This window comes from Vulpes lagopus, chromosome 24 (genome assembly GCF_018345385.1).
Source record: "Vulpes lagopus strain Blue_001 chromosome 24, ASM1834538v1, whole genome shotgun sequence".
NCBI lineage: Eukaryota > Metazoa > Chordata > Mammalia > Carnivora > Canidae > Vulpes > Vulpes lagopus.
In genome coordinates, this window is record NC_054847.1 from 15017316 (window position 1) to 15083109 (window position 65794).

Here is a 65794-nt window from a genome sequence, read left to right on the forward strand (position 1 = left end):
CTTTGGAAGGTGAAGCAGTACTCTAGGTATTTTAGATTTTGCAAGGTTCAGCTTTTAAAACCTAGCCTAACAATTACCACATACATGATAGCTCACTACTTAAAAAAACAAAACAAAATAAAAAATGAGACCTAAGATATAAATGCATCTTTTAGGAGGCAAATTCAGGATATTTTCAACGGGATTTCTTCTCCTTCACCTCCCGCAACACAGTTTCCTGGTTGCTATACCCTATCATTAGTTGGTTCTTGACTCCTCCCATTTCCCAGCTTAGAGCAGCACTCTGCTTTGATTCTTTCTTTTCTTTCAAGATCTTAAAGCATTTTATTCTGAATGAATTTGCTTTTTAAACCTGGTTTGCAGGCCGATTTAGCCAAGTTGGCCAAGCAGGTTTCCTTTATCATCTATTATTTGAATAGTATAATAATCAATTTTATAATTTTGATAAGAGTAGAAAATCATCTGCTATGTGATAGATTAGTACTTGCTTAACTATAGGGATTGAATTGGATTGAATTTTAACTTTAGTTATTTTGAGTTGTAAGAGGAAGGATAGAATGAGGAGGATTTTTATTACAAAATTGAATTGTAAGATATAAAAATGGCACATTTTCTTAATTGCTCTGTCATAAATTCACTGTAGTTTGAAATTTTAGGCTTTGATAAATTAAATGGAGATCCAAAGAAGATCAAAGAAAATCACTTTGCAGATGGTTAAATGACATCTAGATGATATGACTTCTGAGGAACTGTATGGTTGAAAACATAATTCGTCATTTGAAGTTTTGCACACTACTGAAATCAAATATATTGGTATGGGGAGGCAGAGTATCTTAAGCCATCAGGCATTTAAGTCTTCCTGTAAATGATTGATTCATTTGTTTTTGTTTTTAATTTTTATTTAAATTCAATTAATTAACACATAATGTACTATTTGTTTCAGAGGTAGAGGTGATTCATCAGTTTTAGATAACACCCAGTGCTCATTACATCATATGCCCTCCTTAATGTGGATCACCCAGTTACCTCATCTCCCCACCCGCCTCCCCTCCAGCAACCCTCAGTTTGTTTCCTAAGATTAAGAGTCTCTGGGGATCCCTGGGTGGCTCAGCGGTTTAGCGCCTCCCTTTGGCCCAGGGCGCAATCCAGGAGTCCCGGGATCGAGTCCCACATCGGGCTCCTGGCATGGAGCCTGCTTCTCCCTCCTCCTGTGTCTCTGCCTCTCTCTCTCCCCCCCCCCCCCCCCCCCCCCCTCTACAACAAATAAATAAATAAATCTTAAAAAAAAAAAGAGTCTCTTATGGGTTGTCTCCCTCTCTGATTTTCATCTTTATTTTTTCCTCTCTTCCCCAAGGACCTGTTTGTTTCTTAAACTCCACATATAAGTGAGATCATATGGTAATTGTATTTCCCTGATTGACTCATTTTGCTTAGCATAATACCCTCTAGTTCCATCCATGTAGTTGCAAATGGCAAGATTTCATTTTTTGATGGCCAAGTAGTATTCCATTCTGTATATATAGCACATCTTCTTTATCCATTCATCTGCTGATGCACATCTGGGCTCCCAAAGACCCCACCAAAAAGGAGAATTATAGGCCGATGTCCCTGATGAACATGGATGCCAAAATTCTCACCAAGATACTGGCCAATAGGATCCAACAGTACATTTAAAGGATTATTCACCACGACCAAGTGGGATTTATTCAGTAGGCTGTAGTTCAACATCTGCAAATCAATGTGATACATCATATTAATAAAATAAAAGACAATACCATATGATCCTCTCAATTGATACAGAAAAGGTGTTTGACAAAAAAAACCAGCATCTTTTCTTGATTAAAACTCTTCACAAGATAGGGATAGAGGGAACATATCTCAATATCATAAAAGCCATCTATGAAAAGCCCACAGTGAGTATCATTTTCAATGGGGAAAAACTGAGACCTTTTCCCCTACGTAGAGGAACACAACAGGGATGTCCACTCTCACCACTGTCATTCAATATAGTACTAGAAGTCCTAGCCTCAGCAATAAGACAATAAAAAATAAAAGGCATCAAAATCAGCAAAGAAGGAGTCAAACTCTCACTTTTTCTATATGACATGATACTTTACATGGAAAACCCAAAAGATTCCACCAAAAACATTGTTAGATCTCATATAGGAATTTAGCAACATGGGAGGATATAAAATCAATGCACAGCAATCAGTTGCATTTCTATACACTAACAATGAGATAGAAGAAACAGATTAAGGAATTGATCCCATTTACAATTGTACCAAAAACCAAGATAACTGGGAATAAGCCTAATCAAAGAGGCAAAGGATCTGTACTCTGAAAATTATATACCATATGACAGAAATTGAGTAAGACATAAAGAAATGGAAAAACATCTCATGCTCATAGATGGAAGGAACAAATATTGTTAAAACGTCTATGCTACCCACAGCAATCTACATATTCAATGCAAATCCCTATTCAAATACCATCAACTTTTTTTTCATACAGGCGAAACAAATAATCCTAAAATTTGTATGGAATCAGAAAAGGTCCTGTCCTGAATTGCCAGAGGAATGTTGAAAAAGAAAAACAAAGCTGGTGGCATCACAATTCCATACTTCAAGCTATATTACAAAGCTGTAATCATGAAGACAGCATGATAGTGGCACAAAAACACATAGATCAGTGGAAGAGATGAAAGAGCCCAGAAATGGACCCTCAACTTTATGGTCAACTAATCTTCGACAAAGCAAGAAAGAATAGCCAATGGAAAAAAGACAGTCTCTTCAACAAATGATGTTGGGAAAACTGGATAGCCACAAGCAGAATGGAACTGGACCATTGTCTTATGCCATCCATACACAAAGATAAATTCAAAATGGATGAAAGATCTAAATGTAGTACAGGAATCCATCAAAATCCCAGAGAGGAACACAGGCACTGATCTCTGTGACCTCAGCTGTGGCAACTTCTTCCTAGACATGTCTCCAAAGGCAAGGAAAACAAAGGCAAAAATTAACTATTGGAACTTAATCAAGTTAAAAAGGTTTTGCACAGCAAAGGAAACGGTCAAAAAAACCAAGACAACCAACAGAATGGGAGGCTATGCAAATGCCTTATCAGATAAAGAGCTAGTATTCAAAATCTATAAAGAACCTGTCAAATTCAACACCCAAAGAACAAATAATCCAGTCAAGAAATGGGCAGAAGACATGAAAAGACATTTCCCCAAAGAAGACATACAAGTGGCCAACAGACACATGAAAAAATGCTCAACATCACTTGGCATCAGGGAAATACAAATCAAAACCAGAATGAGATACCTCCTCACGGGGGTCAGAATGGCTAAAATGATCACATCAGGAAACAACACATGTTGGTTAGGATACGGAGAAAAGGGAATCGTCTTATACTGTTGGTGGGAATGCAAGCTGGTGTAGCCACTCTGGAAAACAGTAAGGAGGTTCCTCAAAAAGTTGAAAATAGAGCTACCCAATGACCCAGCAATTATACTACGGGATATTTACCCCCAAAAATAGAAATGTAGTGATCCAAAGGGGCACCTATACCCCAACATTCATGGCAGCAATGTCCACAGTAGCCAAACTATGGAAAGAGTCCAGATGTCCATTGACAGATGAACAGATAATGAAGGTGTGGTCTATCTATCTATCTATCTATCTATCCAATGAAATGCCTCTTAGACTTGAGCTAGAACTCCTGGTACATAGAGATAAAAAGATTCACAGTTAAACCTTCAAAAATGGATACACAATTGTCTGAGATAACTTAATTATAGCAAATACATGGGGCTATTTATTCAGATATGTTTATTGATTGTGGCGGTTTTAAAATATGTTCACAAATTTGACACTTCCCTCTATAAAAGGTGGAGCCTAATTCCCACACCCCTTATTCTCTCCATCTCCCCTACCCCTCTGGTATATGAGCTTCTAATGAGTAGAATATGGTAAAAGTGATGGTGTAGCTTCCAAGGCTAGGTCAGTCATAGAAGACATTGTGGTTTCTTCCTTGCTCTCCCTCCTACTGCTTGCTCTGGGGGAAGCCAGCAAGCCACATGTCAGGAAGACACATAAGTAGACTGTGGAGAGGCTCACCAAGGGAGAAACTAAGGCCTCCCGCCCTCTACTGTGTGTTAGATACCTTAGAAACAGAGACCCCAGCCCCATTCCAGCCTTCAGAAGTGGCAACCCAGCCACCATCCTCTGGATTGCAACCTCATGAAGAAACCTTGAGCCAGAACCACTGAGCTAAGCCACTCCCAAATTCCTTACCACAGAAACTGTAAAATAGTAATTTTAAAGCTGTTAAGTTTTCATTTGTTATGCAACAATGTATAATTAGTATGTTTATTGAATGAGCTGGACTTTGCTGGATGCAAACAAAAAATAACATTATTCTTTCTTGCTTTTTCCCTGTAGAAACTTGCTTTCTCTCTTTGTTCTTTGCTGCCCAGGATGAAATAATAGGCATATTGCTTAGCTTTTCTGGACACTTATAGATATTAAAAAGTCCTTTTTTGTCTAATAATCATATAATTTAAGCTAATATTCAATTTAAGTTTCATCCCTCTGCCAACTCAAAGATATGTTTCAGGCCTGCAAGCCTGTGGCTGGGAGGGAAGTGTGGTTGATTTATTTCCCATCTTGTTCTACTTCCTCTCCCCTCCTCCCTAGGCTGGCCTTAGGATGCCACTGCAGGTAGGCAGTGGGGTAGAGGAAGGAAGCCAGGTAAGGAGAAGGACTTACTTGACTGGTTTGGCTCTAATATGACATTGTGATTTCTGGGAATGCTACAGCAGTATGCTAGAGTTTGCCTATACCAGCTTGCAAGAACTAATTGTTCAATGATCAGGAATAGGCCTGATGATGGCTAGGTTCCTAAACCTAGCCATCATCAAAAATGAAGTTATATATAAACCTACAATTAAGTAAATGTTTTAAAATAAAAGATAATACTCACTACCTCCTAATTATTTAACTACATTTTACTATAATCTATGTTCTTGTCTTGAGTTTACTTAGGTCCCTCACATCTGCATGGTAGAAGCACTTTATCTATCTATCTATCTATCTATCTATCTATCAATCAATCATCTATCTATTTATTTACAGGATTTTATTTATTTATTCAGGAGAGACACAGAGAAAGGCAGAGACACAGGCAGAGGGAGAAGCAAACTCCATGCATGAAGCCCGATGTGGGACTCGATCCCGGGACCCCAGGATCACGCCCTGGGCCGAAGGCAGGTGCTAAACTGCTGAGCCACCCAGGCATCCCTAGGAGTACTTTATAATGGTGTTCTACTGTGCGTCTTTTTCTGATGCCATGTAGATGCCATGTGCGTAGCCTGAAATTGCCTGTGGTGGGAGACTGGAGTCATGAAATCATACTATGGAAGTCAGAAATGCTACAAATTTGGGCCTTTTTCTTGAAGATCTAGTTGTTAAACCCTTACCAGAACATCATTGTTATGGTATATTCTAAATGCACATCTTTATTCTCACAGTATGTCTCTGGTAATAAATGTGTTTCCTGCAGTTACCTTGGCATGGTCCTGTCTCATCCACTTTACCACTTAAAATTTTCCCCTGAGGAGTTCTCTGTTAGAGATACCTCATCCCTCTAAGCAGCCCTAGTAGATAGAGTCATCCTTAAAAATCCCAGTTTGGTCCTTCCTAGGAGTTCCTTTCTGGCCTGAGAGAAACTCCCCTTCTTTTGCTCCACCTCAAAATACAGGCTGTTCCCATGAGAATTCCCTTTCTTTTATCTTGCAGTCAGAGCAGCAAGCCTTCTGAAGGCTCCAGCTGCCTCCTGTCATTCTGACTTGGGCACCAGGCCTTGTGCCCCTTAACCTTGAGAGAACATGTGCCAGGACCTTTGAGTGCTCCCTTTAAATGCCTGCCATTCTTCCCTCCCTTGGTTGGCTTGAAGAAGAGAGGACCATACCTCTCAATTCCTGGGATGCTGATGCGGCTATTCAGAACACATGATGACTCTCTTCAAGCAATTATTTTCCCATCTTTTGAATCCTTTCATGGATTCTGAGTCTATATACAGCTTGGCTATGAGTGGTGTGCCGATGATAAGATTGGAGCAGGTCACCCTCTTTATCAGTTCCCCATAGACTGAGACTCCACCTTAAAACATAACTGTCTTTTGCTAACTATTCTTTATTCTGTGTTTTGGGGCCTCTGCTCAAAGCAGGAGAAAACAAGAATACTCACATCTGTTTCACATGTCTTACCCTCAGTCTGTTTTTACTTTCAAATCTTCTCAGTTGGGAGTTAAGGCAACCCAGGCTGTACATGGACCACATGGGCTGAGGAAGGGTTCCAGGGACTATGAGGCTCAGGCTGGGTTGCTTACTTAGTGTCTAGCAGTAGATGGGAGCTCAGGTGTTGATACAAATGATAAAAGAGGAAAGAGCCAAGGCCATCCTGGAGGAGTGGTATCAGATATCAGACAGGAACAGAGCACAAGCCAAAGATGGGAGAAAAGAGAGCAAGTTAGAAGCTGAGAAGGTCAAGATTATATGGGGAGGTGGGTATGGATCCAGGGTCTGGTCAGCTGGTAGAAGGCACAGGGTGAGCATGGACAATGCCATTTTAAGTTCCTCAGGATTGGTTAGATGGCCTTTAGTTTCTTGTCTAGTACCTTGCCAATTATGCTGGGAAGATATGAAAGGAAGTAGTATTCAAGTACTTTTCATTTCTTTTTGTTTGTTTGTTTTTTGTAAAACCCTTTTCAAAATGAACATCAGTTTGGTGGCCAGCACAGTACAGAGAGCTAATGGGATAATAGAGAAGTACATTTAGATTCAGTATCTTCCAGCCTAGGAAATACTTGCCTTAATTACATAATCAGTTTTGCCTATAACATGAATTCCTTAAAGGCAGGCTCCTTGTCTTATGCTGTGTCTCCAGAGTACCACCAACACTGATAAATGTCTAATGGACAGTAATTTTTGATTTACTAGAAGTGTTTCTCTCTTATTTGAAATTCTTAGGTTCCACTATATACACAATAAAAGTCCAATTTCTCTGGCCTAGTTTCCAGAGCATGCTGCAACCCCAGAACTCACCTGATCTGTTTCATTTCCCATTGCTTCTAAACATACATGCTGTACCCTACGCAATCAGTTTTATAATGTGCCTCTGGAGACACTTTTTCCAGTTGTTCATGTAGGGGGCCAGACTATGCCATTCCAAAACATGCAACTTTGGCATTATTTTCAGGATTATTTTGAGCAAATGAGAATTAATAGATGCAGAAAGAAGCCTCCCAGAGGTTTCCTTTATCTAAACTCCGAAACTTATGAAAAATGAGGCCTACCAGAAATCCTCTTGCCCAAGGAAGTTTGGTGGCCATGAAGAATATCTTCAGATCAGTGCTAAGATGAACCTGCATGAACCTTCATTCCATTACTTTCCCTCCTATGTTTACCTTCCAATGATTTAGTGCTTTTGAAAGTTCAAAACGTTTTCTGTTGTTATTTCTCCACAAATTATTGTTGTTTTGTCAAGATGCTATATTAGTGGTGCACCTGGGTGGCTCAGTGGTCGAGTGTCTGCCTTTGGCTTGGGTCATTATCCCAGGGTCCTGGGCTCAAGGCCTACATTGGGATCCCCGCAGGGAGCCTACTTCTCTCTCTGCCTATGCCTCTGCCTTTCTCTCTCTCTCATGAATAAATAAATAAAATCTTTAAAAAAAAATAAAGACACTATATTAGCCCAAGTTCTAACGACCACTTTGAGTCACTCTTCATGGAGGTTTCTCCTGAAGTATGTGTGCTGTACCTGTTAACAAATGGTTTTTCTTTTGTCAGTGTTGGTTGTGTTCAATAAACGCTCATACCTGAGATATCTCAGAACCTCCCAAGTTTATGACTTTCCCTGTAGCACATGATTTACCTCATAAAATGCAGGAAGAGACACATTCGAAAGCAGTCTTTCATATACAATATTTTTTTTAATTGCAAACCTCAATCCATTAAACTATGTCTTGGAAGCAAACAAAATCAAATATTTATTGAGCTATGTGCCCAGCATTCTGATAGGTACTGCGGAGAATAGGATACTTAGACTTTTGTCAGAGACCGAAAATAAAAAAGGACAATGACCAGAGCCCATATAAAAATAGAACTCTGACCCGCAACCTCTGCAGTAGTCAGTCTAGAAAGGCAATCACAATCTCTGTGGCAACTGGCCCCAAAAGGCCAGGACTTGGTCACTCACTACCCGCTTCCTTAGTTGTTGGTCTTTCCAACCTAGGGTCACCTAGAGAGAGGCACTTACTCTTAAACAATCACATAGGATGTCTTGCTTCTGGTTAGTCTTCCTTGTGCCAATAATCTCTTAACAGGGTATACCCGAAGCCATTTACTACTGTAAAGCTTTACATTCCCTGCCTGCTTTTGGGTCTTGGCCCAATTCAAGTGATGGTGGCTGACTACTTGCTACAGCAAGCTCCGAATAAATAGCCTTTGCTTGTTCTCATTTAGGTATTCTTCATGTATTTCTATTCTTGGAATTTATAGGTGGTTTCAATTCTTAACTAGACACATGAAACATCCATGATATAATCATTTATAATTTTACTAGAGTTTGAAGTTGAATTGTGGTCTTTGAGGCTGGTGTACAGGAGAGTTAGCTAGTGACTGCTCTGTACACAGACAACTTTGCTTTCAAGCTCATATTGTGGCATATGTACTTTACAGGAGAAACTATATTCCTTGTATTTTGGGTGTGTTTTGAAGATGTCAGACTTAATACCAGATGAATCTTAAGGATCTACTACTGATAGATTGTGAGGAGTGATCAACTTTGAAGAGTGAAATGGAAATTGATAAAAATAAAAGATCAACCTTTTAAGCCTGTGACACTAGAATAAAGGTGGTATAGACAGTAATGCAGATTTGAGAAAGGAGTTAGGCATAAAGGTCAAGAGACAGCAGGAAGTTCAAGTTCATTCAACAAATATTGACTGCCAACTCTGCTAGGTATTATTTTAGTTGGCAAGGATATATTGGAGAATGATATTGAAAAAGAAACAAAAACCTTGCTTTGTGGAACTTACATTTGAAAATGCAGACAGCTGGTATTTAGTACAAGACCTTGACGTTACTGAGGACTTATCCTTGAGCAAGAAAGGCACTTGGGAATCCAAAGAAGGGAAGGCCTGAGATCAGGATGGTGTCACAGCACAGAAACCACACCAGAGTCTGTTGTCATACAGCAGTATAGTGAAATTTCCTTCAGTGGATACTGGAAATATATATATACATATATATATATATATATGTATATATATTTTTTTAAGATTTTATTTATCCAGGAGAGACCGAGAGAGAAACAGGCAGAGACACAGGCAGAGGGAGAAGCAGGCTCCCTGTGGGAGAGCCTGATATGGGACTCGATCCCAGGACCTCGGGATCATGATCTGAGCCCAAGACAGATGCTCAACACCTGAGCCACCCAGGTGCCCCTGGAGAAAATGTTAATGGAAGATTAACCTAGGTTGGAGATACTTGAAGACAGCTGGTCTAGAATTACCTTATTTTCATTACCACAAGAATATCACAGCATTTGTTCCTTAGCAGATGCTCTGGAAATAGGTGGTAATAATGGTAACTTGCATTTACCTGTATTTATAAAGTGCTATCATTTACATTATTTAATTAGGAAAAAGCAAACAGCATCCCTATATTTATAGATAGGAGAACTGAGGCAAAATTGAGAGTAAAATAATCCTTAAGATTACATAACAAGGGGATCCCTGGGTGGCTCAGCCAAGCGCCTGCCTTTGGCCCAGGGCGCCATCCTGGAGTTGGGGGGTCGAGTCCCCCCTCGGGCTCCCTGCATGGAGCCTGCTTCTCCCTCTGCCTGTGTCTCTGCCTCTCTCTCTCTATCATGAATAAATAAATCTTTAAAAAAAAATTACATAACAAATTGTGGTCAAATTAAGATTTAGAACATGGTTTTCCTGCTCTGAGGAGGTATTTATACTGCTGTTATTTTTTCAGTCTATGTATCATATTATGAGCTTGACATTCTAAACGACGTTAAAGAAAGAAAAGAATAAAAAAGGTGCTGGTAAAGGTATGCAACCAAATTTCCCCTAAGTAGTAATTTCAAGTATAATTTAGTTGAAACAAGTAGTTTCAAGTAGTAATTTCAAGGTTAAGATTTTTCTAATTCTGAATAAGTTTTCTGAATGATTCTCTAGAGGCACGATCATTTATTTATTAGAAACTGATTGGAGGGCAGCCCGGGTGGCTCAGCGGTTTAGCGCCGCCTTCAGCCCAGGGCCTGATCCTGGGATCCGAGATCGAGTCCCACGTCGGGCTCCCTGCGTGGAGCCTGCTTCTCCCTCTGCCTGCGTCTCTGTGTCTCCCATGAATAAATAAATTAAACCTTTTAAAAAGAAACTGATTGGATCAATACAGAATATGTCCATTGGTATTATTTCATTTAGTCATTTGAATATGTATTTAACTTTAGTGAAACATGATAGGATTTAAGAGAATTAAGAAACGCACTATATCGTCAGTATGAAAGTAAGAAAATTCAAATATTTTTTTGTGTGTGTGTCCCATCCGAAAATGTTAAAAACGCCCTGGTGGTGGGTAACTTCCGCTAAATTACAGAACCTTTTAGCCTTGTATTTGTCTTCTGAATACAAATTAGGACTTAGGCCAGGCTTTTTTTTTTTTTCTCATAGGATATTCAAAAGACAGTTAAAAGAAAAAAAAAATCTATACAGCTCACTCCATGTGTGGAGTTCTTACTATGTGCCATGAATTGATCTAAGCCCTTCACACCTGGGCCCTGATGTAACCCTGGCACGTGCAGGTGTGTACAGACGCCTGAGCGCGTGTGGACAGACAGACAGACAGGCAGGCCCAGGAGGCGGGAAAGCCGAGGGCCGCGGAGGTGAAGCTGCTTTCTCGCCCAGACACAGCGTCTAACTCCGGGGGCCGGAACCCAGGATGCATATGAGAGTCCAAGTTCCCCCCGAGCCACTTTGCTTTTCGGTGTCCTCCTCCTCGAGAAAAACTTACGGAGAGCTTCGCGGCCAACCTGTGCAGAATCGGAGCCGCCCGCTGGCTTCCGAGGGCGGGGCCGCGCGGCTCCCCGGCCCCCGCCCCCGCCCCCGTCCCGCGCGCAGCCCCAGCCACTCACTCGCGCTCCGCTCCTCTTCCACCGCGCCCCGGCGTGGCTCCTCGGGTCTCCGCTCCTCCCCGCGCCTCCGAGCTCCGCCCCCCGCCCCCCGCCCCCCGCCCCCCGCCCCCCGCGGCACACCGACCCGCGCCGCCGAGTCGCCCTGGAGACGCGCCCACGCGCGGCCCGCCGTCGCGCCGCCGTGACGTCACCCCGCGCCGCCGCCGTCGGGCCGGGGGGCCGGGGGCCGGGGGGCGGGGCCGCGGGGCGGGCGGGCGGGCTGGCCGGCGGGCTGGGGGCGGGGCCGGGGTCCAACTCCGGGCCTCCGCGGCCATCGCTGCCTGCGCGGCCCTTTCGCCTCGCCCGCTCCCCGCCCTGCCGGGCCGAGTGGGGCCGGGTGGCGTCCGAGCCGCGCCCCGAGGGACACCGAGGCTTCAGGGGCCGGGCCTCCGGCGCAGCGCCATGTCAGGTACCGCGACGGCTCAGTGAGGCCGAGGCCGCGGCCGTGGCGCTGGGCGGCGGCGGGGCCGGGCCGAGGCCGCTCATGGTGCCGCCACGACGCCATCGCGGGGCAGGAGGGCCAGGTAGGCGGGCGCGGGAGGGCCCCGGAGTCCCCCGGAGCCGCGGCCGGGGTCCCCGGGGCCGTGAGGGGCAGGCTGACGGGGGCGTGGGAGCCGCTCGGGCGCCGCCTGCGCGCCAACGGCCGCTCGGGCGGGGGAGACCCGGGGCGGCCTCCGAGCAGCTGTTGGCCCGCTCGCGGGAGGCGCCTCGGATCTGAGGGAGCCGGACGCGGTGACAGGCCGCGGGGGGGGGGGCGCCGGTGTCCCCCGTCGTGGGGCGGCCGCCAGCGCCCCGACACCAGGTGACCCGGCTCCCGCCCGAGGCATCGGCCCCGAGACACGCTAGCGGGGCGGCGCGCGTGCAGACGCCGCGGCTGAGGAGGGCTCCTGGGTCGGGAGAGGCCGGTAGGGCGCGGCGCTGGGGAGGCGCGGCGGAGCTCCAGGGTCGCCGTTCGTTGAAGATTTTTGTTGTGTTTTGCTGTGTTTTCGCACCATGAACTTTTCTGAGTATGACTTGAAATACGCGGTGAATAACGAGGCTGGAGAAGGAGGGTCAGTCCTGCGCAACCTCCTTTGGTATCTTTCTTTGATCCGTTCACTTTGAATTTCAAGAGTCTTTTTTTTTTTTTTTTTCAAAACGCGATGGACCTTATTTTGAGGGGTTTGATGTTTTTCATCAGCATCATTTCGTGGCTGTTCGTAGGTGCGCTGGGTTCTTCACGCCCTTTTGGACGGCGATCTGCCAAGGTTTCAGCCGCTGCCCTTGAAGATCTCAGAGAGGCCTTTAAAGTAAGGTAAGCGCCGCTTTTAATTTATTGTGTGGCTTTTCAAGCACAAACGTCGAATCTTTCTCGAAGAAATGTTGGGAAATATCAGAAAGGGAGACAGAACATGAAGACTCCTAACTCTGGGAAACGAACGAGGGGTGGTGGAAGGGTGGGGGGTGGGGGTGACTGGGTGACGGGCACTGAGGGGGGCACTTGACGGGATGAGCACTGGGTGTTATTCTGTATGTTGGCAAATTGAACACCAATAAAAAATAAATTTATTAAAAAAAACCCCAAATCTTTCTCGAGTAATTTTCTCGTTTTCTACGGTCATTTTTTCAAGAACCTTCTCTAATGTCTGTATTTTCTGAAAAACAGACTGCAAATGGTGTGTGTATTTATCATGAACCGGATGAACTCCCAGAGCAGTGGTTTCACTCAGCGCAGGCGGATGGCTCTTGGGATCGTCATTCTCCTACTTGTTGATGTGATATGGGTCGCATCCTCAGAACTTACTTCGGTAGGTAGTTCTTGTCGAGGAACGATGTTGCGTTATAGTGACTATAGTGACGGTGTTAATCTATGGCATCGCGCTAGTCATTTCTTTTGCAGTACTTTTAATGTTGAATTGTTTATATTTTCTTTGATGAGTGAATTCATGTCAATTCACGTTGAGACAAAAAGTACTTTTTTGTATTTTTGTACAAATACAAAACCTTATTTTTTGTTTTGCGTTTTGTATTTATGACTTTCTTCAATCCTTTAGGGAGAGTTGCTTTAAAAATGAGACTATATTGCCTATTTTCTTAATATTTAATGTGCATTTGTTGTTTTCTTTGTTTTGTTCTCTTTGTTTATAAATATACTTTCTAGTGGAACGAGTGTCTAGGATACAAAGCCATTTGCCACCATTTAGTGGAAAGTATGAATGCTTTTGAACAGATGCGTGAAAGTGATCAGACCTTTCGTGTACAACTCACTGTTGTGCATGTGCATGGGTGCATGCACATTTATACATCTGCTGATTCAAACATTGTGTGATATGTGGTATACGGTGATTGCATTCAGTTAGATTTTATTTTACCTTTATCAGTATCCTCTTGATAGTAATGTGTTATTTTGAGTGCACAAAATAGTTTTTCTTTCTAATTATATATGTAGTTAGTTTATTCTGTTTGGCTAACAATCTATATAAAAAGATGGGCAATTTTATTTTCAGAAATTACTGCTTTTCAACTTACATGTTGTAGTCTTAAGGCCAATATACAGAAGGAAACTAGCATTTATAAAATGAACTTAAATGTCAAAAGGAGCAGTTTGCTACTGCTGGTCATCTCACATCATAGTTAAGTAAATAGTTGACACTGACGTTCTAGCCAACGAATAAATAAATAAATTTTTAGCTGTTTTGGAAGTAGGCTCTGGAATACAACAGCCCATTTATTATATTTCACTCTTCCGTGACTTTTTTTTTTTTGGATGAACATTCTGTAGTTCACAAAGAAATTTCTTTAATGTATTTTTTTATTTTTTAAAAGATTTTATTTATTTAGAGGATCCCTTGGTGGCTCACCAGTTGGGCGTTTGCCTTTCGCTCAGGGCGTGAATCCAGGGTCCCAGGATCAAGTCCGGCATCGGGCTCCCTGCATGGAGCCTGCTTCTCCCTCTGCCTGTCTCTCTCTCTCTCTCTCTCTCTCTCTCTCATGAATAGACAGAGAGGCAGAGGCAAACACCCGACCGCTGAGCCACCCAGGCATCCCTTCCTGGAGTATTTTAAAGCATATTCTAGCCACTTGTCATTTCACCTGTAAATTCTTTCACACTCCTCTCAAACTGAAAAGGTTCTAATTTTTAAAAATCTAATCATGCCATTAACATATCTAATAAAAGTAATTATAATTTCTTAAAATTATCTGATACCTGGTCCATCTTCAAATTGCTTTTAAGTCACTTTCATTCCTTAATTGTATTCTGCCAAGCCCTACCTTTTTTTTTTTTTTTTAATCATGCTATTGAGTTGTTGGAAAACTGGATCATTTTTCCTGTGGGATATATCATGCTGTCTTCGTCCACTCGGGGTGCCACAAGAAGACTGTGATTAGCCTGGGTGGCTCAGACAACAAACATTTATTTCTCACAGCTTCTGGGGGAGAGATTTGGTATCTTTTGAGGACCCTATTCCTGTTCTTAGGTAGCAGTCTTCTCACTGTGTCCTCAAAAGGCTGAAAGGTCAGGAAAGCTCTCTGTGATATCTTTATAAAGCACTAATTCCTTTCATGAGGGTTCTACACTTGACCTAATCACCTCCCAAAGGCGCCATCTCTTAATGCCATCACATTGGGAGTTAGAATTTTAAGATACTAATTTTGGGAGGACACACGTTCACTCCATAACACATGCACTTCAAATATGGCTGGTTGTTTCCTTGGAGTGTCATTTAACTTGCTCCTCCTTTTCTCTTATTTCTTGTAAAATGGTAGTTAGCTGTAAAGTCCTGATTTGATTCAGGTTCAGTTTTAGGAAAAAAATAACCTTGGTGGTACTGGGTACTTCATGTGACAACATATGAGGCACATAATGGCTGCAAGTCTTACTTTGGGTGATGCCAACTTTTGCACTATAAAATTTTTCATGAACTTTTAGGTAGTAGTCAAATATCTATATGATTATTGCCCAGATGGAGTATTTCATTAGGAATTGTGAAATGATGACTTTTTTTAAGAGTCATTCCTTGTGCACTTATTAACTGAATTCTTTAAGGAGAGGTTTTCACCACTACTGTTTAGTTATCCTGAAACATGGTTTATGTAGGAAGGGTTGCATAAATCTTGATTCTTTGTTCGTTTTAGAGTAATGCTGCTTAGCAACTTCCAGTAGTAACCATAGAGTATCCTCATACATCCATGGATTTTTGTGTATTCGATGTGTTTCAGTCGATTGCAGTTAACTCCTTTTTAATGCTTAAACTGTACTATCTTTGACCAGTGGGAGGCTCTTCAGATTGGCTCTACTGTCCTCTCAGTATGACCCTATTAATCTTTAATATCCTATTTGCTTTCTGGTGCAAGATGGCCCAGGCTGCATGTTTTGATTTGATTATTTCTTTAAGATTCTATGGTTCCTTTTATTACCAGATGATACAGATCACCATCTGGATCCTATAGGTGCCCATTCCCCTTGGGTTGTCATTTTTTCAATGTATATAGGATTAAGTTTTATATAACTTACTAAGAACATTAAATTTCATGCAGTTTTATTCATACACCATTCTGCTTTACTGCCTTTCTTTATCCTGTTACTCTGAACTATTATTCAACCCTATACATACAGCTCCAGAATACCTTTTCTTAGAAGACTTCCATAGTCCTTAAAATGATCTTCCGCCTTTGGTAATCCTATGGAACCTATATAACCGTGTTGTGTTACATAACATATTATACTGTGTACTTTTCATACACACACACACACACACACACACACACACGAAAAGAAAGACTGTCTTATTTTTCCTTAGCTCATAGCACAAATATTCTTGCATAGTAGGTTTTTAATGAATGTTAAACAAAACCTCTTTTGGAAGTTGTGTGCTGGTTTGCTTGGGAATATTATCCTTTGTATACAAGCAAATATAATGTTTAGAAATAAGTGTAAAATATTTTTGTGATTCCTTTTGATCTCCCACACGAACTTTTAGAGTTAAAAATAATGTGATAGCCTTATTTGGTTGGAGATAATTAAAGTCATTTCATAGTTTATATAAATTTTTCCTCTACAGTATGTTTTTACTCAGTACAACAAGCCATTCTTCAGCACCTTTGCAAAAACATCTATGTTTGTTCTATACCTTTTGGGCTTTATTATTTGGAAGCCATGGAGACAACAGTGTACAAGAGGATTTCGAGGAAAGCATGCTGCTTTTGTAAGTTTTGAACTTTAAATTTTTGTTGTGGAGGGAATTCATTTTTTCAAAGTTTAAAGTTATTACTTTCTTGAACGATAGTCAGATTTTAGGTTATTTAGTTAAGTGAGTGAGGATAGCATGATATAAGAAAGCTTTTCTCAAAAAAAAAAAAAAAAAAAAAAAAAAGAAAGCTTTTCTCCAAAGTTTTAAATTTATTCTTCTAACCAACTTGGTATCAAAATATCTTATGAGGGATCCCTGGGTGGCGCAGCGGTTTGGCGCCTGCCTTTGGCCCAGGGCGCGATCCTGGAGACCCGGGATCGAATCCCACATCAGGCTCCCGGTGCATGGAGCCTGCTTCTCCCTCCGCCTGTGTCTCTGCCTCTCTCTCTCCCTCTCTGTGACTATCATAAATAAATAAAAAAAAAATTAAAAAAAAAAAATTCAAAATATCTTATGAGAAATAAGAGGTACATAATCACTTTCTCTCCCTTACCTCATAATATCCTGTGAGTTGTTAAAAATATTGAACCAGCCCAAATCATTAATGTGGAGATGAAGATGAAAGTGAAGAATATCTGGAGTCTTTGGTCATTTGCATACTTGATGAGTATCATTAATAGTTGTAAAGCTGCTTGTTAGAAATAAAGTAAATAAAGGTTTAATTTATTAAAATGAAAATAGCTTATTTCAGGCCATCTTTCAGATGTTTGGCTAACCAAATTATATTCTTTCCATGATGTAATGTAACATGCTGATTCATAGTGTTGAAAGAAATGGCAATTTATATAGTGATAGTATCTTCTACAAGTAGAAACTAAATTTTTGAGAATGAAGAATATAAAACTGCCTCTAACTTTTCTTTTTCCACTTTCTTTACTTATTTATTTATTTTTAAAGATTTTATTTATGTATTCATGAGAGGCCAACAGAGAGGCAGAGACATAGGCAGAGGGAGAAGTCGGCTCCTTGCAGGGAGCCCGATGTAGGACTCGATCCCCGGACCTGGGATCACGCTCTCAGCTGAAGGCACACGCTCAACCACTGAGCCACACAGACGTCCCATCCTTTTCTCTTCTTTGAAAATTGTGATAGAATATACATAACATCAGATTTGCCATTTCATCCTTTTTTTCTTCACCTCCTTTTTTTATTGTAGTAAAGTGTATATGACAAAATTTAGAATTTTTACCATTTTTAAACGTATAGTGGCATATAGTGAACATTTTAAATGTTCAGTGGCATTAACTACATTCACTTTGGTATGCAGCCATCACCACTGTCCATCTCTAGCACTTTTTCATTATCCCAAACAGAAACTCTGTACCCATTAAATAATAACTAATTCCCATTCCCCATTCCTCCCAAATACTTTGTTTCTCTGTTAATTTTTTTCTTTTATGTATACATTTTTTTGTACATCAAACTAGTATTATTTCTCATCTTTTCTAATGAACACTTTCTGTTTTTTACTTTGTAAAAATAACACATTATAGAAATCCATATATATTATAGTATTACATGTAGGGGCATATGTATATACTATGTGCATATTATTGACCATTTAGAAAATATAGAGGAACAGAAAGAAGAAAATAGTAAATTCCATCCTCCAAGGAATAACCCCAGAGTATTTTGACATGTATCCTGCCATTCTTTTCCGTGTGTGTGTTTATTTTTTACAAAAGTGAAACTATACTATTATTTTCTGTTTTACAATTGGCTTTCTGTTCTTAGTGGTAGGTGATGAACAACTTTCTGTGTAATTTAGTATTCCTAGAACATTTTTTAATGTTAAGTTTTTTTAAATTGTAGTAGTGATGCATGTTCATTGTTGAAGACAAATTATGGTAACATGAGAAATAAGACTGGTCTGTCCATATATATATATATATAGATTTGATACTTTCTATAGCTATGTGTTTATGTGCATATATTTAAAATTGTAGTAGAAGTAAGTTTAGTCTATATCATTGTCTAACCTGATTTTACTTTTCACTTAATATATCATGAATACTTCTCTAGGCTAATACATAAACATTTGTTACTGTCTTTTCTAATTAATTTTCTGATTTATTTCCCTGATATATTGTTTTCACCTTTTATTTTGATAAAAGTAAATAGAAATATCTTTATACACACCTATAGTTATCTACTTGGGATAAATCTCCAAACCATAATTGTTGGGTAAAACAATAGTGCCATTTTTCAGGTTTTTGCCTCCTCCTGTTAAATTATCGTCTGAAGTTCACATCTGTGTTAGCAGTGCTTAAGATTGAATCCTTACCACAACCCCCACGTTTACCACTTTGATAGGTGAACAATAATATTTTGTTTAATCTACATGCTTTTGGCATTTCTTTATATATTTGTTGCACAATAGAATTCTTTTTAGAGTTGTCTATAGTTTGTTAGGTTTTGTATATTGACTCTTACTGACTTACAGAAATTTTTTTAAGAGCCTGGATTTTGGTATTTGAATCTTGTTCTGTCATTTGCTGATTGTGTGACCTTGAACAAGTTATTTAACCTCTTCACACTTTAAGCAAGGATAATGATAGGGTAACTGGGTGAATAAAAACGTGCTTGTACAGCACTAGCCTAGGGTTCTCCAAGTATAATCCAGTCCATTGATCCATTTAGGGGGCTCTTGATGTCATTACTCTTATCACGATACACTAAGATGTTATTTGTCTTTTTCACTAACCCACATCATTTTCCTTTTCATCTGAAATGTTATAATAGTATTTTGAAAAGGTCGTAAGTTTTATATTTAGACAGACTTGGGTTTTATCCCTGGCTCTGTTACTTAGATGAAATCTCAGCCTGTTTCTTTATCAGTAAATGGAGATGATAATACCTGCCTTGCATGGTTGAACACTTGGTATTAGCTGCTATTACGATTAATAGTAATTATTCTCCTATAGGTCTATTCTGGATTTTTGGTTCTATTCCTTTGAGCTGTGACTGACAGCAGCCTTGCTTTGTAACATGAATTTAATTGAATTTTATGTCCTATTATCTGTAGTTTGCAGATGCTGAAGGTTACTTTGCTGCTTGCACAACAGATACGACTATGAATAGTTCTTTGGTAAGTGCTTTTTTTCTCATCAGGAGTGGAACGGGTGGAGTTGAGCCATGACAGGAAGGACTGAAATAGCTTTATAACACCACTATATTAGGATGTAGATAAATCCTAATATTGAGTGCCCTCTGTAAGAATTGTAATTTGGTACTTTCTTTCCTGGGACCTTTAGAAGTAAGCAGTTCAGCCTTCTGGGGAGAGGGGAAGAGGACATTGGTTAAAGAGTGAAAATCCTAAGGTGTGGTCCTTTGTTGTTTGTTTCTCACCAATTTCATCACTTTGTTTCATTATTATTATCACTTAGAAGCAAATACACTTGCTTGACACTATGAACATAAAAGCAGATTGTTCATTCCACAGGTTTTTTTCCACAAATTTTTAAGAGCGCTTTTTAAAAATTTATTTATTTATTTATTTTAGAGAAAGTATGAGCAGGAGGAGCAGAGGGAGAGGGAAGGAGAATTCCTGCTGAGCAGAGAGCCCGATGGAGGATGGAGCAGGGCTCCATCTTATGTGCAAGATGACCTGAGCCTAAACCAAGAGTCAGATGCTCAACTGACTGCACCATTCAGGCATCCCTAAGAGCTCTTAATATGTGTTAAGCACTTGTTCTAGGCTCTGGAAATACATAGCTTATGTTCTAGTATGTGAGAGATGTGTGGGGCAGAAGAGACAGATAATAAGTGAGCAAGTAAAGTAATTAACATTTTCACTTATTTTCAGCATTTATAATCTAGTTGGAGAGAAAGTATGTAGAAATCTGTTTTTTTTTTTTCTTTGAAGACCAAAACTAAAGCACCTCTTTAAAATGTATTGTTCCAAATGTGGCATTCTGAGAAAAATTTTAAAGTTACTCAAAAGTCTAATAACACCAGTTTATAAAGCATTAGCTTGGTGTCCTTATTGCCAATACAGTTTTTGGCTTTTAGAACTATAGTTGGATGTGAGGTAGGTTACCAGATGCTGTAAAGAGTTTATGAAGCTTAGGGAGGATGTCATTCTGTTTTTCTGGGATCTTAAGAAAGCAAAATTCATATCAGTTGCTTCTGTCAGTATAGAAGGCAGAGTTGAGGTGACAGGCTATTCTTCTAATACTCTTCTGCTAACTTGCTATTACCAGTAAGATGGATATGTCAAATTGTTCTAGGCCAAATGCTTTAATGAGAAGTTCAGTGTAATGAAGAGACTGTGTCTGTTTTCAGATCCTGTTGCCTCTTCATTTACTGAATAGTTTTCATTGGCAGAGTTCTATGCCAAAAGCTAAAAGAAAATTAAATAAAAAACACTTTTTGTTAATTTAAGAAACAGCCTAGTTGGAGAATTGTGCCTTAAATATAGATTATTTAAAGAACATTTATAAAAACAGTAGAGGAATTCAGAACCACTTAAAAACAAAAACCTTGAGAGCATGGTTAGATAAACCTGGCAATTCTGTTGTCTACTACTTGATTATATTTCTGTGCCTAGGGGAGTTTTTTAAAATACCACTTTATGAGCTTATTATGAGGACTAAAGAGAAAGACATATTTAACTGCCCCGGAGTTGGTAACTGGTACATTGTAAGAACTGATAAGTGGTGGCCCTTTTTTTTACTTGTCTATTAATCCTGTAATGGTTTTCAGGAATCTTAATCTTTAGTTGAATCTAAAGTAGTAAGAAGAAACAATTTGACAAATACATACGTATACACATTATCTTGATAGTCTCTTCATTGTCTGCCTTCACCTTTAAATTACACGATCATCAAGGGCAGAGACTTTGTCTTCTTTCAGTCATATATCCCTTAGGATCTAGAACAGTTTCTGACATAGTAGAAGCTCAGCATGTATTTGTTAAAAGAATAAATGAAAAAAAAAAAAGAAGAATAAATGAAAAGGAATTGGAGATAATCTGTTAGCTTGAAAGAGGTCTGGTTTTATGACATTTAAATGTTAAATATAATGTACCAATGCTGTTTGATACATTTTGGAAAAATTCTGTGTAAACATGGTGGTGGACAGCTGTGTTTTGAGTGGTGTTTGCCATCAAAATGGCATCAATTTAAATTTTAGCCAGTATATCAGCTATTATACTTGCTGTTTATATTTGTTTGTGTTTTTGTTACATTCTAGAGTGAACCTCTGTATGTTCCTGTGAAATTTCATGATATTCCAAGTGAAAAACCTGAGAACACAAACATTGATGCTGAAAAAAGTAAGCAAAACTTAGAATTTTATAACTTAGAATTTAAGCCATCCTCAAACTTAGTGATTTTATGGGTTGACTGGGATAACCTGGTATTTTTTCTTTTCTGTGTGGTATTGGCTTGACTTGTCTTCCAGAAGTTTGACCAGAAGTTTTTATTAATTAAACCAGAAATAATTTCCAACTATCAGAAATCCCTATGGTTTCATCATAAAAATAAAATATTAACAATATTTTCTTCAACCATGCCATTTGAGGCTCCTAATAGCAAATTATGGGAGTTTCGTTGGTTCTGTGAATGGAGTAAAGAATGTCAGCTTCAGTGTAAGCACAGTATTTATCCATAATATTCTCTTGCAAAGAATGGACCTCTAGGGGAATGTTAAGCATTCTTGACCAGGAACATAATTCTCATAAATTGAGTATCTAGGAAGAAAAATCCACATAAAATGTTTACCATAAATGCTAAAACAATAATCATAGTATAATCCTGAGCTAGGCAGTTGTGTATGTACACAATTGCCAAACCCTTCTTTGAATATTGGTCTCATTTTAAAACCTTTAAAACATTTTTATGGATGAAAATGTTTTTTCCTGTTAACTCTTTGAGCAGAGCTGCCCCAGGTAATAATAAAACTCTGGTTTTTCTTTGCTGTCCAAGTCTGATCATATATGAATTAAAGAATATGCATTTATCAGTAAATTAAAACTTGTGACTTTTATTGGATGTGAGGGGAGACGTTAATGATTTTGTATTGTACTTTTCCTTTTAAGCTCCCAAAAAGTCTCGTGTAAGGTTCAGTAATATCATGGAGATTCGGCAGCTTCCATCAAGCCATGCATTGGAAGCTAAGTTGTCTCGCATGTCATATCCTACTGTGAAAGAACAAGAATCCTTACTCAAAACTGTGGGGAAACTTACTACAACTCAAGTAGCAAAAATTAGCTTTTTTTTTTGCTTTGTGGTAGGTCTTCTCTTTCTTATATGTTTAGAACTTGAATTTTAAGATGGTATATACATACCAGCAGTATGCTATTGAAGCATAGCACTCTTAGGTTGCTTAATCGTAACTTTAAAACTCAGCTATCTGGCCATAAGAATAATTAATAGTTATTTTACACTGATATATACAAAGGCTAGAAAATATCCAGATAAGAGTTTACCATATGCATTGATTTTGTCAAATAAGTGGTTTTGTAGTAGTATAGAAAATTCGTGTAAATGTGGTCAGATATTTTAGCAAGTACTCGAAACATTTCTACAGAATTTCTTGTGTTGTTAATAGCTTTTCTATTATGTTAATGTAGAAACTAAAAATGTGCTAAAGATTTCACATAGAATAATCATACAGCAAATATTATTTTGCAATAAACTGGGATTAGACTTGTCTGAGTTAGTGGAAACTGAAGTTTAGAATTTGTTAATGAATTTCAGGGCTCTTTCCTATATATGCCATTGAAAGCAGCCTAATCCAAGGTTGTTTATATGAGCCTTTAAGATTTAAATTTAGGGCAGCCCTGGTGGCCCAGCAGTTTAGCGGGTGCCTTTCGCCTGGGGTGTGATCCTGGGGACCTGGGATCAAGTCCCCACATCAAGCTCCCTGCACGGAGCCTGCTTCTCTCTCTCTCTCTCTTTCTCTCTCATGAATAAATAAAATCTTAAAAAAAAAAAAAAAAAGATGGGATCCCTGGGTGGCGCAGTGGTTTAGCACCTGCCTTTGCCCCAGGGCGCGATCCTGGAGAGCCGGGATCGAATCCCACATTGGGCTCCCTGCATGGGGCCTGCTTCTCTCTCTGCCTATGTCTCTGCCTCTCTCTCTCTCTCTCTCTCTCTGACTATCATAAAAAAAAAAAAAAAAGATTTAAATTTATACTGAGCTTTTTTAAACACCAGAAAATGCAGTGCTAATGTCAGTATCATTAGCTTGATTATAAGATTATTTTACTACAGTTTTGCCTGATTGCATAGCCCATTTTTTTCCATTCTCTTCCTGAATAACATCTAGTTGAGTGATACCTTGGTTAATATCAGAAAAAATTTTGGTGAGTTATGATAATTACATATATACTAAAATTAAAGGCTCATACATTTGGATTATGCTATTATTTTTGTTTGCTTGTTTTAAATGAATGTAAGGCATGACTAAGATTTATCATATGTTACCTAATTTTCAAATGAGACTTGAAGAATAATAAAAGCATCTTATAGTAAAAGTCAAAAACAAAGTAGAAAAGATAAGAAATTAAACGGGTAGTATGTGTGTGTGTGTTGGAAGGAAGCTGACTGTGGAATGGGATGACTATATCAGGAAGTCCAATTTAAAGGAAGAAAGCTACTTCAATTGAGCATGCAGTTCATCTCCAGGCAAATTGGTAAAAGGAAAACCTCAATTATGCAGCTTATGGCCTATTAAAAGTTAATATTTTCCTTCATTGGATAAAGCAAACTTTGTTGCAACTCACTACTCTGAGAGAATATATTACATAAATACATAGGTACTATTCCATATAATGTGCCGATTTACAAATAGATATGTGCATATTAAAAGCCCTTTAAAAAGTTGTGGTAAAAATATACATGCTATAAAATTTGCTGTCTTAACCTTTTTTTTTCTCATTTTAACTATTTTTAAGTGTACAGCTGAGTGGCATTAGGCACATTCACTCTGTTGTGTGACCACCACCACCTATCAACAGAACATTTTCACCCTGCAATACTGAAATTGTATATCCATTCAGTAATTCTCCTTTCCCCTAGCCTCTGACAACCAGCATTCTACTTTCTGTATCTGTGAACTTGACTGCTCTGTACCTTGTGTGTGTGGAATTATAGACTGTTTTTCCTTTTATGACTGGCTTATCTCAGCATAAAGTCTTCAGGCTTCATCCTTATAGCATGTGTCAGAACTTTTTCTTTTCTTTCTTTATTTTTTTAGAACTTTTAAAGGATAAGTACCATTTCACTGTACAGATATATACTACAGTTTGTTTATTCATCGTTGATCTGCACTTGGGTGCTTCCACCTTCAGTAGTCTTAAAAAGAAAAAAAAAACCCTCTAATAAGTTATAAGAGTAGAAAACTATTTTAGTCTTTAGTAAAGGCATTTCTTTTTTTTTTTTTAATTTTTTAAGTTTTATTTATTTATGATAGTAACAGAGAGAGAGAGAGAGAGGCAGAGGCACAGGCAGAGGGAGAAGCAGGCTCCATGCACTGGGAGCCCGATGTGAGATTCGATCCCAGGTCTCCAGGATCGCGCCCTGGGCCAAAGGCAGGCGCCATACCGCTGCGCCACCCAGGGATCCCTAAAGGCATTTCTTTAGAAAGAGTAATATAGTCCAGGTATATAGCTTTTTGGAAACTCTGATGCGGTTTAGAGCAGTACTGTTCAATAGAAGTATAATATGAGCCTCAATGCAGGTGTCTTATGTATTTTTGAATTTTCTACAATTAGAAAAAAACTTCTAATTACATTTTTAAAAATTTTTAAAAAGTTGGGGGACAGGGCAGCTCTGGTGGCCAGCAGTTTGGCACCACCTTCGGCCCTGGGTGTGATCCTGGAGACCCGGGATGGAGTCCCACGTCAGGCTCCCTGCATGGAGCCTGCTTCTCCCTCTGCCTGTGTCTCTGCCTGTGTGTGTGTGTGTGTGTGTGTGTGTGTGTGTGTGTCTTTCATGAATGAATAAATAAAAATCTTAGAAAAAAAAAGTTGGGGGACAGGCACTAAGGAGGGCACTTGATGGGATGAGCACTGGATGTTATAGGTTGGCAAATTTAATTTAAATTAAAAAAAAGTTAAACACGTTAATTTTAATACTATATTTTTTTTTTAAATTTTTTTTTTTTAATTTTTTATTTATTTATGATAGTCACAGAGAGAGAGAGAGAGGCAGAGACACAGGCGGAGGGAGAAGCAGGCTCCATGCACCGGGAGCCTGATGTGGGATTCGATCCCGGGTCTCCAGGATCGCGCCCTGGGCCAAAGGCAGGCGCCAAACCGCTGCGCCACCCAGGGATCCCTTAATACTATATTTTTATTTAACTCACTATATATTAAATATTTTGATATAAAATTTATTGATGAGATAGTTTATATTTTTTTAGTACTGAAATATTCTAAGCATTTCATTTCCTACTTTATTTCAGTTACCATTTCATTTCAATTTCAGTTTTTATTTCAATTTTAGTTGCTAAACATTTCGATTTGGACTAGACACATTTCAGTTCTTTAGTAGCTACATGTGGTTAGTGGCTAATGTATTGTACAGTGCAGGAGTTCATGATTACTGCATTTGCCAGTCCTCCTTGAATATCTTTTGTCTTGTTAGGGCTCATGATGTTTTAATTTTTCTCTGTAGAATAGAATTTAGGTCATACAGTGTTTATCTAGAATATTTTTTATGATAATTTTCAAATAACCTACCACTCATGAAATAATAAAATATATAAATTATTTGTGATAGACTATTTACTATAAGTGGTTGTCCTCAACTGTGGAATGATGAAAGGAAACACTGTAAGGTTAATTTTTATTGGAGAGTAATTGAGATGGGTCTTCTTTTGTAATGAGAGTGCCGTGTAGAATAGGGTGTAGAATAGGGTGGTCTTTCCAGAGTTTATAGGTAATGATGATTTCTTGTGATTTTTGAATGGCTGTTACCTGAATGATCTGTCTTTATTTTTTTTTCATGTATTAGCAGAGACCAGTAAGATTGTTTGGAAAATGAGCACAGTGTTTATGTGTGAAAGTTGTAAGGACAGTGGGTCAAGAAAACTAATTATCACCCTATAAGTCTTATTTGTTCTTGTAGATAAGTCTCCAAAAGATAATTAAGAGCAAAAAAAAAAAAAAAAAAAAAAAAAAAAAAAAAAAAAAAAAAGATAATTAAGAGCAGAATCTTCTACCTTTTTTCTAGCACCTCATATATGTTTGGTATTGTTCATCTTAGATTGCTACCTCATTTTCTTGTTTAGAAAGTCCAGTGAAATTGCCTAGGAAGTCAGAGGTCTAGTGATGGTGTCAGAATCACTTTACCATAGTTTTACCCTGGCTTTCATCTTGAGTACAGTATAGAATTGACTAAACTCAGCTATCTGCTACCTTCTAGCAGTGCTCTATGTCTTTGTTGCTTAGTTGAAATGTAAATGCTAATAATTATAGTACTTAACTACAAGTTCTGAGACAGATCAGGAGATGTCCCTCTCTTAAGAGAGGATTCCTCTGTGGAGTATGAATATGTTTAAATATCAGTGATGCCAAAAGCAGATAAGCAGTAAATTTACTTTGGTACTTTGGTTGACTCAGCAGTCTGCTTCTTAGTGTATATATTAGTGACACTCAAGCACATGTGCACCAGGAGGCATGCACCAGAATGTTCATAGTAGCATTGTTTGAAATAGTCAAGAAGTATCATCGACAGGAAAATGAGTGAGTTGTGGTAATATGTATTAGAATATCTAATATCAAAATAAATGAATTTTGCAACCCCTCCCACACACCTACACCAGGCCTCATAAAAAAGAAGTCATCTTTCTTATTCCTTAAATCACATTAGGCACAATATTGAGAATATAAGAATATCTTTGCCTAGATGAGCAAAAGAAAAGAAAATAATCCTTGTAACTAGAAAATTTCCTCTAATTACATCCAGTTATGAAAACTCTTTGTATTGTGTCTCCAAACTGAGAATCAGAGAAACAATCATAAATAGCTAGCAAATTCACATTTTTCATTGGACATTTTTAAATTTCCAAAGTGCTTATGTCCTTCTATGTATCAGTCTACCTAGCTAGCTATTTTGATTCATCCCCATAGGTGTCATCTTGCTCAATAGATTTCTCATCGTGCTGTGTTCATCTGTACATATTTTAATATTTGAGAATTTCCTCAAATTTAAATTTGGTTTAGATGAACTTTAATAGAATGCTAGAAATGCTTGGATACAGCAAATTTTAAAATTGATTTGATATTGTTTTATCCTCATTTTTAAAAAAACCTGAATGCTAATTTTAACCAACTGTTGTTCTTTTTTTAAGGGAAATTGAATAGCAAAGATCTTAGATCTAATTATAAATGCTCTCTTTTTAAGCCTGTGATTTTTCAATAGAAAGCAACTTTTCAAAAGCTCTTATGTTAAAGTATTTAGGGAGGAAAAAGAGGAGGGGCCTATAAATTAGGACAGATATAAGCATGTCATTCATTAGGTTTCCCTTTGTTTTCTTTTTTTTAGTGGTTTCTGGCAAATTTGTCATATCAAGAAGCACTTTCAGACACACAGGTTGCTATAGTTAATATTTTATCCTCAACTTCTGGTAAGAAATTTGTCTTCAAATCTACATTATAAATTGAGAACTATTTTTGTTTTTATATATATATGTATATGTATATATGTACATATAAACATAAACACGTACGTTTTTATCTTATTACAAATTATTACATTCATTCTAGTATACATTAGTGCATTGGAACTATATGATATTTGTAGTTTTATGCTGTGGCCTTGTGCTATTTATATTCCTTTGCTTATTTTATGGTATTTTTTCTATAATAGTATTTAAAGTTTTTATAGACTGGTTCGTTGTATTGTAGTTGTCATTCCTTTCACATATTCTTTCTGAAGCTCTTTTTCTAGACCCTTTGGCTAGATGTAATTGCTTATTTCAGAACCATAATTTACCCTGTGAAAGATGTTTTATTTTAAAAATCGAATCACCTTACTAATCTGGGAGAGGAAAAGTATTTTTGAAGCTATAAAAATAACTTGAGCACACATGCTTGATTATGATGAAGTCATAATGCTACTCTGAGTGCTGAATTTAACTGTCTTATTAGTTTACAGTAAATAGGGATATATTCTATCTGTATTGTTGAAATAAACATGATTTAGTTTAAAGGCTGTATTTTGACAGTATTTAAACTGATGAATCTTTTTTCTTTCTAGGACTTTTTACCTTAATTCTTGCTGCAGTGTTTCCAAGTAATAGTGGAGATAGATTTACTCTTTCTAAACTGTTAGCTGTAATTTTAAGGTAAGAATATAGCATAATAGCTAGTTATTTCTGCTTAAAAATATGATGTTTAAAATTTTTTCTGGTAGTGACATAGGATAATATATATTATAGTATACTAAATAGGCAGAGAAAGATGATAAAAGTAGGTTTAAATGGACATCATGCTACTCAGCCTGTGTCACATTCTTAACTAGTTTTCTCAATGGTCTTGGGGGAGAGTAACTGGAGGGAAGGACCCCCCAAGGCAGCTTTGGCTCCCATTCATAGGAGGACAGACAATATAATACTATATATTGTACTGATTCTTATGTTTAATATAATGTGGCAACTTAACCCTCATTACCTTCCAAGTTCCTATTTCCTTTTCCTAAAACAAATTCCCTTTTTTGCTTCAGTTTTGGGTTTTACTTCTGTTTCTGGAAGTCAAACATGCAGTCTTCTCTGATTGACTCAGCCTCAAGTGATACTTCAGTTATTTTCTGTATAAATCAGTTGGCAACTTTGCATTACCGTATAACATCAGTATTGTCAATAACTGTATTTAAGTCTTTTATTTTTATGTAACTTTGTATGTGTTTGTCTTGTCTTTTCCATGGTTTATAAACCTTTAAAGGCCAGAGCCTTTTTTTGATAGTTATTTGTGTCACCAACATTCTAGCCTAGGGCTTTGCTTACCAGCAGTACTCAAAAAAGATGTGTCGGTTTGATAAAGCTGTTGTTTTTACTGAAAAGAAAGCAGAATCAGAGAAGGTAATAGAATGATTTAATAGAGTAATGTTTAACTGTCAGATCTGGGTTTGAATCAGGGCTTTTGTTCTTTGTTTCTGTCAGGTCCCTTAAACTCTCTGAGAGTTTCTTAATGAGAAAATGATTATAATATCTACTTTCCAGCCTCGTTTTAACATTTGGTGGAAATGTATATAAAAAATGATTATCATGGGGACTGAGGTGTACTTGGCAAAAAGCTAAAAACTCACTTCATCAATTGAGAGACAAAAAAAAGTGTACCCTCCATGTAAACTACCTGGAATTTAATCCTGCTTCCATATTACTAGTTTTGCGATTTGGAGCAAGTTTCTTGTCTGTGTCACAGTTTCCTCACCTGTAAGTTGGGAATACTAGTAAGATTTGTCTCAAAGGATTCTTATGAGGATTAAATGAGTTAAAACTTCTAAACCGCTTGTAACAGTGTCTGGTGTATAGTAAGTGCTCAATATATTTAGTCATTGTGATTATTATTATCTAAATGGAATTAAAACTTTTAATTTCTAGTATGCTATGGGTGCTCAATAATTAACAAAAAATTATAATATTTGAGACATTTGAATACTTGACATAAGGACTAAATTTGACTGATGCTGTAATTCCATTAAGGGAAAAAAATTTTTTTTAAATATTCCTCTCCCATGCCACTTAGGTTTTTGGATCAGTAGATGGAAGAATTAGACTGGCTTTAAAAAAAAATAGCACTATTTTATCTGCTTTAAAAGTATGTACAATTACAAGATGCATAGAAATAGAAAGATGATATAAGCTCTGTGAGAACAGAAACCAAATCTGTTTTGTTTGCTGCTGTAACATGGTACTTAGCTCAATAAATACAAATTAAAAACTTTTTTTTCAATAAATAACAGTTGAATGAATGATCTCTGATTTCTCTACACTTTTAATTCAGTCTTTTTTCATCCATTAATTTAATTAATTTAATCATTTGAATATTTAAGGAGAGTTTTTGCTATTTTAGATTTTACCAGTAGGCAAGAGTTAGTGCTACTGCTAGTGTGGATATACTATATGTATATCTTCAAAAAAAAAAAAAAGTTTGGAAGAAGACTGACAAGTTGGTTACTTCCTTAACTGAAAGGCAGTAGGTAGCATAGGAGGTAAGAATACTTAACTAGAAGCAGACTGGCTGAGTTCCAGTCCCAGCTAAGTGATTTTGGTCAAGTTACTTTGTATGTTTGTACATTAGTATAAAATGGTAATTTTATAAAATAGTAGTTTTATACTAAACAGTACCTTTATTATGAGGTAATTTGTACATTTTGAATTAAATGAATACAAGTATAGCACTTACACTGTCCTGTTAATATTGTTAGATATTATTAATTAAATCACTAAATTCTTTGACAGATATAGTTTTACCCTACTTCGAGAGTAGTCTACATCGCTTATAAATAATTTTTATCTTTATTATTAGCTCCTTTAAGGAATTTATTATTTGTTCATCAGTATTACTGTTATTCTCATAGCATTGGAGGTGTTGTGCTGGTAAACTTGTCAGGGTCTGAAAAATCTGCTGGAAGAGATACAATAGGTAAGTACTGTGACTCCACATTCTTTCTCTTAAGAGTATACAAGAAAATTTTGTACATGTCATTATTTGTGTCCTTGTGTGCATGTGTGTGCACACACACAGGGTAGGCACTAAATGGGGCCTTTTTGAAACTTTTCCTTTGGAAATAATGTAAAAAATTTCAAAAATACTTCACAGAATGTAGCCTTCACTCAGATTCTCTGCTAGGTACATAACTGCAGTACAGTTATAAAAATCAGGAATTAACATTGATTTTTTTTTTTTTTTTTTTTTTTTTAGAGAAGGAAAGGGAGGGAGCCTGAGGGGGACAAGAGGGAGAGGGAAGGAGAGACTCTGAAGCAAGCTTCATGCCCAGTGCCAACCCTGATGTGGGCTCAGTCTTACAACTCTGACATCATGACCTGAGCCAAAATCTAGTGATCGTTTAACCAACTGAACCACCCTGTCGCCCCAATGTTGATGATAATTAAGTTATTTAGTCTGTATATCCTTTTCAAATCTCACCTTTTTTTCCTCTAATGTTCTTTTTCTACCCCAGTATCACTTGTTGCAGTTAGTTTTCATGTCTCTTTAGTTTCCTTTAATCTGGAACTGTCCCTCAGTCTTCTTCTTTTTTTTTTTTTTTAAGATTTTTATTTATTTATTCACGATAGAGAGAGAGAGAGAGAGAGGCAGAGATACAGGCAGAAGGAGAAGCAGGCTCCATGCAGGGAGCCTGACATGGGACTCGATCCTGGGACTCCAGGATTGTGCCCTGCGCCAAAGGCAGGCGCCAAACCGCCAAGCCACCCAGAGATCCCCCCTCAGTCTTCTTTTGTTTTTGTTTTTCTTTTTGGGTTTTTATACCCTTAACACTTTTAAGGGATACTGTTCCAGTTGTTTTGTGGAATGTTCCTCACTTTTGGTTTGTCTGGTACTTCCTTATGGTTAAGGAAGTAAGTATGTTCTGTACTTTTGGGAAGAATGCCATGGAAGTGTATCAGAAGCACATTAGCACATTGTATTAGCACATTGTATCAGAAGGCACATGATATTGTTCCATTACAAGTGACTAGTTAATTTTAAGATGGTGTCTGCCAGGTTGCTCCAGTGTAAAGTTACTAATTTTTTTGTTTGTAAGTAGTAAGCATCTTGTAGGGAGATACTTTGAGACTATGCAGATACCCTGTTTCTGTTAAACTTGCACCCACAAATTTTGTGATTCACTCATGCTTCTTGCCTGAAACATTTACTGCTATGGTGCATACTCAGTTTTGATCTCTGTTTAGATTAAACCAAAACAAAAATAATCAGAACCCAGTTTAATGACTTCCCTATGGATATTTTGTTTAAATATTTAAAGTTTGTTGAATGGAAAGGTGCTTTCTAAACTATCCCTGGTTACTGCCCAGTGAGCCAGCCATGCCTTGAACTATATCACCTCTTCTCCTCTTTCTCACTCAGAATAGCTTTGTGTTTAGGGACACCTGGGTGGTTCAGTGGTTGAGCGTCTGCCTTTGGCTCAGGTCGTGATCCCAGGGTCTGAAGATCAAGTCCCGCATCGGGCTCCCTGCATGGAGCCTGCTTTTCCCTCTGCCTGTGTGTCTGCCTCTGTGTGTGTGTGTCTCATGAATAAATAAAATCTTTAAAAAAAAATAATACTGCTGTGTTTAACCACGTAAGTATTAAATCGGTCTAAAATAGAAGACAAGGGTGAAAATTTAGTGGAGGAGGTGGAGGATGCTTTGTGGCAGAGGGGGACGCTTTAACTGGGCCTTGAAGATGGTAGAAGAATATATATTAAAGATGATACGTGGTAGGGGAGACCTGGCTTAGAGATGGAAAGAAACCAGTGTCAGGTGTCAAATTGTTTATGTAGAGAAAAATAGGAAGTAGACTTCAAAATTAAAAAACAATGTGCTACTTATATGAGTTTTAATATTATAACATGTGTGTTTGGCTAGATCATTGGCTGTTTTTGCATGTGTTTATTAACTCTTTAAACTTCTTCGTAAAAAAATAAAAATAAACTTCTTTGTATACTCCTGGAGGACATGGGAAGGGGGTAGGCTATACTTTATCTTTCCATATTTCTGTACTTCTTGAAATAGCATCTGACACATTGTTAGATTTTAAGTAAGTGTCTGTTGAATGAGTTAATGAACAAATACTTTAATTCATTATGTTGATTTTTACAGGTTCCATTTGGTCTCTCGTTGGAGCCATGCTCTATGCTGTCTATATTGTTATGATTAAGAGAAAAGTAGACAGGGAAGATAAGTTGGATATTCCAATGTTCTTTGGTAAGAATATGTTTACCTGTGAGGCTACTTTCTTTGAATCATTAACTTAGGGTTTTGTTTTTGGAAGGAATAAAGAAGCCTTTCTCTTCTTTTCCATATGATTCTTTAAAACACATCATATTTTAACGATTATGAAGTCCAAAATCAGTGTTTTTCTCTTATCTTGCCCTGCATAATTGTGCGCCTGTGATGGGATGCTGGTTTCCTCGGTGTGAGGTAAAGAAAGAAATTCTTTCTAAAGCCTTTTTCACATTTATGTTTTCAGCTTGTGAATTCAGATATTTTCTTCATTGATATCACAGAATTATGCTGTTATAAGAATGTGAGAGTATACCTGTTCTATTACATATTTTGCTATTTTTGAATTATTAGAAGCATAGGATTAGAGAAACTGCCCCCAAAAGATAGCTTATAATACTATTCTAGTGTATCTACTGTTCATTAAAACTCATGGGCCACTTAAAGGCTTTCCTTTTGCACTTTAAGATATAGACTCTTAGAATATTTTCAAATTACCCAGTTACAGTTTCTGGCATCAATTCTTAATTTTGATAAACAAAATGCCTAATATGATTTATAAGTTCTGTTTGCTAATATCAGCTCAGTAGCTCAGTAAAAACCTTGTACTCTGTCGGATATCTGTAGATGCCTTCCAAAAGATACTTGAGTATCAACAGATAAAAAAGCCTGGTGGTGAAAGTTCATAATACAGCTTATAGGGAATCAGGAGACCAGGAATATGGCTGTTATAATTTCATTTATTTCATACTCATCTGCAAAATGAGGAAATTGGACTAGAAGATTATAGCTTTCAAACTGATATGCAGAGGATCCTGGGAAGGGGAGGAGTAGGTGAAGTTGCATGCATGGTTCTGGTTCTTGGGAGTCCTTTGCTACTTCAGCTGGCACAGCTCTGTTTTTTGGGCTTTTGCATTATAATTGAATTTGTAAAAAGATTTTTCTGCTAAAAAAAGTTGAATATCTTCACCTAAAGATTGACAGAAATAAAGCATTTGGAAAGCTTCAGACCAACTGATCACTTGAGTTTAAGTATGGAATTCAATAAGTATACTTTAAATATGAAGTTAATTTTAGTGATGTTTTATTTTAGCATAGAAAATTCCACTTTGAATGAAATGAAATGCCAATATTTTTTGAGTGTGTGTGTGTGTGTGTGTGTGTGTGTGTGTTTAAGATTGGCAATTTTCAGGAAAATTTGTTCAATTTGCTCTTATTACAGTATACATAGACATGTAACTTGATTGGTTTTCCTCATATGTGATGTGATATGTAGCACATTTTTATTTTGACCTGGGCTTTGCAATAGGCAGGACTAGAAAAGACGTTAAGATTAGGTTGTGGAGGGTTCTCTAGGCATAGGGGTATGAGCAGAGGGTAACAGGGAACAGTGTCGATCTGTGTGATTGTGGTGGAGGTTCATTTTAGAAAATAACAGGAGGATATATAGGCCAGATTCTGGGGGATCTAGAGAATAGGTAGAAGCAATTGAGACCTTTGTCTTTAGGTCCAACGGTTGTTAATTTATGTGGGATTCCATAGACTTGATAGTTCAGGGACCCCAAACTAGATTGGATTTTCGGTAATGCCAAATTTTGGTGTTATAATTACAATAATTTTTTAATATTGTGTAGACTTTTCAGGTCATGAGTCTTTTCTGTATGTGTCATTTTATTTGTATTTATTTTTATCACTAGATGTCTTAAATTGGGTATCCTAGAAGAAGCAGGATATGAGACGGGATTTCTTATGGGTGATTTATTGAGGGGGTGCTCTCTAGGAAAAACTGACAAGAGAGTAAGAAAAGCAGGATAGGGAAGGGGAAAGAACCATGTGGTCTCACGTATAGTGAGGTTTGGCCCAGTTTGTGGCATGGCAGGGGGCAGGAGGTAGAGGCGGGAGAGAAGAAGTGGTTTATTTCTAGGTATTTCTCAGAGACCTTCTGGCCCTGAGCCATTAGGATTTCATCCATGTGCATCCTTCATGGGTTAGTTGAGGGCTGATCAGGTTGTGAACTTCATAGAAAGGGCAAGCTTGTTTACTCTCCAAGACAGCTCTTCTTCAGAGATGGTGGATGGCTGTGAGTCTTTAGCAGCAGATAGAGAGTGGGTGTTCCAGTCCTGTTAAGATTTAAGTAGGCATCCCAAATACTAGCTTTTTATTTAGCAACAAATATAAAATATATTTTTACTGTAATGTAACTTTCTTTTAAGCAAGCTCTATAGTTAGCTAATGGATTTGTGATGTTCAACTATATAGGAAGTGCACTAAAAATGACTATAAAATTGTAAATATTTTCCTTTATGGTCTTTGTATTCACACGTAGTAATATGTAAACTTATATTTCTATAATGATAGCAGCTTACCTTTACTAACTTTTTATCAGGTACTGTGCTATATTTAAAATGTTTCATCTAATTTTCCTAATAACCTAATTAAATATGATTTTATATTTATGGATTAGAAAACTGAGGCTTAGGAGAGGTTTTTGCGTCTTGCATAAGGTTTATACTTCTAGTGAATGGTGAAACTGGGATTGGAACCCAGGGCAATCAGATTGCAGAGCACACACTTTGAACCACTAAATGTTACAGCGTACTTTACGGGTAATCAGTCTGCACTTAGTTAATATGCTGAGTCATTTGTGTGTGTATGTTACCTCACCAACTAGTTTATGAGTGCCTGGAAGGCAAGAACCAAGAATGTATCTGGTTTGGAAACTTCCTCCATTATTTCCAGCAATATCACAGATGCTTTAAACATAAATATAAGTTGAATCAGAGAGCAGATTACTTCCTCATAATTAATTTAGATTACATATCCATACACACACATATTTCTTTTAAGTTTGAAGATACTGAAATATTAGTAGCTAAACCTAACAACCTTTCTTTTTGAATTAAGTAATTTATTCCATAGTAGTTGCTCCATGCAGTATAAATAGTGGAACCTTGAAGACTCAGTGATTGCAAGTTGTCAGTATAGTTTTTTTCTGATGTTGAGCTGTCCATAGGTCTGACCGAAAGAAACAGAAGTTTCAGTTAAGGAAATCTTTTGGAGCCCTTTGTGTAAAATCTGTGTTTTCTAATTGTAGAGTTATAAGATTGAAGAATTTAAATAAATTTCAATTACTAACTGTTGTCTCTTTTATGCATATCTAGGTTTTGTAGGTCTGTTTAATCTGCTGCTCTTATGGCCAGGTTTCTTTTTACTTCATTATACTGGATTTGAGGACTTTGAGTTTCCCAATAAAGTAGTATTAATGTGCATTATCATTAATGGCCTTATTGGAACAGTTCTCTCAGAGTTCCTGTGGTTGTGGTATGTACTATTTATTATGCTATGATTTATTAGATATCAGTTCTTGGACTTTTGGATAGTTTAAGCATTTTTATTTCTTCTGTCTTCAGATGGCTCCTCCTGTGCACCTTTCCATCCCACACACTTCACACTTTTAATAAAGTAACTCCACTAGAGCAGGAACTTTGTGTTTAACTTCTGTGCACTGATTGTATAGAATAATACCTTACATATAGAAGGAGCTCAATAAATATTTATTGAATAAATAATTTGAATGAATGGATGCGTATAAATGATCTAAATTTGTACAAGGGTTTTAAAAGAATGTTATATAAATGAAAGGTGTCATCTATTGGAGGTTTATATTCTAAATATGAATAACATGAGTTCTTAGTGGGAATCTAGGGAATTTTGCTAATTTACGAGACTTTGGAATATTTGATTGTTCATAGAGTGTTTTTGTTTGTTTATTCTTAAGACTTTTCATATAAGTGAGCTAGATATGTTACCCTAAACCCTGATTAATTTGAGATGTTACCATGCTTGAAAGGTTATATCAGATATGTTGATCTATGATAATGATCCTAAAATAGTTAGACGACCGTATCCTGTATGGAATTTAAGAAATCTTTCAAATAGAGATTTTTTTTAAGATTTTATTTATTTATGATACACAGAGAGAGAGAGGCAGAGACACAGTCAAAGGGAGAAGCAGGCTCCATGCAGGGAGCCTGATGTGGGACTTGATCCTGGGTCTCCAGGATCACGCCCTGGGCTGAAGGCAGGCGCTAAACCGCTGAGCCACCCAGGGATCCCCTCATATACAGATCTTAATACTTAGTCCTATTTCCATCTAATAGGAACTGAAAAACAACCCACAAATTGTACTTAAACTCCTAAATGGATTTTATGATATGCCAATTAGAACTGCTAACTAGTTTTCCTTTGCGAAACACTGTGACAAAAGTAGCCTTTTCCGTGAACATTTCCTTAATGCTCTGCCTGTATTTTCCCCCCTCCTCAATTAAGGAAATTTCTGTTTTCTTGATATTCTTCCACACTTACTCCCTTTCATGTGGTACTTAAAGATTTACTTTATTTTGTAGTAATTTGTACTTAAATTCCTTTGCCTGATCTAACACTCTGATATTAGAATCTCTACATTTACTCATTCATTCTTCCATCTTTCATTACATGGATTTTAGGTATTCAGTTTTTTTAAGCAAAGAGTTACATACTTTATTTTCTATATTAATTATATCATATACTCTCATCCTATTGCTTCCTTACTACTATGGTATTTCTTTTTTTCTCTCATTTCTCTACTCTTGGTTCTGGACAGATAGAACTACTTACTGATAGTTTTTTGATTGAACTCAGTTGAATCATGAGGAATTGTTCATATTCAACCATTTTTGACTACAATTTAAATAATTACATACTCATTGTATTTTAATGAAGGCTCATGTTTTCTAGTCTTCTAATTAAAGACTGACTTTAAATTAGACAATTTCAAAGCAAATTAATATATTTGAAAGCAATAATTAAATTTTTCTTTGGGAAAGATTTGGTATGATGCTTATTACATTATTACATTAAGACTCAGAGTAAACATGGACTGTGTCACTTTATTGAGAGCTTTAGGTTTATTTATTTATTTATTTAGATTTTCTTTATTTATTCATGAGAGACGCAGAGACAGAGAGAGAGAGGCAGAGACACAGACAGAGGGAGAAGCAGGCTCCATGCAGGGAGCCTGATGCAGAACTCAATCCCCAGACTCCAGGATCACGCCCTGGGCCGAAGGCAGGCGCTAAGCCACTGAGCCACCCAGGGATCCCCGAGAGCTTTAGTTTTAATAAACATATACAGTAGAGAGTTTTCTTATGTTTAGCAGAATATAACGTAGGCTTTAGAAAATGATCAAGTAGGAGTTGTGACATGTAATCTTTCTATGTGAGTTTTTTTAGTTTGCTCCCTTGGAATACTTTACATTTAAATAAATAATAATATATTTTGCAACTTTTTTAGAATGAAAAAAATAATAATACATACAAAAGTCTACAAAGTATATGGAAGGGTGTACAGTGAAAAGGAAATCTTATCCCTCTTTCACTCTAAATTTCCCTTCATTTTTCCCAGAGATAACTACTATTAGCTTCTAAACCTTCTACAAAATTTTCTGTACAGGCAGAAGTATTAATCTCCTAATAACCCCCCTCTTTTTTCTTATTTTTAACACGCAAATGGAACATGCTATGGATATTGTTTTTTTTTTACATTGCCTTTTTTTTTTTAACTGATTGTCTTGTAAATCTCTATATATCAGCTCTTAGGTTCAATTCATTTTGTAAAGCCTGTGTAGCATTCCAATACATTATGTTTCTCAATCTATTATGTAACTAACATACTAGATAGAATATAATATGTTTTGCCTGTTCCTTATTGAGAGACACTTTAAGTTTCCAGTCTTTTGCTTTGTAAATAAAATAGCATTGAATATCCTCCTGTATCTCTTTGCATGTATATGTAAGCGTTCTATAAGATAAATGCCTGCAAGTAGAAAAGACTGAGTCAGTCATATGGACTTCAGATTTTGGTAGAGAATTGCAGTATCATTTTCCACAGAGGGAGCACAATTTATATTCCCAGCTGTGTATATGAGTATGTATTGTTGAATAGTTTAATTGGACACTCAGGGTCCTATATTATGATAAAACCATGTTTATCCTTACCGAAGATGGTTTTTTCAGGGCCTCAAGAAGGTTTATTTTTCAGATATACTTCAGTATTCAAGTGTTTAAGAGTACTAATGGTAATAGCTCAGTAGCAGTAAATCAGTCAGTAATGAAACAAACATATCCCTTAAATTCTGGGAGTTCTTGACAACAAAACAAGCATAAGAAGCATATCTCTGTATATTTCATATCTTTTTAAATCGTAAGAAAATGCATCATTTTATATCAGAAGTCATAATCAGCATGTATGATGGATGATTCCCTTTTTTGGGGTGGAGGAGCAGAGTTATTGTGTGTTTAGCTATAAATGGAACAGTAAACTTTAGCATACGTAATCAAGTGCTGAGTAGTAATAAACTACAGATTTTAAAGTGTGATTGTGAACTTTTTTTAAAGATGTGTACTTGATACTCATTGTTTATTACTAAAAAATGAGGTGCACTGTTAAGCCCATATACTGTACCATTTGTATAGATGTTGAATGATAGCATCTAGTTCTCTGTCTCAGCATTTCCTAAAGTGTGTCCCTGAAATGATAATAGATGACAAAAGGATTCAACCATCAGCTAAATTGGGAAAAGCTGGTGTAAGTCAAATAGTTTTCTTTTTAATACTTCATTTCAGACTCTTTATTATTGTACTTTATATTATAAATCTCTAAGAATATATGCCACATTAAAAATAAATTTGACCTCCTGGACTGTCTTCACAGAGCAGACCTTATGTAGTAGGAACCACTAAGGCTTGAGTTCCCCTTATTGCATTAATAAGAATGGTACAGCCTCTGTTGAATATGTTGAGTGACACTTTATCAAGAGATAGGCTCTTTGATTGCAGGACAGCATTATTAATTCTAACATAGAATTTACTAGCCTAGAATTTCCATGAGTCTGTAATCCTAATTATATACAATATGGTTTTATCTTTTTTTTTTTTTTTTTTTCAATCTGCAATGTGGACTCAATATCATGACCCTGAGAACAAGGGTGTCATGCTCCACTACTGACAACCAGCCAGCCACCCCTGTTTTCTTTTTATGCACCCAAATTAATTCTGTATAAATGGTTCATCTACTTGGTATAATGCTTCCCTTCATTTTTTCCCGTCAACTAAATAAAAGCATGCCTGGAGTGATATTTCAAAATTTGATACAAACATTGGTAGTTCAAGGTGAAAATAAAATGAAGAACTTAGGTTGTGGTTAGGACAATTGCTAGAAAAAAAGGAAAGCAGCAAGGAAGTATCCTTAAAAAATACTCAGTTATTTTCAGTGCTAAGCCAAACCAAAAGAGCAACACAAATCTTAAAACTATTTTAGTTTTCATGAGGGCGAGATATTTTTGCTTTAGTGACAGACTCACAGGTTGGCTTATCACTTTCTTAAAAGCCTTTGTTGTGAAATATCATCCTACAGTTTAATAAAGCTGTTTCCTTTGTTAGCTAAGGATCATCACAAAACTATAAGAACTCTTGAGTTTTATAAAAAATGTTAATGAAATAGAAGCTATATATCTGAAGTTGAATAATATCTGTAAGCAAATCTTGAAAATAGCATAGAGCACTTAGAAAGTTTTATTCTTATATATTTGGATTTTTAATACTTGAGGGTAAACTTTAGGAATTCTCCTTAATTGCTTTATTGTGTGTCTGTCTTAAGCTTTTGTCCTTGTGCCTAATCTCTCCTGCCTATATTTTCTTTGGTTGTTTTACTTTTTTAATATGAAAATGTATATTTTCTTTTTTTCCTTTTTAGGGGCTGCTTTCTTACCTCATCGTTGATAGGCACACTTGCACTAAGCCTTACAATACCTCTATCCATAATAGCTGACATGTGTATGCAAAAGGTAAGGCAAACTGTTAAGACATTTTAGATGAAAATTTTTTTTTTTTTTTCAGAGAGCATGATTAGGGGAGAGGGGCCAACAGAGAGGGAGAAAGAATCTCAAGCAGACTTGCCGCTGAGTGTGCAGCCCCACACGGGACTCCATCTCTAGGCCCTGAGATCATGACCTAAGCCAAAATCAAAAGTCAGATGTTTAACCCACTGAGTCAGGTTCTCATATTTTAAGATTGATTGATTGATTGATTTAAAAGATTTCATTTATTTATTCATGAGAGACACAGAGAGAGACGCAAAGACACAGGCAGAGGGAGAAGCAGGCTCCATGCAAGGAGCCTGACGTGGGACTCCATCCCGGGACTCCAGGATCATGCCCTAGGCTGAAGGCGGCACCAAACCATGGAGCTACCGGGGCTGCCCCAGATGAATTTTTTCAATGGAGATAATGAAAGTTAGGGCATGTAATTAAATTACAAGCATTGCAACCATGAATAATTTGATGCCTGCTCTGCCTCTCTAATTTGCTTTACTATTTAGAGATATAAAAAGTACCAAAGAAATGGATAGTCTTACATTTTTAGCTTTTTTTCCCCTTAATTTCTAAGTTAAGGACAGTATCTTTATATGTATGTAGTTCTCCAGTATTGGAGCTGATTATTCCACATGTTCATTGGTAAGTCAGTGGTATAGAATAGGGGATAGGATATATTTTATTATGTAAGTAGTGGTGTTTTAATTTTGTAAGATAATTCCAAAGAGTCCTTAATACCACAATACTATTATAGATAGGAGCAGCACAGGAATAATGTTTCTCAGCAAAAGCCCATCTGTCTGAACTTTGAAGGGAAGGTATTCTGTCCCTCTTCTATGATGTCCTTGTCTGGATGCGGGATTTTTTTTTTTTTTTTTTTTTATTTATGATAGTCACACAGAGAGAGAGAGAGAGAGAGAGGGAGGCAGAGACACAGGCAGAGGGAGAAGCAGGCCCCATGCACTGGGAGCCCGACGTGGGATTCGATCCTGGGTCTCCAGGATCGCGCCCTGGGCCAAAGGCAGGCGCCAAACCACTGCGCCACCCAGGGATCCCTGGATGCGGGATTTTTATGATAAATAGTGGTAGTGGTAATATAGCAGAACAGAGAACCCCTCTCCACATCTGAAGGATGGAGTTTCTTTAGTGCTTCTGTGTGTAACAGGGAGAAAAGAGGCAAGCCATATGTACACTACTAAAAGATGTTGGGTAGTCATTTATCACTCAGCTCAAAGTTTACAAACCTTTTTTTTTTTTTTTTTTTTTTTTTTTTTTAGTTTTTTGGGTGTTCTTATTTTTTGTTTTGAGAGGGAAAGAACAAGAGCAGGGTAGGACAGAGGGAGAGAGAATCTTAAACAGGCTCCACACCCAGTTGGCTTTTTAGTTTCTTTTACTGACTGCTCTTACCTGGTTCTTAGACTGACAGCCTGTGTGTATATCATACAAGCAGGACATGCATGTTAAAAGTTGTCAGTGATTATTCTTGTGTTATGCATTGTAAGTCCCTCATAAAAAATATTTTCATAAAACCCCTTTACTCTGACTAATGGTGATATGAAATGGAGTAGTATATGTTTCCCACCAGAGGGAGTCTTGCCTGTGATTATAAACCTCACTTTTTTTTTTTAAACACTTAAAAGGGCAAGCATAGTTTTTCTTTCCTATTTTAAAGATAGGAGTTACTTTCATCACTATTCGAAAGCACATCACACCAGTGGGTTGCAGTAAGTCCATCAGTGCAGCTTTCTTTGACAATTATTTTTGATCCTTTGTTGAATCTCATTGGTAAAGGTAAACTTATGAAAAGAAAGAATTTTCTTTTTTTACTTTATGGCATCTCATTATTTTTAATTTTCTTGACAACCCTGATAAATGATGGATTGATGATGTCTGAGGGGCTCTTTACCACTGAGGCTCTCTGCTTGCTACTTGTCTTCTCTGGTTCACATTTCTTAGTAAAAGTATTTCTATTTGTCATCGTTAATTTTATTTAGCCATGATTTGCTTTTGAAATTTTTCATTTGTTACCACAGAAACAAACTAGTTTTCATTTGTTACTACAGAAACAAACTAGTTTTAAACTGCTACAGAATTATAATTTGTTGCAAATTATTAATAAAAGGTTTGTAAAAGTTGCACTTAGAGTTTATCTGTTTTTGATGCAGTCTTCAAGAAGGAACTGTAACATAGCACAACATATCACAGCATATTATAAAATAACTTTTAAAATGTGAGTTTTTAAAAACTTGAAGGGAGGATTTACTTGAATCAGCAGTAATCACTAAAGAAAAAATGGACAAAATGATGTGGAAGACAAAATGTTTTATAATTCTGCTCCTGGATGTACTATGCCTAATAAATGAAAAGCATGCCTCCTGGCTTTCCTTTAGGCCCTTTTCTTTTTTTTAACAGATTGATTGTTTGATTGATTATTTATTTATTTATTTATGAGAGAGAGAGAGCGCGCGCAAGAGCGCGAGAGAGCGCATACTCAAGGGGCAGAGGGAGAAGAAGAAGCCGACTTCCTGCTGAGCAGAGAGCCCAATGCAGGGCCTTGATCCCAGGACCCTGAGGCCATAACCTGAGCAGAAGGCAGAGGCTTAATCGACCAAGCCCCTCAGGCACCTGGGCCCTTTTCCAAGTCATATTTTTGTTGGGAATTTAAGCAAGTGGAGTCATAAGTTGTAGTTCTGAATCCTCATATTTGATAATAATACACTTAATATACTGCCAGTGCTTAATATTATCTTCTTGGTGTTTTTAACTTAACCTATGTTTTCATAAATGGAAAACTTATATTAAAGGAGAAAATTGTCTCAATGATAATTGTGGGCTGTTTTTGTTTTTCTATCTTTTATTTTTAGGTGCAGTTTTCTTGGTTATTTTTTGCAGGCGCTATCCCTGTATTTTTTTCATTTTTTATTGCAACTCTCTTATGCCATTATAATAATTGGGATCCTGTGATGGTAGGAATCAGAAGAATATTTGCCTTTATATGCAGGAAACATCGAATTCAGAGGTAGGCGTGGTTCTAATATAAGTTTTAAAAAGTATATTCCTGGCAAAATAAACTGGAAATCATATGCTGGCCTAATTTTTAGACATTTTGTGAGGAATTACTGAAATATTATAATTTATATATGTACTATAAAATTATGTATCTATGTACTGTAAAATTAAACTAAGTTGTTCAGACCCTTTGGGTGGTAAGACAGTTTCTTCACAACTACTTTAAAAAAATGTTTTGATGCACAGGTTAAACCAAAGTGCTTACTGTTTTGTGATAATGAATTTAAATGTAGAAAACTTTCACTGGTATGAATAAAATTTATAATAAAATAATGATAACACTGCCTCAGATTCTTTCAGTTTCTTTCTTAAGAGGGAAAGATTTTTATGTTTACATCCTACTGAAAAAGAACTTGGGGCAAGTTTTTGGGAAGTCTTAATCTTAGGTCTGACCTCACAGATTCAGCCAATGAAATAGATAATTTTTAAGGATTCCTTTCAGTTCTAAAGCTGTCTTTAACTATTGTCTTAAAAAAATTTTTTTTAAGGGTTCCAGAAGACAGTGAACAGTGTGAGAGTCTCATTCCTATGCACGGTGTTTCTCAGGAGGATGGAGCTAGTTAGCTGTTGTCTGTAGTCCAGGTTTGTACGTCAGCTAGCATTATTATTGAATAAGGCTCTTTATTCCTGTAATGCTCAAATACAGAATTGATTTTCCATAATTAGCTTTTTCAGAGGCAATATAGTCTAGAGGTATGGAACAAGCTCTGGAGTCAAACTGCCTGAGTTACAATTCTAGCTTCTCCATGTACTAGCTGTGTGACTTTATGCAGCGTTCTTAACCTGTGTGTGCGTCAGTTTTCCTATCTGTGAAATGGGGTTACAGTAGTCTCTCTCTCTTAAGATTATTGGAAGTATTAAATACTTGGTAAATTTATATTGTGCAATTGAAGTGATCCCAAGTTTAACTCATCATGCTGAGAATCATTTTATGTAATGATATACTTTAGAAAATTTTTTTCCTCTAGCATAGAAGTAAAAAATAAATGTATATTTTAAGATTTTTATTTATTTATTCATGAGAGACACAGAGAGAGAGGCAGAGACATAGGCAGAGGGAGAAGCAGGCTGCCTGAGGGGAGCCTGTGACTATGCTTTTCAACTTAATGTTTCAGGAACATTCCCCATTCTTGAAAAATTTTAAGAAATACTTTATATTTCTGACATGACAAATGAGTATATGATATTTTATCTTTCACTAAATGAATGTTTGAAATACATCTGAGATATATATTTGGCATGTATTAAAGTGGTTATGTATTAGAATGAGAGGTTACAGTAAATTACTGAAATTTGAGAGATTCAGGTCCCTTTCTTCTGAGATAACTTTAGGTGGTTTATATTGAAATATTTCCTGATTGCAACTGGGCTTCCCTTCCTCACCTAGAACATTGAACAACTCCTCTCAACTCCTCACACTCAAATTAGTCTTTGAGGCTTAAATGTCATTGTCTTCATGGCAAACTCACCTCTAACCTAGGGCTAATTGTCTTCGTTTCATGTGTTTCTTTGGTAATTTTTTATTCTAGCTTTCATTGTTGTGATGATTTTACATGCACATAGTTGAGAGAGAATTCTACAAGATTTCTTGTTGTACAAAGCAGCTGCCACATGCTCTGCACTGCCTGTCCTGCTTTCGTTCTTGTCCTACTCTAAGGAATCACTTTAAATTCGTAGTCAGTTGTTACTGATCTGTGTCCCCCACCCCCATGCCACACATAGTCTCTGTAAGTACCCTGCTTCTACTTCTGTATCTTGATTTCTGAGTTTGAGGCATCATCGGTCAGTTTTTCCACTCTCATAGATGAGGATAGATTACTTTCAAGTTTCCCTCTTCTCTGTCCCCACCTCACTTGCCTGCCTTCCCACCTCCTCCTAATTCCAGTGTAGTTATTGCATAATTCTGGATAGATCTATAAGTAGTGCTAACAGTGTTATGACTATATAAATGTTACTTTTATCTAAATCCTGTTGGATGGTGCCTGGCATTTCCCCAGTCCAGAGACCCTCTATTTCCCTTCTTAGAGAATACACTTCACATCTTCTTCTGGGATGGAGAAGAGGCACTTGACCAGCTGGGAAAAGTAAAGCATCTGAACGTCTAACTGCTTTTTCTATAACCCATTCTAATTTTCCTGTTTTTAGTTGTTTCTTCACCTGTCCTTTGAGAGATATCTGGTTGGCTGTTGTATTCTTGTGTGTCGTTTTTCTTTTTGTGTGATTTATTCCTTCAGAAAAATCCCTTTATTGTCCATTTACTGTGTTTTGGGGACAGAGTAGAACTAAATATGTTTACTTGCCATCTTCAAATTAAAAATACATATAGTTATTCTTTAAAGCTTTTTAGTACTGTAATTTATGCATGCTGTCCCCAGCATGCCATGCATTATTCTCATATTCACACTCATAACCATCCCCACTTAGCAAGGACTCTATGCTTTTGGAAGTGAGAGCTGGATAAAGGGGAAAAGTGAAGATGGACTGCAATAGCATGTAAAGGGTGTGGCAAGAGTCTTTGTCTCCATGGGATAATGGTGGGGTATGCCATGAATAAAACTGTTACTGTGCGGTCTTTAAGCAGTATTGTCTTTCAGCCTTTGACATTAATATGAAACTCACTTCCATGGGTTCTTAGTACTTCTAGTTCCAGTATCCAGTTGTTAAGTATATAAACTGTATTTGATACATATTTCAATGTTGAGATTATTTGCTTTTGCAAAACAAACTATAGATAATTAAAGCTATGATAGTTGTAAACTAATGCTGATTTTGTGTTTGTTTTTATTTTTAGCTTGATAATGGAACATTATGCAGCGAAGAGACAATCTCTGGCGTTTTTGTAGAAAATGTTTCAGTGCCTAGTCTGAAAAATAACGGTTTCAGTTCTTTGGAACTCTAAAATATATTTTCTTCATATCTGTTTTCTTCATTTCATAATGAAGTACTTTGCTATGTAGCCGTGTACATATCACTACAGTTATAGGAAGTTCCAGTCCACAGTCCCTGTAATGACCAACCTGCCTTACAAATCTCAAGGAATTCAGCTGATGAAATAATTTGAACTAATCAAGGAATAAAATTCTAATGTTCTGCAGACTATTTTCACATATTATTTGTTAAATGCTGGACTATATTATGAAAATGTTTTCAAGAAATCATTTAAATGTATAGATCAGTGTTTCTTAACAGATAAAATGATAAAATAAGCTACCTATAATAGGTACAGATTATATTTTTGAGTTTTGTAGAGTATTGCAAATTAATAATACAGAACAAGTGTTTAATTTTATGTAGGTGTGTCCATGTAAATTTAGTGGGACTTTAAAAAGAATATTTGAAAAGCATCTGTTTCACTTACACTACATAAATTGTATTATCCTTTCATAGCATTAGGTGCCTTGTATTTTAAATCTGTGACACACTATGACAAATTTTTAAAGGGGAAGTATTATGTAAAATGAAGAATTATGTATTTCTAAAGACTGTATTGCTGTAAATTTAATTGATAAAGCTCTGCTTAATTTAGAGTTTGAAGAACTATTCTCTCTTCAATTAAGACATTTTCATAATGGAATGATTTAAATTGAAGTGATAAAGAGTATTATTAAAATAAAATGTTTATATATATATATGTATTTGTGTATGACACATCTATTAATTGGTTTCCAATTTTTTTCATACATAAATGTGCAAATTACTCTAGAACTGGATGCCTCTAGTTTTCCTAAATAAATGTTTAATGGCTAAAATACCAAAGAAAGCAAAAAAAAATCTACTTTAAGATTTTTATTTAAATTTTTTCTCTACCTAGCTTAAATTAAATATAAAATACTTTTTTTAAAAGATTTTATTTATTTATTCATGAGAGAGACAGAGAGGGAGAGGCAGAGACACAGGCAGAGGAAGAAGCCGGCTCCATGCAGGGAACCCAACGTGAGCCTCGATCCCGGGTCTCCAGGATCACGCCCTCCACCGAGGGCAGGTGCTATAAACCACTGAGCAACCCAGGCTGCCCAGTATAAAATACTCTTAATAACAACTCTTAAACTTTTGTATGTACTTATTACACAATTCCTCTATTTACTGCAGGCATCAATGGATGAATATATCTCAGGATGCATATAGAGTTTTGATGAATTACCCATTTCCTTTTCAAGTTACATGAGCACAGTTCATTTCTCTTCAAAATTTTCTGACAGATTTGACTTTTTAAATTCTCTTTGCAGTATTTAGCTTCAGTTTGTCTTACATTCTTAAAGTTGCTTTGGTGTGACCATGAGTCTAAAATGGAGTTTAGCCATCTTTTTGCTTGTCCTGAGAACTTCTATGTTAATTTAAAAGTCTGGTTTTTGATGATAATAAGTTTAAAAAACAAACAGCCATTCTTCTATTTGGTGCCACCAGTAATTCTTGTTAAGCTAAAAGTAATAATGATTTTGTTACCTTGACTCCTGGGAAGGGCATGTAAAGAATGTGGACTTCTAAGGAATTTTTTCTTAAAAAGAACTTAAGTAACATTTCAATTGCTCAGAGACAAATTTCAGTTGAGGTTTATTATCTGGATACCTTTCTGTTTTTGCTGTTGACAGCTCATCAAAACCTTCTGCAAGTTACATGGTAAAGTAGCTGTAACAGTGAAAGTAGAATTCAACCTTTAAATTACTGTGTAAAAATGGTAGGAGACGAGGGTGAACTCAGAGTTTTTTGGTTGTTCATATACTCTGTGTTCATACAGATCGTGTGTTGTCACTCAGGACTCAGCCATAGTTACCACATAGATCGTGCAGAGGACTTCTTCCACTAGGCTGCTGGTTTCTATCTAAGAACAACCACTGTGGAGGAAAGGATCATTGAATTAACTGGAATTATGAATTATTGCTGCTTTGCTCACCTCCCTGTTAATTTCAGGTTTTATTTGAATGATTTTTGTTTGTTTGAATGTTGCAACTATGAAGTAAGTGTAAGCAATTGACTTCTTTTCTGCACCTTTGTAGTTAAGGGTTCATCTTCTCAAGAAATAAAGTTGTGGATTACTCCCATTCTGTGATTTCCCAGAATTGTAGGTATCAAGGCTCTCGGATCACAGCAACCACAATGCCAGCCTTTGGAAATGTTGGGAGGGTTACATTCCCCTAACTACTCATGTCCTTCCTCTGTTAGAACAGTGTTGGCCCACAGTCCTATATTTCTGAATCTTAAGACCAAATAGTGATTTCTGATAGCTGCTTTCTCTCTTCTACTTTTCTTCCCAAACGTAATTTAAATCCCACTATTGAATAATACTTCAAATTATGACCTTAATTGAAGGAAGATGGTTGATTTGTCAGACTTTATGTTTGATGAATCAGACTCTACTAAAACAAAACTAAAAATGAAGCAGCCCTACAAGTGCTTAAATGAATGCTTTTTGGAACTCGGAAAAACTATAGGTGTATGCAGTGCATCTATACTTACTCATTTAAGTAAATTTTGAGTTTTTAAGGAATTGATATATTGGTTTCTATCAGCCTAGCTTAATTAATTCCTTACATTAAACTGATTCTCCCCTGGTAGCTGGTGAATAAAGTTTATTGTTTCTATAGAAGGGAGCTCACAAGGTTAAATGTGAATGTTCCCAAAGGTATACAGCCTTGTTTCAGGAAGAATGCTAATAACCCCATTACAATCAATCATGCAAAGCCAATTTGACGTTGCAAGGTATGACTTCTCTGGAAGCCAAGGGTTTTCATAAGTCAGTATAGTAAGGTATGTAGCACTAATCCTCAGTGTGCTGGTTGAAGAGACAAAATATCTTTAAAGAAGGATAAAGTAGGAATTAATTAGAAAATGTTTTTTTCCAGAATCATACTAGCAAATGTTATTTTTATTTTAAGCAAGTTTAGTTGTTATAATCCTGCTTCATTTCTCCCTCCATTCCTTTTGAAATATTCTTTATTACTAAATATTTTAGGAAGAATTCACAGAAATACATAAATAGTATTTATGATATCTGCAGATGTAATTTATATACCTAACGTGTGATTTTTTTTTTTAATGGTGACATGGCTAATATAAGACTCAGTTTACAGAATTAGAAATTAGGGTTCTGTTTTATTAGTATGTCCGTAGTGTACCAAAAATTTCATTTAGATAAATTGAGGTATATTTTTTTATATAGACTTGCAATTTTTAGGCTGCTCCCCCATTTCCTTTTTTAAATAGTATCAGCCTCATCTGTCTTTACAAAAGTTTTGTTTTGTTGTTCATATATGGTATGTACACAGGAAATGTCCTTTTAAATCTTAAGAGCTTTAAAGAAACTGGGGGCAGAAGAGCAGTTCATTATAAATTAGAAGCAAATAATGACTGTTGTGAAATTTACTGTTAACACAAAGCTTTTCTGTTTTGCCATCAGGCATAAAGATTGAAATGTTTAACTCTTAGTAGATCTTATTTTCATTCTCTGATTTTTGGTTATATAGAAAAATTGTGATTTATTTTAATGTCATTATATTTAATTTTTTAAAAAGATTTATTTATTCATTTGAGAGAGAGAGTACAAATAGGGAAGTGAGGGGAGAGGAGGAAAGGGCAGAGGAGGATGGAGGATCTCAAGCAGGCTCCATGTTGAGCATGGAGCCCAAGGCAGGGCTTGATCTTAGGACGCTGAAAGCACAACCCCAGTTGAAACCAAGTCAGTCTCTTAACTGACTGCACCACCCAGGCATCCCATGTCATTGCATTTAAAACAAAGCTTTCCCATAAGATTTCTCATGTGCAATATACATTAACTATTGGAGTGTCAAACAATGAAATCATTGACATATTCTTAAGGAAAAATTACTTATGGAAAGTAATTAGTATTCTCTGGTTAGGCATATTTGCTGAAATGCTAATAATACCTAATGAAAACATTTTGAGTTTTTGGAAAGATGGCTATGATTTTTTTTTTTTTTTTTGATTTGGGAGTTTTCAGTGGAGAAGTATGCAGATGAAGACATTTCCTGCATGATATTTCAAAGTTGGAAAAGAAAAATTTCCAAATTGGAACTTTGGTAAGTACCTTTGACAAGGTACTCCATGAAATTCTTAGTTTTAAATTTTATAATGGTTTCATTTTTCAGAGTTACTTTTATTAACATTAACTTAGATCCTTATATACTAAGCCGTCAGTATTTCTCTGCTTGATTTTTCTATATATAGTTTTAATTATAGCAAGTAATAATAAAGTCAGGCAGGTGAGAGTATTTCTTAGTTTCAGTGGGTCCTTGAAAGGCAGATTTTCTGTTTCAAGAATCTTATTTTTGATACAAAGTGAAAACAGTTCTTGAGAATCTTACTACCAGTATTTGCTTATTTGGAACAGCTTTCACCTTTTTTTCCTTAGGAAAATATTTAGTGTCAGCTAAACCATGTAATATTAAAACAAATTTTGTTTAAGGCTATCCTTGTCTTAATTATTCGGGTATAAACAATAATAATATGTTTGTAATCGCTTGTAATAATATAAGATTATTCTTTATATTCTTCAAATTAAATTTAGCCACTGCTAAAGAGCAGTGACTATCACTGTGCATGTGTCAGATCACCTGTAGGGCTTGCTGCCCTCCCCAGTGCATAGGTCTGGAGGGAGGCCTGGACTTGCATTTCAAATAAGTTTCCTAAGAATACATCTGGGACTGGTCCCAAGGCCACCCTTTGTGGATACTTATCCTGAGAAAAGAGCACTAACTTTGAATTTGGATTCTCCCTTTTACCCATTATCAAAATCGGGGAGGAATTACATAATCTGAAATAAGATAGTGAAGTCAGAAGTGCCTAGTCGTGTGTACCTGGGTGCTTTATAAATGCTGACTTCCTTGATTAGTACCCCAACACTCTTCTCAAGTGGAAAGTGAGGAGTTACATCAGTGCCTTCTAAATTCTTCCCAGCTCTCAAGTCCTGTGATTCTAGAAGTTCTCTAGTTCAAAAGAGAATGCCAAACACCTATATATATGTGGTACTTGATAGAGTAGTAATATCAGTAATACTCTGTAGACCATAGTTTGGTTTTGCTTTTGTAAGGGCTTAGCAGCTGGACTCCAAGAAGCTTTCAGTTAGATTTATAAAGCAGCATTGCAGAAGTTAAATTCTAGCACAGTCTGCATCCATGACCATTTTACAGAGCCTGAGTATATCAGATAAATGTGCTAACTTTTCTAAGTGACTGGCCTTATTAGAGTCTCACTACATTGCCTCCTATAATGCATGTTCAAAATATGTAGTTTTCATTACCTGCTTGATTTTTAGACAGCATTAAATAGGCTGCGAAACAAATCCAAGCTGAAATTGTAAGCATATGATTTTTATAGCACATAATTATTAAGTGTTTTATTTAAAAGTAGTCACTAGTGTATTCACTATTGTGAATTTATAATCTTAAAAGCTGGGATGCTTAATACTGAGCTAAAGTACTATTAGGTTTTCTCATCTTTTATTTCCATCTTGTTAAGGAAAATAATCACAACTAGGATCCTTCTTCCTCCACTATCTTAATCTGCTATACCATAAATATGGAGAAGAGCTTGTGTAAATAATTGGTTGGGGTTTAGAGACATAGGTAGAACTTGAATAAAGCATTTGCATCCATCCAGCATGGTCTCCCTAGGTTATGGACTGCTGAGTGTCTGCAAAATGAGCCCAAGAGGCATGGGTTGGGAGGGCTTTCCCCACACAGTGGGTACTGGAACTGCATTTGAAACCCCTATTTTTGAAAACCCAAGTTAAAGAGGCTAGAAAGAATGCAGACAGGACATTGAAAATGCTAATTGCTTTTATTAGTATAACATGAAGTATGTGATAATGGCTTTCAAAAAACCATCAAGATATAGGGTAGGGTAAAGTTCAACTAGATACTCTAAAGTGGATCTTAATCAGATATTTATGTGGGGGCAGGTATGTATATTTAGTTTTCATTTCTTCATAGTCATTCTGGTAAATTCTTGTGCAAGTTTGGTTGACATCTGTGATATTTCCTATACTAAAATTTTATAGTATCTTCTTAATCCCTTTAGGCTAGTAAATTAAAGCTGAAGTTATTGAGTGTCAGCATACTGTGATTTGTATTTTTATGTAAGGCGAGAGAGCATCATTCTGATCAAGTTGCAACATTTAATTTTATATGATAGGTCTGTATTGAGCAATCAGGAGCTATGTGGAAATACTCCCAGGGAAGTAGTAGTTGGAATAGGAGTGATTTTCTATAAAAGTCAGATTCACTTACCAGACCCAGAAGGCCAGATAGAATGAAACAGTACTTTAGAAAGATGAAATGTTTTTGATAAATTAAGAAAACACTTTCTTAGTTATATTTTTCTTGGTGTGGGTAATTTAATGCAGATTTTTACCTGAAATTTGTTATTTTAAACTTAGTAATTCTATTCCTCCATCTCTTTAATTAAATGAACATTTTAAGATCATGGAATATTTGAAATTAAATAACTATAGAATAATTATAAAATTAATTCTAATTACTGCTTATGTAACTAATTCTGATACAATATGGGGCCCAAATTATCCTGGTTTTGAAGACCATTTGAAACATTGCTTACTTTTATACTATATTATTTGGGAGAGATGATAGATGACGAATTAGCCTAATGTAAAATAGGTGTGATTTCTTTTAATGCATTTTTTTTGTGTTAAAATTATTTGCATACTCACAGTGTGTGCCCTCTATTTCAGTAAAAATACATAGTATGTTTGAATCTTTCCTTGTGTAGACAGGTATTTGATTTCTAAAGCTTCCTTTTATTAAAACATTTCTACTCAGTCATTCTGTCATAACCTAAATCTCTAAATGTATCTCAGGTGTTTGATAAAATAGATCTTGCTGTGGAACAACATGGTTCAGCTTGGAGAGACCACACATTAAGTAGAGTGAGTTGCATCTTATGCACAGTCAGGTCTAAAGCCAACATAAAAGGTGAAATTTTAGAATAATCGGATTACTCTGGGGAAGGTTCCAGGCAGGAGACCTACATTCTGTCTCACCATAAAGCCCTTCCAGTGAGTTTTCCCTCCACATTTAGAACAACTCACTATTTTATTGAGTATAATAGCAGTCAGGGTTCCACCAATAAAATAAAAACTATCCTTGAGTATTTTAAACAATTTAGGACAGAATTGATAGTTTAGGTATTAAAACAGTTGAGAGGACAAAGGACTGAGGCAACTCGTAAATTAGCAAGAGCAGGATGCCAGTGTGGTCCCTAGGCAGATGGGGCGAAGGGAGGAAGTGGGGCAAAGCTCACGGCCAGGGTCACCCAGAGGAAGCCAAATCACAGCCAAGAGAAGGAAGCTTAGAGGTGATGCAGCTGGAGGTAAAGAAGGCAAATACCCTGGTTTTTCGTCTCTTTCTGCCATTCATTCCCATTGTCAGGACTTGAAGCCAGCAACCAAAGAAGCTGGAAAATAGCTTTCAGGTGTCACCTCCTCAGAATTGGAGAGGAGCGCATTGGTAAAAGCACTGAGTGGCTAGCTTGCATTTGGTGGCCAAATTTTATGGAAAACCTATGTTTAAATAATGGAGTAACAGCAGGTGAAGATGGCGTAGCACAGTACAGGAAATATCCAGGAGCCGCTGTTGGTTTTGTCCATCTCAAAGTGTACTACACAAAGAGAAATGGAGGGAAGATGCCTGCCCTAGACTTCTATTTCTCATTCCCATTCCTCTTCCTCCACTTCTCACCTCCCATTTTCCTTTTCTTCTTCCCTCAGACTGGGCTAACGGCAAAGATGAGCAACAGGGTTGCTTTTTAAAAACCAAATATGAAAATAGGACATGAAAAATATTTTTTAGGATTTGAGAGGAAGAGCTAAAGCACTCAGGATAGCATCTTCATGGAAGTGTTGGGAAAGAATAAGAGCAGTAATTTAATAGAAAACTCATGAAAGAGAGATAGGGACATTGTGTTCTAAACCTTGCTCTTAGTATATAAAACTTCTGTCTTCATCAGCCTAATAATTTTGAAATGTCACTTAATCATTTGTTGACACTAACCTTTAGATATAAAAACTTAAAACAATGAGATCACTGTTTTGCAACTGGTAGGGTCTCTAGAGAATATTTAGGGGCAGAATTTGGATGACCATGTGTCTCAATTTGCTAAGGACAGTACCAGTTTACAACCGCTGTCCTGGTATAGTCACTGACGGTGTCTCCTATCACTTAGGAGTCACAGTTTAGATAATTATGCGACCACCCTAAGACACGTATGTTTCCTGACAACTAGGCTGCTGACAAATTTCACATTTTGTGACTCCAAATTTATACTAGACCTGTGTGCTTGTATAAATGGGAATCAGTATTAGTCAACAATTAATCTTGGGTCTTTTGATCAGGATGTTGAGTCCTACCTTGAATGCATTTTCCTCCTGGAATGGGTTGCTAGGGTACTTCATGGATGTAAATGAAGAACCAGATTATCCAGTTTACTGAACTGGCTTGAGTTTTCTTTCCTAAGGAAGGCCACACACCAGTTGTTATTTTCAGGAAATAAAAGTTAACAAATTATTTTTTTGTTTTTCAGGTATAATTGACAAAATAAGTGTTAACATATTTAAAATGTAGAACACGAGGGCAGCTCGGGTGGCTCAGCAGGTTTGGCACCACCTTCAGCCCGGGGCATGATCCTGGAGCCCTGGGATCGAGTCCCACGTCAGGCTCCCTGCATGGAGCCTGCTTCTCCCTCTGCCTGTCTCTCTGCCTCTCTGTGTGTCTCTCATGAATAGATAATAGGATCTTTAAAAATAAATAGTAAAATGTAGAACATGATAACTTGAAATATGTGTACATGATAAAAGGGTTTCCAGCATCAGGTGAATTAACACACCCAACACCTCACATAGTTCTTTTTGTGTGTGTGAGAGAATGCTTAAGCTCTATCCTCTCAGAAAATTTTAGTTACACATAAACTTATTAACTATAGTCGCAATGCTATATGTTATTAGATCATTAGAGCTTATTCATCTTATAACAAAGTTTGTATCCTTTTAACAACCTCTCCCCATTTTCCTGGTCCCTCAGCCCTTGGCAATTACCATTCTACTCTGTTTCTATGAGCTTGACTTTTTTTTTTTTTTTTAAGATTCCACATATAAATGATACCATGCAGTATTTGTCTTCTGTCTTATTTCATTTAGCCTAATGCCCTACAAATGGCAGGATTTCCTTTTGTAAAAAGTCTGAATAATATTCCATTGTATACATATACCACATCTTCTTTGTCCATTCACATATCAACAGACATTTATGATGTTCCCACACCTTGTCTATTGTAAATAAAGCTGCAGTGGACATGGATAAGAGTACAAATACCTCTTTGAGACAGTGATTTCTTTCCTTAGGACATACACCTGGAAGTGAGATTGCTGGATCATATGGTAGTTCTATTTTTAATTTCTTGAGGAACCTCCTTACTGTTTTCCATGGTGACTGTCTGAGTTTACATTCCAACCAACAGTGTACAAGGATTCTCTTTTCAAGACATACCAGCTTTTGTTATCTTTTGTCTTTTGGGAATAGCTATTCTAACCAGTATGATTGCTCTTCTGATTGTAAGCAGCTGTGCCACAGGTGGGGTTTATGGCAGGAGTGTATCTCAGCCTTTGCTCATTACAATGTGGGGATTTTCTGTGTCACCAAGTGTGTGTGGGCCACCAAATTAGTTTCTGGACCTCATTTGGAGGGAATTGATTCTTTGTGTAGCTTATATTTGGTGCATGATGGGAGGAGGGAACACCGAGAGTCTCCTATCTAGTCATCTTGGTGGTGTCCTCTATATGGCATCCTTAAGGGGAAATATCTCTTCCTTTGGGTCATGCAGTCTTTCCCCTTGTCTGAGCACCTCTGTGTGAATCTTGTTGGACACCAAAAATATTTAGTGTCAAATTAACATTAAGGAGAAACAACTAGAATCAAATCTAACCTCATAGGCCCAAATGACCCCAAGAGCTAAGAGAATCCAAATGGTACAACACATAACTGCTTCCATAAAGGTTAAGGAAAAAGTCCTAACAGATACCTCAACACTGTACCTTCAAACAGAAAATAGCAGGTAGCCATGATTTTGTCAAATGACTCAACTACAGCACCATCTCAGAAATGTCTTGCATTAGTCTAGAATGACCTGAGATCTAATCAAAATGACAAGTCCTAAAACCAACAAACGAAAAATATGACTTTGGTAGATGCATTTAAAAAATCACTTTAATGTGGGAGCCCTATTCACTTCTTGGTCCAGAAAACATTCCTGGTGTATACCCCCAAATAATGCAAGTAGGTGGGCCTGTGTAGGGAATGATAAATTATGTGAGCATAGGCAAAGAGCCTGACAAGGAAGGTACTCAGTGAACAGTGTGGAGAATGTGATAGGGCGCTTTAATGAACATCGATAATGAATGTTCTATAAAGGTGGGGGAGAGAAAATGAAGGCTGGTCTTGACCAACAGCATCCACCTATGCTGCACTAAACCTAGTCTGAAGATATCCCAGAAGTTCAACTGAAAGTACACTGAAGCACTTCAGCAACCAAAGTAAGGCCTTAACTATGTGACCTTTTCTTTTGGACACACTTGATTCAGAACTGTTAACCCAATTTTTGTGGATAGTGTTAAGAAGCCACTCCATCTTGGATGTCCTTGTGTGATTCTGAATTTTCAATTCTGGTCATTTTTTTCTTGACATTTATTTTAAATGGATTATTTGAGCATGCCTGCATGAAACTATTCCAAATCCTGTTGAATATTAGTGTCTCACAAGATTAACTTAGGAGCGGTTTCCCCTCAAAAATTTGTAAAGGCTGATTCCATGCCTTCCTAAAAAATTAGGAAACATGTTGCTATGTTCCTGCTTCACTGCAGGACCATGCGAACTATTCAATATCCTATAGGAACTATGACCCCCTAGAGAGGATGAGGTCCAACTTGCAGGGTTTTTTTTTTTTTCCAATTTATCCAATCACTGATTCCCCCCTTCCCCCATAAGCTCTTGCTTTTTAGTTAAATCCCTATCCCTATATGTGGAGACCCTTACATTACACAGAATATGGTTTGGAAAATGCTAATATTGAAGACAGAAAATGGCTGACAAAAAGTCAGGAATCCTTAGGTATTTTTGCTGGCTTTGAGTTTTTGCTGCAAGAAATGTTTCCCCTCCTGAGATAATGAAGAAGCTGAATGGATGACATGTTTTCCCAACACAGACAGCCCATTTGAGGATTTGAGGTGCTGTGGCGAGCAACTTTGTGTCCCTAATACAAAGTATTTTTACCTTCAGCTTGTATTAAAACATCACACAGCATGAGATTGATAAGCAGTTAAAAAATAATGTCTCCTATCTTTTTAAAATTAGATTCAGAAAAACCTAAAGAAGCTTTGCAATTACTGCTAAAATGTTTCAGAGGGTGTTAGGTTAGCTGTAGCTGGATGGGAGTGGAGACGGAGTCAGGTGCTTGTCATCAAGAATAAGGACCCCATTTGCTATGAGGATTTGCAGCGGCAGCACTTTGTCACTGAGGTTTGGTAAGTGTATTTGTTTTGAAATTGGAATTCCATTTTGTTGAATTTTAATCAGAGGCAGGCAAGTGCTTTTTTCTTAGTATAAGAATATACATTAGCTAATTTGGCCCAAAATTGTAAAAATCGCCCTTAGTACATGGAACGCAACAGGAAAAATAATAACTTTGTGATACATTGTTTTCCTTCGGGAAAAGAATTTTGCTTCAAGACTTGTTGGGCTTAGCAAGGGATAAAAAGGATGAAGATCAAGACCTGGTTAATTTCCAGATAACTACAAGATATACACACAGGTTTACTGAACTTTGGGTTTATTTCATCCAGCAGGAGCCTTTGCTATTAGAAATAATTCCACTTGCATCTTAATTTTGCTTCCTCAAGGGATATGTTAAGTGTTTTTTAAAGTCTACCCTTAAAAACATCATAAAAATATTAAACAACCATTCTCTAATTGAGAGTGCTAATTTAATTCAACAGCTACTTGTGTGGATAGCTAACTGTAAAGCTTCAGTGAATACACTAATCAATAAAATAGTCTTCCAAGGAGTTTATGATCTTTAAGGGGGAGATAAGAAAAGTAGAAAGAAAAAATGAAAATCAGCAGGTTACAATGGTTGCCATTATGGAGATCTGACAAGAAATATGACTTCTAGACCATCAAAGAATGAGGAGAGGCTTCACACTAGAAGTGGCATTTGAGATCTTCTTTGAAGGTTAAGGGGTATGGCAAGTTTCTGGAGCAGAGCAAAACAACCAGAGTGGGGTGTGTGTGTGTGTGTGTGTGTGTGTGTGTGTGTGTGTGTGTGTGTGAATGTACATAAGAATTCTAGCTCTCTAGGGTATTTGTCATAAATGTAAGTTCCAGGATTCCAGAAAGTGATTCAGCAGGGCCCAGGAATCCACATTTTAGGCAAGCAGCCAGGTGAATAATGTGTAGATGTTCCGCAGACCTCAGTTTAAAGAAATTCTGCAATAAAGAATGAATGGGGAGCGAGCAAGGGCGGTCAGAGAGGGAGGGAGTGGCGGGCTGTTTGTGGGTGCCAGTCCAGGTGCAATGTGGGCCACACAGATAAGCGGCCAATGAAAAAGCCAACAGGCAGACCAGAAGAGGAGAACAAGCAGAACCAGAATTGCAGAAGAAAGGGGGAAGGAAGACAGACCCAGGCAGCCAGGAAACCGCAGTGAAAGCAGCCAATCTCTAGGAGGCGGAGTATGGAGGGTCTTTGATCTTCACTGAGAAGTAGGAGGCAAGCTTATCTGATAGAAGAAAGAGTTGGGAACTCGAGCAAAGAAGAGAAATGATCAGGTAACTCTATATCTAATGTTTTGAAGACCTGCCTAACTGGCAGGAAGTGCAATGCATTTAAAGTGGCTTTTTGGGGAGCAGGGGGGAAAAAAGAGTCGAAAAAACCTATCACAGAAATTCGTTTTGCATTGGGTCAGCAGGGGGCGCTATGGTAGCACACAAGCTGATAATTGGCGATGCCAGCGCAGCTTGAAAAGGCTTAACCTGACCCACAGTGCAGTATTGGGGGAGCTTCATTTATTACATTTATAGCTGTGAACCTTCATAGAAGGAACTCGGAAGGTTTCTCTTTAATTATTAAGGCATCTCGTGCTTTTCTTTTGAAATGCCAATTCTTATAGTCAAAATGAAATTAATTCCAAAGTTTAAGGGAATTATTACCCATTTTTACCCATTTTTTGACTTCACTTGAGGGGCACAGAGCCTAAGAGATTAGGAGAGCAGAAAAGACTGAGGAACAAATGGAATGTAGCATGAGTCCCAGAAGGGGGACCGCTGGGTCACAGGATATGGGCAGCGCATGTTGCGTTAGATGCTGTCCCATTGTCTTCCAGAAAGACTGTACCGGTTTCCTTTTGCACCAATGATGCACAAGGGTCTTATTTCTTAACACCTTGTAAGCTTTTTAATATCTGTCACTCTGACAGGAAATACGGAATTTGGGGATACTTTTACCTTGCATTTTTCTCTTATGAGAGGATGGGCCCTTTCTCACATTTAAATCTTATTTTTACATTTTTCCCCCCTGTGAACTGTATTGTCATGTTCTTTTCCCAGTAGGTTACTGGTCTCTTATTTACTGATTTTTGTAGGAGCTCTTTTTATGAGGTCAATAAAAAGATTTCGTTAACAACAGAATAAATAAAATGTGTTTTCCCCAGATGAGCAATGAATGGCCTTCCAAGCGTTCTGCTGCCTACCTCCTCCTTGACCCACTAATCACATGACTTGTTGGCACCTGTCTAAAACTGTTTTAAATCACCTTTGGGTAGTCTGCTCCGTGGAATAGTTTGCTCCAAGAATGCCAAATTTCTTTCATGTTATAGTTTACTTCAATCTGGAGAAAGGCCAAGAGTTAAATGGTGATGAATTGGGTGAATGTGGTCTAAAATCATCAAATGGCAGGTGTTGCTTGCAGATCCCCAGTGGTTCAAATGGAGCATTTTCAGAGAATGTACTGAACATGCTAGACTGTGATAAATGTCAAGAGTGATCTGGCCCTCAAGTGAGGGTAATCATGAGCCTGACCATTGATATACCCATTGCTACCGGGCATTCATTCCTTAGTAGTTAGATTACCTTTGTTTTGTGAATTCATATACCACACAGTTCACCTATTTAGAGTATACACTTCAACAGTTTGTAGTGCATTCACAGAGTCAAGCAACAGTCACCTCAGCAGTTAGGGACTTTGTCGTCATTCCCAGTCTTCAACCCCTCTTTTGGTGTTACCTCCATGCCCCCAACCTACTCAGCCCTCAGCAACCACTAATCTACTTCCAGTCTCTATATTTGCCTATTCAAAACACTTCATATAAATGGGATCATTTGTGGCAGGTTGTGGCTGTTTCCCTTCACTTAACATGATGTTTTCAAGGTTCTTCCATGTTATAGCGTGTATCTGTGCTTCTTTCCTATGACCAAGTAATATTTCATGGTATAGATATGACATGTTTTGTTTATCTGTTTATCAGTTGATGGACATTTGGGTTGGTTCCATCAGTTGTCTGGTATAAACTATGGTGCTATGAATATTTGTGTATAAGTTTTGGTGTGGACATATATTTTCATTTCTGTTAAGAGAATTCTTGAGTCAAATGGTAACTCTATGTTTAATATTTTGAGAACTGCCCAAATGTTTCCTACAGTGCTACACTACTTCACAATTTGACCATGACCATGAATGTACAAGTGTTCCAATTGTTCAACATCCTTACCAACACTTGTTTTATTCTATTTTTATTTTTATTTTTCTGTTATAGCTATCCTAACAGGTTGAAGTGGTTTCTCATTGTGGCTTTTTGTTTTTGTTTTTGTTAGTGTCTATGCTTTAATATTTTTTTATTGCAATAAAATATTCATAACAAAAAAATTACCATTGTAACCATTCTAAGTGGATAGTTCAGTGTCATTAAGTACATTCACATTGTTGTGCATTGTTATGGCTTTGATTTGCATTTCCCTGATGACTAATGACATTAAGCATCTTTTCTTTTGCTTGTTGGCCATTTGCATATCTTTTTTGGAGAAATGCCTTTACAGTCCTTTATTCAAGTTTTAATTGGATTATTTGTCTTTTTTGTTGCTGAATTGTAACAGTTCTGTAAATATGTTCTGGATATTACTTGCTTGTGTTTGGTATCATATCTAAAAATTCAGTGCCAAATTTGAGATCATGAGGATTTACCCAAATGTTCTAAGGGATTCATAGTTTCAACCCTACATTTAGGTCTTTCTTTCATTTCTAGTAATTTTTTTAAAAGGAAATTTGGGGTTTTTTTGGTTCCTCAGATTGACTGATTAATCAATTATGGATATATGTGTGTAGGTATGTAATCTCTATACCCAACATGAGGCATGACCCCCAAGATCAAGAGTTGCATGCTGTACCACCTGAGTCAGCCAGCTTCCCCTTGAGTTATTTTTTCATGTGTTATGAGGTCAAGGTACATTGTTTTTAAAAATTACATGTTATATGTTGGGGCACCTGGGTGGTTCAGTTGGTTAAGCATCAGACTCTTAATTTGGGCTCAGGTCATGGTTTCAGGGTTGTGAGATGGAGCCCTGCCTCAGGTTCTGCCCTTAGCACAGAGTCTGCTTGAGATTCTCTTGCTCTTCTCCTTTTTCTCCTTCCCCCCAACTTGTGTGAATGCTCTCTCTCTTAAATAAATAAATTAATTAGTTAAATAAAATTGCACATTATATGTTAAGGAAGTAAGTAACTCCTATGAGAGGTAATTTCGTGACCTCTATTACAAATGTATATCCCTCCCAATTCCATTTCTAGGATTGTATCCTACAGAAACAGGTGAAGGCTGTTTCTGGCTATTCATTACACATTGTTTTCAATGCAAAGCATTTCAAATAACCCAAATGTCTACCAATATAGGCTGTTAAATAAATTGTGGGACAAATGAAATACAACGAGGCCATGAAAAAGAATGAAACACTCTGTATTCATTTGGAAGTCTCCCCCCAAACATTGTTCAATGAAAAAAAAAAGATTAGAACCTAGTCTTCTTTTGTGTGTGTAAAAAAATGGGACAATAAGTGTCTATGTGCAAGTCTTGAAGTTTTGCTTGGATTCCTAAGAAATCAAGAATTATAGATTATTACAGGGAGGTTTGATCTTGGATATATAAGATGAGTGAGGTAGAGTTGCTCCTTCTACATTTGACTTACTGTTCTTAAAAGAGGGAAATGTATTTTTTTTAAGATTTTATTTATTTATTCATGAGAGAGGCAGAGACAGAGACATAGGCAGAAGGAGAAGCAGGCTCCCTCCGGGGAGCCAGATGCAGGACTCAATCCCAGGACCCCGGGATCACACCCTGAGCCAAGGGCAGGAGCTCAACCATTGAATCACCCAGGTTCACCATGTATTTTTTTTTTTTTTAAGGAGAGTGATTAGCACATGTGAATGTAGGGGAGGTGGAAATCAAAAGTCTTCACACTCAACCTACTGAGCCACCCAGATGTCCCAGAAGATGGAATGTATTAAGAAACGATTGCAGAAATAGGTATTAAAATTTTAAAAGGACCTTTTGAAGAGGAAAAGTAGAGGCTGGGGTAAGAAAGTCACATTCTCCTGGGTATTGCATGTATTTTTTTCCCCAATTAAACACAAACATTTCCATGTAAGGAAATGTTTCTTGTGATTACTCACATACAAAACACAATCACACTATTGCTGACTGAGGTTAGAGCTGTGGTCTGTGGACACAGAGCAGGGCAGAAAACTGGTCCCCAGGATGCTGAACTAATGGCCGTGACCTCATTTACAGGGTAATAAGCCAACATCACATGGGAAGGTTTACACATCAAGAAGTCTAAAGGAAAGCCTGTTCTAGAACCTCTCTCACTGAAAGAATACAAACCTGTACAAATACATAGTTTCATTCTTTTACCAGTAAGGATCTTGTCACTGAATTATGGGCTGTAGGTGTCCTTGGAAATGTCTGTCCTTTAGCCTGGAGAAATCAGACACAGGTGATGTCCACCCAGGTTGACTCTAATAGCAATTTTGTAGAGATTGCTCTTTTCTTTAAATGTTGCAAAAGTATCTCTTGGCAGTTTTTTCGTAGCCCTTTGAAAAACAGTTGTGGCTATAGTTTGTTTTTGCTGAAAGGATGTTCTTCTCTTCCACATAAAATTCTCCAATGAAAATATATTTCCCCTTTCTGACTCCTGTGGTTAGCTGGTCAACAGGAGCAAAAGTGGTCTCAGATATGTGAACTTGAGACAGGAAATCTAAAAAAACCCACAGTGGTCACCATGTGCCTTGAACCTTTTCAGTGCATGCTACACCAGATTTGTGTTCACATGCAGTTCTGACGGATACTACAAACAGGACTGGCATTCTGGGAACAAATGTCTTATGTTCAAAAAAATGGAGGCTCACAGTGTGAGGAAGGAGGTGAGTCAAATACCTTCTGTTTTGATCTTCCTTTGAGTATGGACCAAAAATATCAACTCCCTAAGTAGGAAACCATGAAGAAGCACAGGCCTCAGAAAAGTGGGGAAGGAGGTGAGATGGGAGAAGAGATGATCAGTATAATAAAATCAAACCTGAGAAAGAAAGAGAACTGCAGCAGAAAGAAAAAAAAAAAACTTATCTTAGAAATATAATAAAAATAAATAAATTACAAATATCAAATGCCACAGAGTCCCCCCCCCCCCTTTTTTTCAAAAAAACTCTGGACAAAGACCCATCTTCAAACAAAACAAAACTCCAGAATGAAACAGTCACCAGAAAAACTCTCAACGAAATAATGGATTCTTATCGCTTCTCGACCTTTTGGCTAAGATCAAGTGCAGAATAATGGATTCTTTAAAAGACCCAGGATGCATCTGTCCAATTGTAACTAGAAGTTGAAAGGAGAGCCATCTGGCTCAGCCTGAAGATGCTGACCTTGGCATTGCAGAAGCACTGGACGCCCTCCACTCCCCCCATTGCGGCAGTGAGGACCAAGAAACTAATAGATGTTGAAGTCTTGCTTTGCTGCTGCTAGGAATCCCTTTTCTCCTCAAAAAATGCAGGAGCTGTGAAGGAATAGAGCTGCTGTGAGCCAGGCGACAGCGAGAAGCTCCATTCTGAAAACTGGGAGGGAGCGTTGGATGCAGCGAGGCACGCAACCTTCCTGTGTTGCTCCTGTCTTGTGGTTGGATCACATGCACTGTTTCTACTTCAAGTGGAAGTAGAATTGGATTTTCTACTTTATTTTTCTAAAAAGCCCAACCACTAAACTTTCACACTAGAGATCATTTTACCAACGGTATGCCATCCTCTGGGTTTGAGAACTTGGAGGCAACTTAGAAACATTTCTTCACCCCTGTATCTCCAATAGCCACTAAAGTGGAGCTAGTTCTCTCTTAGCAGAGTTAAGCTTTCCTTCTCAGTTTTGCAGAGGCTTAAAAGTGAGATTAAAAGGATTCTGGTTT

General features: G+C 37.2%; 1 protein-coding gene and 1 long non-coding RNA gene across 2 annotated transcripts; one reads left to right on the forward strand and one right to left on the reverse strand.

Moving 5' to 3' along the window:
• Positions 1 to 1677: 1677 nt before the first annotated feature.
• LOC121482081 lies at positions 1678 to 11227 on the reverse strand. Its single transcript, XR_005985513.1, has 3 exons — positions 11087 to 11227; positions 9103 to 9290; positions 1678 to 1728 (listed from the first exon to the last, which is right to left on the reverse strand). It is a non-coding gene; the product is annotated as an uncharacterized LOC121482081 (long non-coding RNA).
• A 239-nt stretch (positions 11228 to 11466) lies between these two features.
• On the forward strand, positions 11467 to 47920 carry SLC35F5 (solute carrier family 35 member F5). The gene is made up of 16 exons (XM_041739808.1): positions 11467 to 11770; positions 12450 to 12540; positions 12892 to 13033; positions 16289 to 16432; positions 19443 to 19505; positions 21611 to 21692; positions 22458 to 22648; positions 27913 to 27994; positions 28627 to 28714; positions 30949 to 31013; positions 33191 to 33295; positions 36475 to 36634; positions 41105 to 41195; positions 44087 to 44241; positions 44780 to 44873; positions 47083 to 47920. Exons 1-15 carry the CDS (start codon positions 11731 to 11733, stop codon positions 44853 to 44855), a joined length of 1575 nt encoding a protein of 524 aa, XP_041595742.1. The 5' UTR covers positions 11467 to 11730; the 3' UTR covers positions 44856 to 44873; positions 47083 to 47920.
• The last annotated feature ends 17874 nt before the right edge of the window (positions 47921 to 65794 follow it).

What these genes read in the sequence shown, in the direction of transcription:
- SLC35F5 (XM_041739808.1), top strand. Translation starts at nt 11,731, where the DNA reads ATGGTGCCGCCACGACGCCATCGCGGGGCAGGAGGGCCAG. An exon ending in TCGCGGGGCAGGAGGGCCAG is followed by an intron (nt 11,771 to 12,449) that starts GTAGGCGGGCGC and finishes GGCTGTTCGTAG; the next exon opens with GTGCGCTGGGTTCTTCACGC. An exon ending in GAGGAAAGCATGCTGCTTTT is followed by an intron (nt 16,433 to 19,442) that starts GTAAGTTTTGAA and finishes TATTATCTGTAG; the next exon opens with TTTGCAGATGCTGAAGGTTA.